The sequence below is a fragment of the Ricinus communis genome, chromosome 1 (assembly GCF_019578655.1).
Source record: "Ricinus communis isolate WT05 ecotype wild-type chromosome 1, ASM1957865v1, whole genome shotgun sequence".
In the NCBI taxonomy this organism is placed as follows: Eukaryota; Viridiplantae; Streptophyta; class Magnoliopsida; order Malpighiales; family Euphorbiaceae; genus Ricinus; species Ricinus communis.
This window is the reverse complement of record NC_063256.1, coordinates 23,100,106-23,172,194: the sequence shown is the minus strand read 5'-3', so window position 1 is coordinate 23,172,194 and position 72,089 is coordinate 23,100,106. Positions and strand designations below refer to the sequence as shown.

The following is a 72,089-nucleotide window of genomic DNA, read 5'->3' as shown; positions in this document are numbered from 1 at the left end:
TAGGAATTAGATTTATTTCTTTCACTATATAAACTAAGTGTAACCATATTATTGAAGTGAATGAATATTTTGAGTTAAACATATTTGTGAGAATTATTCTTGCTTGGTTCTTTGGAAGAACTTTGAACTTATCAAGAACTTGTTCCTATGGCGTTCAACATCAACTTATCACTCACCTTCTACCTTTCTTAAGTGTGGCGTCAACAATCTTTCTTATACTAAGGTTCAAGATACAAGTTATCTTTGGCTTAAGGTTATCAAAGTTCAGATTTAGCTTTCTTGGAAATTTTATTCCAATTCAGGTCTTATGACAAGTTGCCTAGGTTCCCATCGGTTGGTATCGAGCTAAGTCTTTAAATCTATCTATCCTTTACTTTATTGTGTTATTCTTTTAATTTTTATTTCTATAAATTTCTAGTCTTGTTCTTTCCTATAGTCGAATTTTCTTTTTGTTTCTTAAAACCAAATTTGCTCTTTAAATTTCTATCTCAAAATTTCATTTTCTTGTATTCTTAAGTTTTGTTAGATCTAGTGTGTGTGATTATATATAAAAATAGGTTGCCTGCTTAAAATCAAAAGAGTGGTGCTTATTTGAACACAAACAGAGTTTGACATATTTGAGTGCAAACATGCGATGTTTCATAAGAGGAGTTTGCTAGACAACATTATGAAAATCGAAATTTTGTACTCCTAAACCTAAGCCAAAGAGGTTAGCAAGGTTAAGGATGGTGAAATTTCAACAGAGATAAAATCGATAAGAAGTAGCTTTGAATCATGCAAGCATGATTTTGAACATTTGAAGAGGTTAACTAATAGCTTTCTTAAGCATCTTGAAGATAAAATCAAATCTGAGCCATCTTTGGAGACTAATGTTGATGATGTTAAAGAGATAATATGCTATCCTGAAGAAGATAGAGATTCTTATGGGTGGATGATTGAAAATGGTGAAAAGGACAACGATTTGCTATCTTTGATCGAATCTAAAATTGAAAAGGTCAAAGTTGAAGATGAGGCAAAGGTTGAGAAAAGTGCATAAGTGTTACTAGATGCCATTGAACATGTTGATTTTATTAGAATTGAAAATATTCTTTATTCTAAAATTCCTCTAACCACTTTTGTGAAAGAATTGCAGGTTAATAAAGAGTTCATAAATATTTTAATCATATGTTTGGTTCTTTCACAATATTTTGGCAAGATTCGAGGACGAATCTTTTCAAAGAAAGAAGGAATAATGCGAATCAAGAGTGAAGACTCAAGTCATGATCCAAGCACAAACATAGGGCCAAAGCCTACACTAAGCTCAAGGAATCCTTTACACATTCAAAGTGGGCCAATTACAAGATCTAAAGCCAAACGCATGAAGGAGGCTCTTAATGGACTTATTCAAGAGATTTGGGCCAAGGATATTTTAACCTATGGAGAATTAGATTTAATTAAGGCTCCTAGCCTTATTAATTTAATTCAATATAATGGGCTTAATGAAACCAAGCATGGGCTGAATATGTGTGCACAAGAGGGAGAGCTTAATACATAAAGAGGGAACAAGAGAAACACCACTTTAGCTTCCTAGTTAGCTAAAGGGACGTCCAAATTAAATAGGAAGCATGGGTGCACGTTTTTAGCTTTCTCTCTTTGCCAAATTGGAGTATTCTTCATTAGAAAATAAGGAGGTAGCTCCACACTTCATTGTTTAGGAAGTTTTACTTGATTTTTTAGTCAATCCTTATTTAGTAAAGATTGACTATTCCTTATTCTATTACTTAGGAAACTTTCATTTAGCATATCTTTTAGATAATCTTTAATTAGTTTATTTCCTTTATGCTATTTAGGAATTAGATTTATTTTTTTTCACTATATAAACTAAGTGTAACCATATTATTGAAGGGAATGAATATTTTGAGTTAAATATATTTGTGAGAATTATTCTTGCTTGGTTCTTTGGAAGAACTTCAAACTTATCAAGAACATGTCCTTGTGGCATTTAACATCGACTTATCACTCACCTACTACCTTTCTTGAATGTGGCATCAACAATCTTTCTTATACGAAGGTTCAAGATATAAGTTATCTTTGGGTCAAGGTTATCAAATTTCAGATTTATCTTTCTTGGGAATTTTATTCTAATTCCGCGTGTTGGGTCTTGTCACAAATAGCCAAGGTTCACATCACTTTCTTTATTTATTAGTATGCATTTAGCTTCTAGTTTCTTTTTCTTATGGAATGAGGGATTTTGCACCATTAAAACCGCATATAACCGAATACTTGAGGATAATGAGCATACTATTTTAGTTTTCTACCTTGTGGGAAATCAAGTTATGGGTTCTTTCAAGAACATTGCGAGCTAATCACGAGTCGACCTAGCAAACATACACTTATTGCTCGCGCCCTTCCTTTCTTTTGTGCTCTTTGTCTACCCTAGTGTCTATTTCAATTTGATTTGCTCCTTACAGTCAGCCGTACCGAGAAGAACAGAGAATTTGTGATCTCTTTCCTTTCTTTTGTGCCTTTCTTTCTAATCTTTGTTTAGTATGATGGTTTAGTTCTATTTGGGGAGCATAAGCACGAGTGTCGAGTGAAAGCACGTGTAAGCGGCAAGTATAGGCACAGATCCATTGCTGGGACAAATGGGAGGAAATTAAATTAGTTGATCGAGTATTGATATCATTTTTGAATGAAATAAAATCAGTTGATCGAGCTTTGATATCATCCTCAAATGAACTCAGTCGAATCTTTTGGAGGAAGGAGGGAACGATGAGAATTGAGGCATGCCCAAATTCAGGACTTGGACCACTGGGATCTCCATCATTCCTTGTTCCTTTCAGAGCGAGGACTCTTTATGGCACAAGGATGAGCATAAGGAATCATGAGAAGGCAGTTGACAAGCATGGCCGGTGGCGTTGATCCTTTGCTTGATCATCAAGCCGGACGAGACGTAAATCCACGTACGATAAGGAGAAATCATGTTGTTTTCGATTAATCCAAGCATAATACACACAGGAACGCGACCGTTCTGATGTCTGGGACGTATACAATGAAGTAATTTGGGTCAGAGTGTTATTGGGCAGGCCCACACCAATTTCTCCTTGTTTTCGTTAAGCTGGCTCATAGAATCTAGGACTACGGTTGACCAGTCAACTCCTCTCTAGTTCTTGATTTGACTTTAGTTTATTGATATTTATTTATTTATTAATTTGTATTTAGCTTCTAGTTTCTTTTTCTTATGGAATGAGGAATTTTGCACCATAAAAATTGCATGCAACCGAATACTTGAGGCTAATGAGCATACTATTTCAGTTTTCTACCCTGTGGGAAATCAAGTTATGGGTTCTTTCAAGAACTTTGCGAGCTAATCATGAGTCGCCCTCGCAAACATAGACTTATCACTCACGTCCTTCCTTTCTTTTGTGTTCTTTCTCTACCCTAGTATCTAAATTAAATCGATTTGATCCTTATGCCTAGCCGTACGGAGAAGAATAAAGAACTTGTGAACACTTTCCTTTCTTTTGTTCCTCTCTTTCTAATCTTTGTTTAGTATGATGGTTTGGTTTTATTTGGCGAGTATAAGCACGAGTGTCGAGTGAAAGCGCGTGTAAGCGGCAAGTATAGGCACAGATCCATTGCTGGGACAAATGCAAAGAAATTAAATTAGTTGATCGAGGATTGATATCATTCTTGAATGAAATGAAATCAGTTGATCGAGCATTGATATCATTCTCAAATGATCTCGGTTGAATCTTTTGGAGGAAGGAGGGAACGAAGAGAATCGAGGGACGCCCAAATTCAGGACTTAGACTATTGGGATCTCCATCATTCCTTGTTCCTCTCAGCAGAGGACTCTTGATGGCACAAGGATTAGCATAAATAATCATGAGAAGGCAGTTTACAAGCTTGGCAGGTGGCATTGGTGTTTTGCTTGATCATCAAGCGGAACGAGACGTAAATCCACGCACAAAAAGGAGAAATCATGTTATTTTCAATTAATCCAAGCGTAATACAATCAGGAACATGATCGTTTTGATGCTAAAATGAAGTATTTTGGGTGGGAGAGTTATCGGATAAGCCCACATGAATTTGTCCTTGTTTTCGGCTCATAAAATCTAGGACTACGGTTGACCACCAACTCTATTTAGTTCTTGATTTGACTTTAGTTTATTCATCTTTATTTATTTATTAATTATTTAGATTCTAGTTTCTTTTCTTAAGGAATGAGGATTTTGCATCATAAAAATGCAACCGAATATTTGAGGCTAATGAGCATACTATTTAGTTTCCTAGAGAGAACTTATCACTGTCCTTTCTTTTGTGTTCTTTGTACCTAGTGTCTAAATCAATTAGATTTTATCCTTACGCCCAGCTGTACGGAGAAGAATAAAGAACTTGCGATTTCTTTCCTTTCTTTTGTGCCTCTCTTTTTAATATATGATTATTATGATGGTTTAATTCTATTTGGTGAGCATAAGCACGAGTGTCGAGTGAAAGCGTGTTGATCCATTGCTTGGACAAATGCAAGGAAATTAAATTCATTGATCGAGTATTGATATCATCGAATGAAATAAAATCAGTTGATCAAGTAGTGATATCATTCTTGAATGATCTCGGTCGAATCTTATGGAGGAAGGAAGGAACGACGAGAATCGAGGCACGCCCAAATTCAGATCCATTGGGATCTTCATCATTCCTTATTCCTCTAGGCATGAGGATTCCTGATGGCACAAGTATTAGCATAACGAATCATGAGAAGGTAGTTGACAAGCTTGGCCGGTGTCGTTGATGCTTTGCTTGAGCATTAAGAGGGACGATACGTAAATCCACGCGCAAAAGGGAGAAATCATGTTGTCTTTTATTAATACAAGGTAGAACGATCAATGATTTGACTTTAGTTTATTCATCTTTCTTTATTTATTAATTAGTATTTAGCTTCTAGTTTCTTTTCTTATGGAATGAGGATGAATACAATTAGCATACTATTCAACCTTGTGAAATCAAGTTATGAGTTCTTTCAAGGCTAATCACGAGTCACCCTCAAAGCGTGACTTAGTGTCTAAATCAATTTGATTTGCTCCTTACGCCACAGAGGAGAAGAACAAAGAACTTGCGATTTCCTTCATTTATTTTGTGCCTCTCTTTCTAATCTTTGTTTAATATGATGGTTTGGTTCTATTTAGGGAGCATAAGCACGAGTGTCGAGTGAAAGCACGTGTAAGCGGCAAGCATAGGCATAGAACCATTGCTTGGACAAATGCAAGCAAATTAAGTTAGTTGATTGAGTATTGATATCATTCTCGACTGAAATGAAATCAATTGATCGAGCAGTGATATCATTCTCAAATGATCTCGGTCGAATCTTTTGGAGGAAGGAGGGAACAGCGAGAATCGAGGCACGCCCAAATTCAGGACTTGGACCATTGGGATCTCCATCATTCCTTGCTCCTCTCGGCAGAGGACTCCTGATGGCACAAGGATTAGCGTAAAGAATCATGACAAGGCAGTTGACAAGCTTGGTCGGTGGCGTGGATGCTTTGCTTGATCATCAAGCGGGACGAGACATAAATCCACATGTGAATGGGAGAAATCATGTTGTTTTTTATTAACCCAAGCGTAATACAAGCAAGAATGCGACCGTTTTGATATTTGGGGCGCATACAATTAAGTAATTTGGGTCGGAGTGTTATTAGGTAGGCCCACACAAATTTCTCCTTTTTTTGGTTAAGCTGGCTGATAGAATCTAGGACTACGATTGACCAGTCAACTCCTCTATGGTTCTTGATTTGACTTTACTTTATTCATCTTTCTTTATTTATTAATTCATATTTACTTTCTAGTTTTCTCTTCTGACGGAATGAGGGATATCGCACCATAAAATCGCATGCAACTGTTATACGAACCAAACTAGTACAACGAATCCTACACCAATAAGGAGTCTTGATGATGCAAATCCTACTAGCTCAAGAAATTCTAATCCAATAAGGAGTTCTGACTCAACTAGGAATCCTAATCCTGCATGGAGTGCTGATGATATTAGGAGTTTAAGCAACAAAAGGAATCCTAATTCAACTAAGAGTCATAGCTAGATTCAACTTGCAAGTCAATGAGCTTAGTCAAATTCATAAATATACACATTTTATAGGGTTATTTTCTTATATAGACAAATATATACCTTTTATGGGGTTGTTTTCTCATATTATAAAATAAACTTATTTAAGTGGTTGTTTTCCCATACTAAAAAATATACCAAAATTACGGGGTTATTCTCTCCGATTGATAAATATCCCCATATTATGGGGTTATTTTCTCATATTAAAAAATTTACCTCTTCTACGAGACTATTTTCTCAGAGTTGCAATTGTACTACTTTTACGAGGACATTTTCTTTTATTGATAAATATACCACTTCTACGGGATTTTTTTCTCATATTAAATTATTAGCACTATTATGGGGTTGTTTTGTGAAATTCATAAATTTACACGTTTTATGGGATTAATTTCTTATATCGAAAAATATACCCATTTTACGGGGTTGTTTTCTCATACTCTAAAATTAACCTATTTAAGGGGTTGTTTTTCCATACTAAAAAATATACCAAAATTAAGAGGTTATTTTCTCCGATTGATAAATATCCCCATATTACGGGGTTGTTTTCTCATATTAAAAAATGTACCCCTTCTACGAGGCTGTTTTCTCAGACTCACACTTACACTACTTCTACGGGGTTATTTTCTCAGATTCATAAATATACACGTTTTACGAAGTTATTTTCTCATATTGATAAATATTCCACTTTTACGGGTCATTTTTTCATATAAATTATTAGCACTATTTTGGAGTTGTTCTGTCAAATTCATAAATGTACACGTTTTATAAGGATATTCTTTTATATCCACAAATATACCTCTTTTACGGTGTTGTTTTCTCATATTATAAAATTAACCCATGTAAGGGGTTGTTTTCTTATACTCACAAATATACTAAAATTACGAGGTTATTTTCTCCGATTGATAAATATCCTGGTATTACGGGGTTGTTTTCTCATATTAAAAAATTTGCCCTTTCTACTAGGCTGTTTTCTCAGACTCGCATTTACACTACTTTTACGGGTTGTTTTTTTAGATTCATAAATATACACGTTTTACGGGGTTATTTTCTTATATTGATAAATATACCACTTTTACGGGGTCGTTTTCTCATATTAAATTATTAGCACTATTATGGGGTTGTTTTGTCAAATTTATAAATTTACACGTTTTACGGGGTCATTTTCTTATATTGTTAATTATACCACTTTTACGTTGTCTTTATCTCATATTAAATTATTAGCCTATTATAGGGTTTTTTTATCAAATTCATAAATTTACATGTTTTATGAGGTTATTTTCTTATATCGACAAATATACCCCTTTTACAGGTTTGTTTTCTCATACTCTAAAATTAGCCCATTTAAGGGGTTGTTTTCCCATACTCACAAATATACCAAAATTACATGGCTATTTTCTCTGGTTGATAAATATCCCCTTATTACGGGGTTGTTTTCTCATATTAAAAAATTTACCCCTTCTACGAGGCTGTTTTCTTAAACTCCCAATTACACTATTTTTACGGGGTTGTTTTCTGAGATTCATAAAAATACACATTTTAAGGGGTTATTTTCTTATATTAATGATTATACCACTTTTACGGGGGTCGTTTTCTCATATTAAATTATTAGCACTATTATAGGATTATTTTGTCAAATTCTTAAATTTACATGTTTTACGGGGTTATTTTTTTATATCGACAAATATACCCCTTTTACGGGGTTATTTTCTCATACTCTAAAATTAACCCATTTAAAGGGTTGTTTTCCCATACTCACAAATATACCAAAATTACGGGGTTATTTTTTCCGATTGATAAATATCCCCGTATTACGGGGTTGTTTTCTCATATTAAAAAATTTACCCCTTCTACGAGGCTGTTTTCTCAGACTCGCAAATACACTACTTTTACGACCTTATTTTCTTATATTGATAAATATACCACTTTTACGGGGTCGTTTTCTCATATTAAATTATTGGCAGTATTATAGGGTTGTTTTGTCAAATTAATAAATATACAAATTTTACGGGGTTATTTTCTTATATCGACAAATATACACCTTTTATGGGGTTGTTTTCTCATATTATAAAATTAACTCATTTAAGGGGTTATTTTTCCATACTAAAAAATATATCAAAATTACGGGGTTATTTTCTCCGATTGATAAATATCCCCATATTGCGGGGTTGTTTTCTCATATTAAAAAATTTACGCTTTCTTTGAGGTTGTTTTCTTAGACTCGAAATTACACTACTTTACAAGGTTATTTTCTTATATTGATAAATATACTACTTTTACGGGGTCGTTTTCTCATATTAAATTATTAGCACTATTATAGGGTTGTTTTGTCAAACTCTAAAATTGAACCATTTAAAGGGTTACTCTCCCATACGCACATATATACCAAAATTACGGGTTTATTTTCTCCGATTGATAAATATCCCCGTATTACAGGGTTGTTTTGTCAAATTCATAATTTACACATTTTATGGGATTATTTTATTATATCGACAAATATGCAGCTTTTACGAGGTTGTTTTCTTATATTCTAAAATTAACCGATTTAAGGGGTTGTTTTCCCATACTCACAAATATACCAAAATTACGGGGTTATTTTCTCTGATTGATAAATATCCCCGTATTACGAGGTTGTTTACTCATATTAAAAAATTTACTCCCTCTACGAGGCTGTTTTCTCAGACTCGCAATTACACTACTTTTATGGGGTTATTTTTTCAGATTCATAAATATACACGTTTTACGGGGTTTATTTTCTTATATTGATAAATATACCACTTTTACGGGGTCATTTTCTCATATTAAATTATTAGCACTATTTTAGGGTTATTTTGTCAAATTCATAAATATACACATTTTACGGGGTTATTTTCTTATATCGATAAATATACCCCTTTTACGGGGTTGTTTTCTCATGTCATCAAATTAACCCATTTAAGGGGTTGTTTTCTCATACTCACAAATATATAAAATTTACGGGGTTATTTTCTCTGATTGATAAATATCCCCATTTTACGGGGTTGTTTTCTCATATTAAAAAATTTACCCCCTCTACGAGGCTATTTTCTGAGACTCGCAATTGCACTACTTTTACGGGGTTGTTTTCTCAGATTCATAAATATACACGTTTTAAGGGATTATTTTCTTATATTGATAAATATAAAACTTTAACGAGGTTGTTTTCTCATATTAAATTATTAACACTATTATATGGTGTTTTGTCAAATTCATAAATTTTATACGTTTTACGGGGTTAATTTCCTATATCGACAAATATACCCCTTTTACGAGGTTGTTTTCTCATATTCTAAAATTAACCCATTTAAGGGGTTGTTTTTCCGTACTCAGATACCAAAATTACGGGTTTATTTTTTCCGATTGATAAATATCCCCACATTACGGGGTTGTTTTCTCATATTAAAAAATTTACCCCTTTTACGAGGTTGTTTTCTCAGACTCTCAATTACACTACTTTTACGGGGTTGTTTTCTCAGATTCATATATATACATGTTTTACAGGGTTATTTTTTTATATTGATAAATATACCACTTTTATAGGGTTTGTTTTCTCATATTAAATTATTAGCACTATTATGGAGTTGTTTTGTCAAATTCATAAATATACACGTTTTATGAGGTTATTTTCTTATATAGACAAATATACACCTCTTATAGGGTTGTCTTCTCATATTATAAAATTAACTCATTTAAGGGGTTGTTTTCCCATACTAAAAAAATTTACCAAAATTACGGGGTTATTTTCGCCGATTGATAAATATCCCCATATTGCAGGGTTGTTTTCTCATATTAAAAAATTTACCCCTTCTACGAGGCTGTTTTCTCAAACTCGCAATTACACTACATTTACGAGGTTATTTTCTTATATTGATAAATATACCACCTTTACGGGGGTCATTTTCTCATATTAAATTATTAGGACTATTATGAAGTTATTTTGTCAAATTAATAAATATACATGTTTTACGGGGTTATTTTCTTATATCGACAAACATACACCTTTTATGGGGTTGACCAGTCAGCTCATCTCTCGTTCTTGATTTTACTTTAGTTTATTCATCATTCTATAGTTATTAATTCGCATTTAGCTTCTAGTTTCTTTTCCTTATGGAATGAGTCATTTCACACCATAAAAACCCCATGCAACCGAATATTTGAGGCTAATGAGCATATTATTTCAGTTTTCTACTTTCTGGGAGATAAAAAACATAGACTTATCGCTCACGTCCTTCTTTTCTTATGCGTTCTTTATCTACCCTAGTGTCTAAATCAATTCGATTTGATCCTTATGCCCAGCCGTACGGAGAAGAACAAAGAAATTGCGATTTCTTTCCTTTCTTTTGTGCCTCTCTTTCTAATCTTTGTTGAGTATGATGGGTTGGTTTTATTTGGGGAGCATAAGTACGAGTGTCGAGTGAAAGCACGTGTAAGAGCAAGCATAGGCACAGATCCATTGCTTGAACAAATGCAAAGAAATGAAATTTGTTGACCGAGTATTGATATCATTCTCGAATGAAATGAAATCAGTTGATCGGGCATTGATATCATTCTCGAATGAAATGAAATCAGTTGATCGAGCATTGATATCATTCTCAAATTATCTCGGTCGAATATTTTGGAGGAAGGAGTGAACGACGAGACTCGAGGCACGCCCAAATTCAGGACATGGATCATTAGTATCTCCATCATTCCTTGTTCCTCTCGGTACGAGGACTCTTGATGGCACAAGGATTAGCATAAGGAATCATGACAAGGGAGTTGACAAGCTTGGACGGTCACGTGGATGCGTTGCTTGATCATCAAGCGGGATGAGATGTAAATCCACGCATGAAAGGGAGAAGTCATGTTGTTTTCGGTTGATCCAGATGTTTAATGCATACATTGAAGTAATTTGTGTCAAAGTGTTATTAGGTAGGCCTATACAAATTTCTCCTTGTTTTCATTAAGATGGCTCATAGAATCTAGGACTACGGTTGACAAGTCAACTCCTATCTTGTTCTTGATTTGACTTTAGTTTATTCATATTTATTTATTTATTAACTTTAGCTCAAACACCAAGATAAGTAATGGTGAGAAAATCAAACTGATAAACGCTTTCCCTATTTAAGAGGAAGCACCCTTACCAATAAGTTCGAATTTGTCGCCCCAAGATCTAACTTGAAAGTTTGCAATTGATTATGGAACTAACAAACTTAGCAATAGAACTACTAAGCCCTTTAGTTATAAATAGATGAAGAATGTTCAAACAACTCAAGAAACTAATAAAAAGTTAATTGATTGATCAAACATGTAGATGTGAAACTAAATCAAACAAGTTAATTTAATCTCAAGAAATTCAATAAGGAACACCTTAAGGAATAAGAGTTAACAACTCAAATTAAACTTCATTCAGAAATGTATATTGATCTTATGTCCTTTAGCCCGAAATACATAGCTCTATTTATAGAGTTTTGAAATGATTCTAACCCTAAAAAGGACTAAGAGATAAGCAATAAATAATCAAACCCTAAAAGACTTCTAATGCATGCCTCCTTCTCTAAGCATAAGTGGTGGCTGCCCTAGGGTTAGGTGAGACCTCCAATGCTTCTAGAAACCCTAATGCCCAATGCTTAGGCCCAATGCTTCTAGAAACCCTAGGAAAGCCTGTTGACTTTGATCCCTGATCTTTGACCTTGACCTTATTCCATGACCAGAAGTTTAAGCTTCATTAATAGCAATTAATGTCACTATCTTCAAGGCGTTATTATCTTCATTAAAAGCACCATCATTAGCCATCTTCAAAACATGCTCCAAGTAAGAATTTAAGGCTTGCTTGAACCTTTTACTCCTTGCTCGTGTCATCGGTCCTCCATAGGCTAGTGGATCCATGCTAGTTGACTTAGATGCATCTTTGGTTGCATCATAAGCTTTTAGTTTCTTTCTCTTATGGAATAAGGGATTTCACACCATAAAAATCGCATGCAACCGAATATTTGAGGCTAATGAGCATACTATTTTAGTTTTCTACCTTGTGGGAAATAAAAAACATAGACTTATCGCTCGCGTCCTTCCTTTATTTTATGTTCTTTTTCTACCTTGTGTCTAAATCAAATCGATTCGATCCTTACGCCCAGCCATATGGAGAAGAACAAAGAACTTGTGATTTCTTTCCTTGTCGGACTAAAATTCGTACCTATGTTCTGATGTTGTTCATTTCTTTTGTGACTCTCATTCTAATCTTTGTTTGGTATGATGGTTTTGTTCTATTTGGGGAGCATAAGCACGAGTGTCGAGTGAAAGCGTGTGTAAGCGGCAAGCATATGCACAGATCCATTGCTTGGACAAATGTAAGGAAATTAAATTAGTTGATCGAGTATTGATATCATTCTCGAATGAAATGAAATTAGTTGATCAAGTATTGATATCATTCTCAAATGATCTCGATCGAATCTTTTCGAGGATGGAGGGAATGACGAGAATCGAGGCACGCCCAAATTCAAGACTTGGACCATTGGGATCTCCATCAATCCTTGTTCCTCTCGGCACGAGGACTCCTGATGGAATAAAGATTAGCGTAAAGAATCATGAGAACGTGGTTGACAAGCTTGGTGAGTGGCGTTGATGCTTTGCTTGATTATCAAGCGGGACGAGATGTAAATCCTTGCACGAAAGTGAGAAATTATGTTGTTTTTGGTGAATCCAAGCGTAATACCAGCAGGAACACAACCATTTTGATTTCTGGGATGCATACAATGAAGTAATTTGGGTCGGAATGTTATTAGGTAGGCCCATACGAATTTTTCTTTATTTTCGTTAAGCTGGCTCATAGAATCTAGGACTACGGTTGACCAATCAACTCATCTTTAGTTCTTGATTTTACTTTAGTTTATTCATCCTTCTTTACTAATTAATTTGCATTTAGCTTCTAGTTTCTTTTTCTTATGGAATGATGGATTTCGCACCATAAAAACTACATGCAACCGAATATTTGAGGCTAATGAGCATATTATTTCAGTTTTCTACCTTCTGGGAGATAAAAAACATAGACTTATCACTCGCCTCCTTCCTTTCTTTTGCGTTCTTTATCCACCCTAGTGTCTAAATCAATTTGATTTGATCCTTACGCCCAGCCATACGGAGAAGAACAAAGAACTTGCTTCTATCCTTTCTTTTGTGCCTCTCTTTCTAATCTTTGTTTAGTATGATAGGTTGGTTTTATTTGGGGAGCATAAGCACGAGTGTCGAGTGAAAGCGCGTGTAAGCGGCAAGCATAGGCACAGATCCATTGCTTGGACAAATGCAAGGAAATTAAATTAGTTGATCGAGTATTGATGTCATTCTCGAATGAAATGAAATCAATTGATCGAGCATTGATATCATTCTCGAATGATCTCGGTCGAATCTTTTGGAGAAAGGAGGGAAAGATGAGAATCGAGGCACGCCTAAATTCAAGACTTGGACCATTGGGATCTCCATCACATAAATTGAATACGAGATTGACATAATCAAAGTTCACAGTGTAAGGTTGTAAATTCGCAAGGAACTCAAGTAACACCAGTTTAACCCGGCCAAATTGACATGTTGAATACAGTGAAATTGCTTTCAAGAACAGAAGATAAAGAGGAACAATCAAGTACTAGTGTGTGAATTAAGTCATTAATTGTGAAAGAATAAACTAAACTTGAATGTCATGCAAACCCTAGGTCCTATATCCTAAGCATGGTCCATTATCATTGCTTTTAAACAATTAAGGGATACCCACCCCACACTTGAGTATAACACTGTCCACAGTGTTAGAAAAATTAAAACTGGGTATAGCATATAGATCAGAACCCTTGAAAAGTCTAAAGTTAGTGTTCATTTCAAAATGGGAAAGCATAGTGTTCTACTAAAATAAATTAACATGAAAGGAAAAATGAAAGGAAATAACATAAAATTAAGCATGCAGAAAGATAAGAAAATAAAATAAAATAAAATAAAGGAAAGAAAATAAAAAGAAAAAGGAAAAAGGAAAGTAGCACAAGTTTTTGTTTCACTGCTGGGAGTCTGCTAATGGTGTATCCTCACTGGTTGGATCTGCTGGAAGATGAGGAGTAGGAAAAGTCACTAAAGGAGGGGGTGGTAGTGGCTCAGGATCCATGAAGCATCCTGGCATATCGAACTCGATATCATCGATGAACCGCTGATTTTATGTTATAGCGTCCATCATCTTTTTCATCTACTCCACTACTAAGTCTGTCTGGGTGCCTGCCTCTCCAACCCTCTCATAAGCTGCTGAAGCATACTGTTCAAACTGCCAAACTGTGCCCTAGTCTCCTCTTGAAACTGCCCAAACTGAGTATAGTGCTGTTGTTATACATCGCGGAATCATTCTAGTCGGTCAGCCAAAGCACTAATATGAGCACTTGATGTCCCTACAGAATAAGAGGATGAGCCTCTAGGTGTAGGCATAAACACTCTAGCTGGGTTAGGAATCCTAACATCCGGGATCCCAACTGACGGATCTTGGGCTCCTCTAGCCGCTGCCTCTCTAGCCTCCCTAACTATTGTGCTCACAAGCCTATATTCTATACCATGTGGATGTCTAGTAGCCGTGATCATCTGCATGTTGATCATCTATCTAATCCCTAGTGGTGTCATGTCACTAATATTTGAAAGCTCTGACAGACAATTTTTCAATACATCCAGTCTCTTGGCTAACCTAGTCAAATACAGGCCAAAACAACAATGCATCTTCTTCTGGGCGTCTACTATAAATGAACGGATTTGTCGAGCCAACAAATATCCCAAGTCAAGCTTCTTCTGATGTTGCATAGCCCAGAGGATGAAGAAATCAGTCTGTGTTACCACTCTAAAACTATCTCCTCTGCCTGTAATAGTGTAAGCTAATAGGATGAGTCCCAAGGCTATGCCTTGGTACCAATGAGTCCCACATGGTGTCGTATGATATTGTTGATGTGAGAGATCCATAATCCCAAATGCATTGTGGGGTGACATTGAGAACTTACTTCCCCTTGAAATAAATTAGCTAATGCCGCTAGTTTGTGATCAGGATCTGCTGCGGGAAGAAGGTGTTTCGCCCGCGCCATCATTCCATCTCATCTTGAATCGATGTCAATGGATGTTTGGTATTGCATTTTGTTTGCTTTCTTCGGTATTGATCGCGGTCCGTCATATTACCTAATGCCATGAATCATTAGTTATTCGAACAAGAAGTCAAGTTAATCAGAAATTCTACTGAAAATTAAACAGCATAAGGGCTATAATTTGACTAACAGAAAACTTTAGACTTAACAAAAGACTAAAGCCTCAATCTCTTGCATAAACTAATTAACAAATACATTCCAGCCTACTTTATCGTGCACCAACTAACGCAAATTTATGCTAACAATTGTTCATAATAAAATGCCATAGACAAACTTTATTGCCGCCAAACCCCACACTTATCATTTCATAATCGAATTCACAACAAACATAGCAACTAATATAAATTAAATCTAACTGAGGTCATATTGAAGCAGTGTAACAATGTAAAACTATTAGAACATACTAGCACATCCTCAATAGTGTATATGCATAAAAGAAAAACCAAATTAAAACAAATAAAAGCAAAAAGTGAAGAGACTTACTTGGAATTGCTGAGAAAGGTAAGAAGGATGAGATAAATGGAAGAAAACAACACCTTGGAGCTTAGAAAGGGGGTAGCAAAATTTTTGAAAGCTCCCCTTTTTATAGCACGGGGTCGACAGGCGAAGGCAAGCCGTCTTGTCGGCATGGCGGGACTCGGCCGTCGAGCCTTTAAGCTTCAATGATGCACCATTCATCACAGGGTAGGGCATGGCTGCCGACCCCCTAGTGTCACGCCCGTGGTGCCTTTGAAAGTCGTGGCCACGAAATCCCCCATTCTCCATGTGTTTTCTCATCACGGGCTTGACTCCGGCCGTGCTGATGAGCACAGCCTAGTGTTGTAGCCCATAATGGCCACGAAAAGCATGGTGAAGAAATCGATTCTGGGCTTTCCTTCGCCATCTCGAGTCGCCGAACTCCCTACCTGAATTTGACACATATACGCACACATTTAGGCCGCAAATCAAGTAAATAAATCAAACGGGGAAGTCCGTCTTCACCAGCTACCAAAATTTCAACTTAAATTAGTCAAACCCTATATTCATGCAACTATGTTTACTTATTAAGTAAGTGTTTTAACTACCGTCAAGCATGCAACATTTGACAAAACAAAAATGTTAATAAAAGCATAAAATTAAACTTTTGGGGTGCCTCCCAAAAAGCGCTTCTTTTTGGTCGAGTCTTTAGCTGGACTCTGTAGTAGTATCCCTGCCCCGTTGGCAAATTGAGAAGGTGGGCGTATTGTAAGATAGGGCCCCAGGCATATAACTGTAAGGAGGCGGTCCAATGGGTGCAATAGATGGCCAAGGAGGTGCTCTCCATGCCGAGTTAGGATGTCTAGTCATCCACTCCCAATCCGGTCTAGATGACCTATTATAAACAAACTTGCAACTACCCTTCTCGAGTGTATCATAGCCTAAAGTTTCAAATTGATTCAAGTTGTTTTCTTTAAAAGAGTGACACACATCAACAAGCAAAGAAGAATGCAGAGCGGAATCTATTAGTATATCCTATGGTGGTTTATCACATGCAAAACCAATCCCGTCAATAGCGCAAATGGTGTGAACATGATTGGCGGGAGGACTCTGGAATGGGGGTAAACTGAAAGTAACACAGCCATCCCCTACATTAAGCTCTAACTTTCCCTCGAATACATCTATTTTGGCTCTAGCCATGGCAACGAAAGGTCTCCCTAAAATCAAAGGCACACCATGCTCATTATCCATATCCATTACCATAAAGTCCACTAGAAATATAAATTTATCTACCTTGACTAGCACATTCTCTACAATCCCCCTTGGAAGCTTAACAGAATTATCAGCTAATTGAATACACATCCTAGTGGGTTTTGCTTCCCCTAAACCTAGCTTATTAAACATACTTGTGGGCATTACATTTATGCTAGCACCTAAATCAGCTAATACCTCATCAACACACAAGTTACCCAAAGTGCAAGGAATAGTAAAACTCCCTCAGTCGTGACGTTTCTCTAGTAAATCGCTCTAAAACACTGCTAGCACTCTTCATTGAGCTTTATGAATGCTACCTCTTCCAGCTTGCTTTTGTTGCTAAGTATGTCCTTCAAGAATTTGGCATACTTCGGCATTTGCTTCAATACATCAACAAAAGGCAAGTTAATATGCAGTTGTCTAAAATATCTAAAAGCTTACTGAACTGCTCTTGTGCTTCTACTTGCTTCAATCTAGCAGGATAAGGAATCTTGGGTTGATACTCCCTGATTGGGATTGGTTGCAACTTTTGCTTCTCAAGTTCCTTAACCTTATTGCTCGCCTCGATCTGCACATCAATAGTAGCATTATCAACAACAAGCTTAGAAGGAGCTGAAACTAACTTACCTGAACGCAAAGTGATGGCGTTCACGTGCTCCCTCGGGTTAGACTCAGTGATGCTAGGGAGTGCTCCTTGTTGCCTTTCAGACAACATCTTAGAAATATGCCCAATCTGATTTTTCAAGTTCTGAATGGATGCTTGCTGATTTCTAAGAGCACTATCGATTTGTTGGAACCTCATTTCAGTCGACGTGATGAACTTCATCATCAGCTCCTCCAAGTTAGATTTCTTCTCGGCTAGTGGAGGAAGCTCTGATGGTCCACCTTGCTGCTGCTGCTGTGGTGGCTGCTGATGTAGTCTCAGAAAACCTGGTGGACCATAGGCATTATTGTTGTGCCAACTAAAATTGGGGTGATTTCTCCACCCAGGATTGTATGTGCTACTATAAGGGTAGTTCTGCTATCCGAGTGCATTCCGCATGTAATTAACCTGTTCATGGTCAGCAGAAACATTAGATAAAGTAGAGGAATTAGCAAACATACCTCCCGCATTACAGTTTGCACCGTAATGCGGGCCACTGCAAAACTCACATCTTATTTGGGCTGCTTGAACTGGCATCTGAAGCTGGTCTATCTTCTTGGTCAGAAGCTCCACTTGAGTTCCCAAGGCTGCTGTGGAGTCTAACTGGTTGACCATTCCTTGTTTGACCGGCCGACTCCTAGAGGATTGCCATTAGTAGTTGTTCATGGCCATCTCCTCTATCAGGTTTTGCGCCTGCTCTGGCGTCTTGCTATTCAAAGCTCCACCTGCTGCAGCGTCCACCATTTGCCTCGTAGCAAGGTCCAAACCGCTGTAAAAGGTCTAAACCTGCATCCATACTGGTAGACCGTGGTGTGGACAACATCTCAACAAATCTTTATAACTCTCCCAAGCGTCGTACATGCTCTCGTCATCCATCTGCATAAAAGAAGAAATGTCATTTCTCAATTTAGCAGTTTTAGCTGGAGGGAAGTACTTGTAAAGAAATTTTTTAGCCAAAGATTTCTAGGTTGTAATAGTGTGCGGTGGAAGGGACTGCAGCCATCTCTTTGCTCTATCCCTTAAAGAAAATGGAAATAATCTTAGCCGGATGGCATCATCGGTAGTTCCATTTATCTTGAAAGTGTCGCATATCTCTAAAAAGTTGGCTATATGGGCATTGGGATCCTCGCTTGGTAGCCCCCCAAATTGTACAGTCTGCTGTACCATCTGGATCACATTTGGCTTTATCTCGAAATTGTTAGCTGCCACCGCCGGTCTGAGTATACTCGTTTGTGTCCCATCTAATGATGGTCTAGCAAACTCGTACATCGTTCTGTTGGCATCCGCTGCGGCATTTCCATCGTGATTCTCCATCCCTTCTGGTCTATCTACAGGTACCTCAACCTTAATCTCCTCCTCTTCTAATTGCAAACGCTTCTTTAAAAGTCTGAGGGATCGTTCTAGATCAGACAGAGGCTCTATAAGATTAGAGTTTGAGCTCCTAGTCATAAACTACCTACAAATGGAATGTAGCGACCAAAGAATAAAAGTAGTTAAAACAATGAAAGAATAAAATAAAGCAAAATAAAGACAAAAAAATAAATATGGCTAAATTAACAAAAACACAAGTTCGTTCTAGTTCACACAAAAAGTAAATTCCCCGGCAATGGCGCCAAAAACTTGATAGGCTATTTACGTAGCTACAATCTAAGGCAGTGAACCTATCGATGTAGACTAGCACAAATGGTGAGTATCAAGGTCGTATTCTCGGGAAAGGGTGGACCTAGACCTACTGTAGCGTCTTATGTTATCTAACCTAAAAAAATCAATAAATGTTATTCTTTGATTAATTATGAACAAACAAGTAATTAAATGTCAAATTATCTGAAATGATTTAGGAAAACTCTCGAAGGAAAAGCAAACCCTAGGGGACTTAAGTTAATTGGATTTTGGTGAAGATAGAGATTAGATTGATTATCAATTGCAATTACCCATGGACGAAGTCTTAACTGATTTTGGTCTCCCTCTCGAGATAACCGAATTCTTGAACCTAATAACCTAAAGTTGGAATCTCTTCCTAACGATTGATTATTCGATTAGCATTAAGGTTTAACCCGCCTCTATTAAGCTTTGTTAATTCTTAATCTGGCTAGTCAATTACGCTTATCTCTAAGTAATTATTAACCAGTTCTTGCTATTCAATTTTCTTATTACTAAACGAATCTCTCAATTACATAAAGCAATCTAAATTCCACAATTCACAACGTCTCATGAATAAATTAACTTCTCATTAATAATAAAAGCAAGAAGAATCAAGAATTGACAATCAAAATCTCATAACATTAAGATCAATCCACAAACATAGGAACCCCAATTAGGTTCAACAATTTAGCTACTCATACTAATAAGCATCACAAAATAAGGAATAAAATTAGAAAAGTAAATTAAAGGCATGTACACTCTTCTCTTTCAAGTTGGATGAGAAACCCTAATTTTCCAACTCAAAATATCAAACCCTAAGTTGCCTATTGAATGCTCCCAAATCTTGTCTTGATCTTCAAATTGATGTTGAAACAAGTGCAATCCTTCCTTCAATTGATGAAATTGATTTCCCAAAGTTGACAATTGAGGTCTAGAAACAAATGAATTGAGTTCGTATAATGGAAATCAAGTCAGAAAATCGAACCCTGATTCACCAAATCATTTTTGCCTATATAGTCCCTTCAGCACGACCATGGTCAAGTTGTGAGTCCAGCCGCCGAACCCGCGATTCGATTCTGTTGACCTCTTCCAGGCCGTGCCCTAGCCGGTGCTGAGCCACCACAGGCCCTGCTGGAGGCCGTGATGGCTACGAAAATCGTGCCAAAATGGCACTCTTGGGGGCAGCTTCTTGACAATTCAGCACAGCCGAAGTCCAGCCCGTGCTCCACCTCGGAATGTTAGTCCTTACTCAATTTAATGGATTTTGGTCCGTAATTGCGCGTATTTCCCTCGATTATTGACAATGTCCTTCGATAATGACCTGAAACGTGAAAGGAACCAAAACACAGGTGATTTTAGCATAAAATGAGATAATTATGCATAAGAATGTAAACAATTGGGCATGTAAATATGTATAATATGATGCCTATCAAATCACCCCACACTTAAGTTGTTAATGCTTTGCTGGATCATCAAGCTAGACGAGACGTAAATCCACGCACAAAAGGCAGAAATCATGTTGTTATTGATTAATCCAAGCATAATACAAGCTGGAACGTGACCGTTTAAATGTCTGGGATGCATAAAATGAAGTAATTTGGGTCGGAGTATCATTAGGTAGGCCCACACGAATTTCTACTTATTTTCATTAAGCTGGCTCATAGAATCTAGGATTACGGTTGACCAGTCAACTCCTTTCTAGTTCTTGATTTGACTTTACTTTATTCATCTTTTCTTTCTTTATTAATTCATATTTAGCTTCTAGTTTCTTTATCTTATGGAATGAGGGATTTCACACCATAAAAACCGTATGCAACCGAATACTTGAGGCTAATGAGCATGCTATTTCAGTTTTCTACCTTTTGGGAAATCAAGTTATAGGTTCTTTCAAGAGCTTTGCGACGTAATCACGAGTCGCCCTGGCAAACATAGACTTATCGCTTGCGTTCTTCCTATCTTTTGTGTTCTTTGTCTACCCTAGTGTCTAAATCAATTTGATTTAATCCTTACACCCAGCCGTACGGAGAAGAACAAAGAACTTGCAATTTCTTTCCTTTCTTTTGTGCCTCACTTTCTAATCTTTGTTTAGTATGATGGTTTGGTTCTATTTGGGGAGCATAAGCATGAGTGTCGAGTGAAAGCGCGTGTAAGCGGCAAGCATATGCAAAGATCCATTGTTTGGACAAATGCAAAGAAATTAAATTAGTTGATCGAGTATTGATATCATTCTAGAATGAAATGATATCATTCGATCGAGCATTAATATCATTCTCGAATGATCTTGGTCAAATCATTTGAAGGAACGAGGGAACAACGAGAATCGAGGCACACCCTAAATTCAGGACTCGGACCATTGGAATCTCCATCATTTTTTGTTCCTCTCGGCACGAGGACTCTTGATGGCTCAAGGATTAGCATAAAGAATCATGAGAAGGAAGTTGACAATATTGGCCGGTGGCATTAATGCTTTACTTGATTATCAAGCGGGACGAGATGTAAATCCACATGCGAAGGGGAGGAATCATGTTAGTTTTCGATTAATCCAAGCATAATACAAGCAGGAACGCGACCGTTTTGATATCTGAAACGCATATAATGAAGTAATTTGAGTCGGAGTGTTATTAGGTAGGCCCACACCAATATCTCCTTATTTTTGTTAACCTAGCTCATAGAATCTAGGACTACGATTGATGATATACGTAGAATAATGGGGATTTTAAGGCAGAATTTATGTACATTTGGATGTGAATTGGTCCCAACACTCACCCTATGCATTTGTTTGTGTGCTTTAGGTCCAAAAGTCAAAGAGTGATAAAGGGAAGAATTGGAGCAGAATTGGAAGTCAAAGTTGCCGAAACAAGTCAAGTTTGTGCATCCCTAATCTGAACATGGCCGTGTTGGTTTTAATACTGGCCGTGTTCCCAACACGGGCACCAAAACGGTCGTTTTGGGTGCATTTGACAACAGGAGAAAGATGCGTTAAGGAGCACAACCATAAAGAGTAACACAGGCAAGAACACCAGACCGTGTTCCCAACACGGCCAAGAATACCAGACCGTGTTCCCAACACGGCTAGGAACACGGCCATATTCGCGGCAATAGGACGAATTAATTAAAAGAAAGAGCAAGAGGAGAGAAGATAAAATGGGGGAGAATGTCCCAAACACTAACTTTTCTCTCCCTAAGGGTTTTCTGAGTTGGAACCAAGGAGAAATGAGACTTGGACTAAGATTTAAATCGGACTCCCTTCAAAGATTGAAGATTGGGCGAGGTTCGTTGATTGGCTTCAATTTGAGTGAGAGGAACAAGAATCGATTCAAGATTGGGCAAGAGGAATTGGAGCTGTTTAATCTCATCCAAGGGTGTATTCGGGTTTCTCTATCTTACTCATTTTTGTAATTGAATTCTTGTGGGTTTTGATAATGAACATGATTAGCTAGAATGATTAAATCCATTGGGATTTCTTTATTATGTTGGCTTAAAGTTATATTGTTGGATTTTTTGAGTTAGTTTTATATTAGTTTTGTATTCTTCTTGCTTTCAGTATTAATAAGATAATGCATTATTCATGAGACGTTGTGAATTGTGGTGTTTAGATTGCTTTATGTGATTGAGAAGTCCATTTGGCAATTGGAATTTTGAATAGCAAGAACTGGTTAATAATCACTTAGAGATAAGGATAATTAACTAGTCGGATTAAGAATTAACAAAGCTTAATAGAGGCGGATTAAAGCTTAATGCTAATTTAAGAATCAATCGTTAGGAAGAGATTCCAACTTTAGGTTATTAGGTTTAGGAATTCGGTTATCTCGAGAGAGAAACCGGATTCAGTTAAGAATTCATCCACGGGTAGCATAATTGGAGTCATCAATCCTTTATCTTTTGTTTGATTGCCTCCATTTGGGTTTGCTTTCTTGTCTGGGTTATTTCATTTATCCATTTACTCCTGCATCTCCCTTAGAACTTAGCTTGTAGCTATTAGTTAGTTTAGAAATTATTCATCATTCATTTTAGGTTAATATAATAAAGAACAAAGGAGTAACTCTGGGCTTTCACTTTCCCGAGGAATATGACCTTGATACTCGCCATTAGTGCTAGACTGCATCGATAAGTACACTGCCTTAGATTGTAGCTACATAGATAGCACCCATTAGTTGACCAGTCAACTCTTCTCTGATTCTTGATTTGACTTTAGTTTATTCATCTTTCTTTATTTATTAATTCGTATTTAGCTTCTAGTTTCATTTTCTTATGGAATGAGTGATTTCGTACAATAAAAACCTGATGCAACCAAGGACGCAACTAAGTCAACTAGCATGGATCCACTAGCCTATGGAGGACCAATGACACGAGCAAGGAGTAAGAAATTCAAGCAAGCCTTAAATTCTTACTTAGAGCATGTTTTAAAAATGGCTAATGATGGTGCTTTTAATGATGATAACAATGTCTTGAAGATAGTGACAGTAATTGCTATTAATGAAGATTGAGGCAGAAGCTCATCTTCAATAAGGCGTGACCACACCTTACAATTCATGAGCTGCTGGAACTTGCAAAAAGAGCTTCAAATTTTTCACGATAAATTCATAGTGGACCCATTTTTTAGTTAATTTCCTATATTTTTGGAAGTAATGGATAAAGAGAACTTTCTCCATGAATTTAGGATTTTAATTTGTTTAGAGTACTCTTTATCTTATCCTTCCTTATAGGGATAAGATTAGCCGCATATTAGGAGTCTTTTAGGGTTTGATTTTTATTCCTTATCTTTTAGTCCTTTTTAGGGTTATAATCATTTCAAAACTTTATAAATAGAGCTATGTATTTCGGCCAAAAGGGCATTAGATCAATATGTCATTTTGAATGAAGTTTATTTTCCTTGAGTTGTTAACTCTTGAATTTCTTGAGATTAAATTAACTTGTTTAGTTTAGTTTCACATCTACATAAACTTTTTATTAGTTTCTTGGGTTGTTTGAACATTCTTCATCTATTTATAACTAAAGGGCTTAGTAATTCTATTGTTAAGTTTGTTAATTCCATAATCAATTGCAAACTTTCAAGTTAGATCTTGGGGCGATAATTTGAACTTATTAGTAAGGGTGCTTCCTCTTAAATAGGGAGAGCGTTTATCAGTTTGAGTTTCTCACTATTGCTCATCTTGGTGTTTGAACGTATCCGGTTCGAGTCCATATTAAAACCGCATGCAACCGAATATTTGAGGTTAGTGAGCATACTATTTCAGTAGTTTACCTTGTAGGAGATCGAAAACATAGACTTATTGCTTATGTCCTTCATTTCTTTTGCGTTCTTTGTCTACCGTAGTGTCTAAATCAATTCGATTTTATCCTTATGCCAAGCCGTACGGAGAAGAATAAAGAACTTGCGATTTCTTTCCTTTCTTTTATGCCTCTCTTTCTAATCATTTTTTAGTATGATAGGTTGGTTTTATTTGGTGAGCATAAGCATGAGTGTCAAGTGAAAGTGCGAGTAAGTGGCAAGCATAGGCACAGATCCATTGCTTAGAAAATTGCAAGGAAATTGAATTAGTTGATAGAGTATTTATATCATTCTCAAATGAAATGAAATCAGTTGATCGAGCATTGATATCATTCTTGAATGATCTCGGTCGAATCTTTTAGAGGAAGGAGTGAACGATGAGAATCGAGGTGCACCCAAATTCAAGACATGGACCATTGGGATCTCCATCATTCCTTATTTCTCTCGGCACGAGGACTCCTGATGGCCCAAGGATTAGCGTAAGGAATCATGAGAAGGCAGTTGACAAGCTTGGACGGTGGCGTTGATGCATTGCTTGATCATCAAGCGAGACGAGACGTAAATCCACGCACGAAAGGTAGAAATCATGTTCTTTTCGATTAATCCAAGCATAATAATAGCAGGAACGTGACCATTTTGATGTATAGGACGAATACAATGAAGTAACTTGTGTCGGAGTGTTATTAGGTAGGCCTACACAAATTTCTCCTTGTTTTCGTTAAGCTGGCTCATAGAATCTAGGACTACGTTGACTAGTCAACTCCTCTCTCTTTCTTGATTTGACTTTAGTTTATTCATCTTTCTTTATTTATTAATTCGTATTTAGCTTCTAATTTCTTTCTTTTATGGAATGAGGAATTTCACACCATAAAACCCGCATGCAACTGAATATTTGAGGCTAAGGAGCATACTATTTTAGTTTTCTACCTTGTGGGAAATAAAAAACATAGACTTATCACCCACGTCCTTCCTTTCTTTTGTGCTCTTTGTCTATCCTAGTATCTAAATCAAATGGATTTGATCCTTACGCCCAACCGTATGGAGAAGAATAAACAACTTGCGATTTCTTTCCTTATTGGACCCAAAATCGTACCTATGTTTTGATTTTGTTCGTTTCTTTTGTGCCGCTCTTTCCAATCTTTGTTTAGTATGATGGTTTGTTTCTATTTAGGGAGCATAAGCATGAGTGTCGAGTGAAAGCGCGTGTAAGGGGCAAGCATAGGCACAAATCCATTACTTGGACAAATGCAAGGAAATTAAATTAGTTGATCGAGTATTGATATCATTCTCGAATGAAATGAAATCAGTTGATCGAGCATTTATATAATTCTCGATGATCTTGGTTGAATCTTTTGGAGGAAGGAGGAAACGATGAGAATCGAGGCACGACCAAATTTAGGACTTGGACCACTAGGATCACCATAATTCCTTATCCCTCTCGGCACGAGGACTCCTGATGGCACAAGGATTAGCGTAAAGAATCATGAGAAGGCAGTTGACAAGCTTGGGTGGAGGCGTTGATGCTTTGCTTGATCATCAAGCAGGATGAGATGTAAATCCACGCACGAAAGGGAGAAATCATGTTGTCTTCGATTAATCCAATCGTAATACAAGCAGAAATGTGACCGTTTTCATGTTTGTGACACATACGATGAAGTAATTTGCGTCGGAGTGTTATTAGGTAGGCCCACAGGAATTTCTTTTTATTTTCGTTAAGCTGGCTCAGAGAATCTAGGACTACGGTTGACCAGTCAACTCCTCTCTAGTTCTTGATTTGACTTTAGTTATTCGTTTTCTTTATTTATTAATTTGTATTTAGCTTCTAGTTTCTTTTTCTTATGGAATGAGGGATTTTGCACCATAAAAACTGCATGCAACCGAATACTTGAGGCTAATAAGCATACTATTTCAGTTTTTACCTTGTGGAAAATCAAGTTATGGGTTATTTCAAGAAATTTGTAAGCTAATCACGATTCGGCTTGGCAAACATAGACTTATCGTTCGCATCCTTCCTTTCTTTTGTGTTCTTTATCTACCCTAGTGTCTAAATCAATTTGATTTACTCCTTACACCCAGCCATACGGATAAAAACAAAGAACTTGCGATTAGTTTCCTTTGTTTTGTTCCTCTCTTTCTAATATTTGTTTAGTATGATGGCTTGGTTCTATTTGGGGAGCATAAGCACGAGTGTCGAGTGAAAGCTCGTGTAAGCGATAAGCATAGGCACAGATCCATTGCTTGGACAAATGTGAAGAAATTAAATTAGTTGATCAAGTATTGATATCATTCTCGAATGAAATGAAATCAGTGGATTGAGCATTGATATCATTCTCAAATGATCTCGATCGAATCTTTTGGAGGAAGGAGGGAACGACGAGAATCGAGGCACAACCAAATTTAGGACTTGGACCATTAGGATCACCATAATTCCTTATTTCTCTTGGCACGAGGAATCCTGATGGCACAAGAATTAGCGTAAAGAATCATGAGAAGGCAGTTGACAAGCTTGGCCGGTGGCATTGATGCTTTGCTTGATCATGAAGCAGGACGAGACATAAATCCACGCGTGAAAGGGAGAAATCATATTGCTTTCGATTAATCCAAGCGCAATACAAGCAGGAACGTGACTGTCTTGATGTTTGGAACGCATACAATGAAGAATCTAGGACTACGGTTGACCAGTCAACTCCTCTCTAGTTCTTGATTTGACTTTACTTTATTCATCTTTATTTATTTATTAATTCATATTTAGCTTCTAGTTTCTTTCTCTTATGGAATGAGAGATTTTGCACTATAAAAACCGCATGCAACCGAATACTAGAGGCTAATAAGCATACTATTTCAGTTTTCTACCTTGTGGGAAATCAGGTTATAGGTTCTTTCAAGAACTTTGTGAGCGAATTAAGACTTGCCCTTGGAGAAAATAGACTTATCACTCGCGTCCTTCCTTTCTTTTATGTTCTTTGTCTACCCTAGTTTCTAAATCAATTTGATTTGATCCTTACGCCCAGGCATACCGAGCAGAACAAAGAACTTGCAATTTCTTTCCTTTCTTTTGTGCCTCTCTTTCTAATCTTTGTTTAGTATGATGGTTTGGTTCTATTTGGGAGCATAAGTGATATGAATCAAGGCTGCCATGATATTCTATTGTGAAGGCTTGCACTAGAAAGTCCAAAATGGAATTGCAACTCATGCATGAAAATAAGAGTCCAACCTTATAATGAAACATTCAGTCCATTTTGAAGAATAAAAGCCATTCGGCCATGATTGGGCTTTTGGGCTTAATTCATATTTATATAGGTTCTTATCTTTTTGGGTTTTAGCTTAAATAATTGTTTTAGTTTATCTTTATTTAATTAAAGATTATTTTATTAGGTGTAACTTATATGTGTTGTGTGTGGAGTTACAAAATGGATGCACATGATCAGTTGTCATTTGGGAGTTACAAAATAAGTGCCATCAATGTAAAAACAACCACTTTGAATGAGTTTTAAGGGGAATTAAAGGGGAAAACGTGGGAAAGCTCAAAAGACATCCATTTAGGTTTCTTTGTCTTGTTTTGGCTATAAATATCAAAGCCAAATTCATTTGTAAAAATGAAATTGATGAATAATAATATTTATTTCCTCTTTGTGAGTGTTTTTGCTTAAGTTCTTGCATGAATTTTGAACTTATCAAATTATTTTTTAATTTGTGGCGTTCTCTAACCAAAATCTTGTGTTTGATTCTTAACTTATCAAATCATACTTGGTTTGTGGCGTTTGGAATTGAATTCAAGTGCTAGTTTCATTATTGGAACTAGTTTTCCCTAACTTCACTTGAGGAGATCCTTGGGTTTTGAAATCATCTTGATTGGAAGGTGTCTTCTTGCATTCCATATGTATCATAACTCATTAGTTATTAGGGTGTATGGTTGCTAAGATGATGATTTCCTATCAATAAGCACGAGTGTTGAGTGAAAGGGCGCGTAAGCGGCAAACATAGGCATAGATCCATTGCTTAGACAAATGTGGGGAAATTAAATTAGTTGATCCAGTATTGATATCATTCTCGAATGAGATGAAATCAGTTGATCGAGCAGTGATATCATTCTCGAATAATCTCGGTCAAATCTTCTGGAGGAAGGAGTAAACGACGAGAATCGAGGCACGTATAAATTCAGAGCTTGGACCATTGGGATCTCTATCAATCCTTATTCCTCTCGGCACGAGAACTCCTGATGGCAAAAGGATTAGCATAAGGAATCATGAGAAGCCAGTTGACAAGCTTGGTCAGTGGCGTTGATGCTTTGCTTGATCATCAAGCGGGATGAAACGTAAATCTACACGCAATAGGGAGAAATCATGTTATTTTTTATTAATCCGAGCGTAATACAAGCAGAAACGTGACCGTTTTGATATCTAGGATGCATACGAAGACGTAATTTGGGTCGGAGTGTTATTAGGTACGCCCACATGAATTTCTCTTTATATTCATTAAGCTGGCTTACATAATCTAGGACTACGGTTGACCAGTCAACTCCTCTCTAGTATTTGATTTGACTTTAGTTTATTCAGCTTTCTTTATTTATTAATTCGTATTTAGCTTCTAGTTTCTTTTTCTTATGGAATAAGGGATTTCGCACTATATAAACCGCATGCCACCGAATACTTGAGGCCAATGAGCATACTATTTCAAGTTTTTACCTTGTGGGTAATCAAGTTATGGGTTCTTTCAAGAACTTTTCGAGCTAATCACTACTCGCCCTTGGGAGAAAATAGACTTATCGCTCGCGTCCTTCCTTTCTTTTGTGTGCTCTTTGTCTACCTTAGTGTCTAGATCAATTTGATTTGATCCTTACATGCACCCGTACGGAGAAGAACAAAGAACTTGCAATTTCTTTCCTTATCGGACCCAGTATCGTACCTATGTTCTGATTTTGTTCGTCTCTTTTGTGCCTCTCTTCTAAATCTTTGTTTAGTATGACGGTTTGATTCTATTTGGGGAGCATAAGCACGAGTGTCGAGTGAAACGCGTGTAAGCAGCAAGCATAGGCACATATCCATTGCTTGGACAAATGCAAGGAAATTAAATTAGTTGATCGAGTATTGATATCATTCTCGAATGAAGAGAAATCAATTGATCGAGCATTGATATCATTCTCGAATGATCTCGGTCGAATCTTTTGAAGGAAGGAGTGAATGACAAGAATCGAGGCACGTCCAAATTCAGGGCTTGGACTATTGGAATCTCCATCATTCCTTATTCCTCTCGACATGAGAACTCCCAATGGCACAAGGATTAGCATAAGGAACCATGAGAAGGCAGTTGACAAGCTTGGCTGGTGGTGTTGATGCTTTGCTTGATCATTAAGCGGGACGAAACATAAATCCACGCACTAAAGGGAGAAATCATATTTTTCTCGATTAATCCTAACGTAATACAAGCAGGAACGTGACCGTTTTGATGTCTGGGACGCATATAAAGAAGTAATTTGGGTCGGAGTGTTATTAGGTAGGCCCACACGAGTTTCTCCTTATTTTCGTTAGGCTAGCTCACAGAATCTAGGACTACGGTTGACCAGTCAACTCCTCTCTAGTACTTCATTTGACTTTAGTTTATTCATCTTTCTTTATTTATTAATTCGTATTTAGCTTCTAGTTTCTTTTCCTTATGGAGCATAAGGCATCATGAGAAGGCATTTAACAAGCTTGGGCGGTGGCGTTGATGTTTTGCTTGATCATCAAGCAGAACGAGAAGTAAATCCACATGCGAAAGGGGGAAATCATATTGTTTTCGATTAATCCAAGCGTAATACAAGTAGGAATGTGACTGTTTTGATGTCTAGGAAGCATACAATGAAGTAATTTGGGTCGGAGCGTTATTAGGTAGGCCCACATGAATTTCTCTTTGTTTTCGTTAAGCTGGCTCATAGAATTTAGGACTACAGTTGACCAATCAACTCCTCTTTAGTTCTTGATTTGACTTTAGTTTATTCATCTTTCTTTATTTATTAATTCGTATTTAGCTTCTAGTTTCTTTTTCTTATGGAATGAGGGGTTTCGCACCATGAAAACCACATGCACCTAAATATTTGAGGCTAATGAGCATACGATTTCAGTTTTCTACCTTGTGGGAGATAGAAAACATAGACTTATCACTCGCGTCCTTCCTTTCTTCTGTGTTCTTTGTCTACCCTAGTGTCTATATCAATTCCATTTGATCCTTACACCCAACCATATAGAGAAGAATAAAGAACTTGTGATTTCTTTCCTTTCTTTTATGCCTCTTTTTCTAATCTTTGTTTAGTATGATAGGTTGGTTTTATTTGGGGAGCATAAGCACGAGTGTCGAGTGAAAGCGTGTAAGCTGCAAGCATAGGCATTGATCCATTTCTTGGACAAATGCAAGGAAATTAAATTAGTTGATCGAGTATTTATATCATTCTCGAATGAAATCAGTTGATCGAGCATTGATATCATTTTCGAATGATCTCTGTCGAATCTTTTGGAGGAAGGAGTGAACGACGAGAATCGAGGCGCGTCCAAATTTAGGACATGGACCATTGGGATCTCTATCATTCCTTGTTCCTCTCGGCACGAGGACTCCTGATGGCACAATGATTACAGTAAGGAATCATGAAAAGGCAATTGACAAGCTTGGTCGATGGCGTTAATGCTTTGCTTGATCATTAAGCAGGATGAGACGTAAATCCACGTGAGGAAAGGAGAAATCATGTTGTTTTCGATTAATCCAAGCGTAATACAAGCAGGAATGCGATCGTTTTGATGTCTGTGACGCATACAATGAAGTAATTTGGTTCGGAGTGTTATTAGATAGGACCACACGAATTTCTCTTTGTTTTCGTTAAGCTGGCTCATAGAATCTAGGACTACGGTTGACCAGTGAACTCCTCTCTAGTTCTTGATTTGACTTTAGTTTATTCATTTTTCTTCATTTATTAATTCGTATTTATCTTCTAGTTTCTTTTTCTTATGAAATGAGGGATTTCACATTGTAAAAACTGCATGCAACCGAATACTTGAGGCCAATAACCATACTATTTCAGTTTTCTACCTTATGGGAAATCAAGTTATGGGTTATTTCAAGAACTTTGCGAGCAAATCACGAGTCGGCTTGGCCAACATAGACTTATCGCTCGCGTCCTTCCTTTCTTTTGTGTTCTTTGTCTACCCTAGTGTCTAAATCAAATCGATTTGCTCCTTATGCCTAGCCGTATGGAGAAGAACAAAGAACTTGCGATTTCTTTCCTTTCTTTTGTGCCTTTCTTTCTAATCTTTGTTTAGTATGATGGTTTGTACGAGTGTCAAGTGAAAGCTCGTGTAAGCGGTAAGCATAGGTGCAGATCCATTACTTGGACAAATGTGACGAAATTAAATGAGTTGATCGAGTATTGATATCATTCTGGAATGAAATGAAATCAGTTGATCGAGCATTGATATCATTCTCGAATGATCTCAGTCGAATCTTTTGGAGGAAGGAGGGAATGAAAAGAATCGAGGCATGCCCAAATTCAGGACTTGGAGCATTAGGATTCCATCATTCCTCGCCTTCGCGAGCACTCCTGATGGCACAAGGATTAGCGTAAAGAATCATGAGAAGGCAGTTGACAAGCTTGGTCGTTGGCATTGATGCTTTGCTTTATCATCAAGTGGGACAAGACGTAAATCCATGTGCGAAAGGGAGAAATCATGTTGTTTTCGATTAATCCAAGCGTAATACAAGCAGGAACGCAACTGTTTTGATGTTTGGGACGCATATATTGAAGTAATTTGGATCGTAGTGTTATTAGATAGGCCCACACGAATTTCTCCTTTTTTTGTTAAGCTGGCTCATAGAATATAGGACTACGGTTAACCAGTCAACTCCTATATGGTTCTTGATTTGACTTTACTTTATTCATCTTTCTTTATTTATTAATTCATATGTACTTTCTAGTTTCCTTTTCGTACGGAATGAGGAATATCGTACCATAAAAATCACATGCAACTGTCATACGAACCAAACTAGTACAACAAATCCTACACCAACAAAGAGTCTTGATGATGTAAATCTTACTAGCTCAAGGAATTCTAATCCAATAAGGAGTTCTGACTCAAGTAGGTGTAACACCCGGAATTTTTATATATTTAATAATGAGTTTTTATTTAAGTTAATTTTAGCTTTATTATTATTGGGTTTAATTTGAAATGATTTAATGAAAAAATTTAATATTAATCAAATAAATGAGTTATTTTCTATACCCAAATTAGTTTGAAATTTTAAGAAATTATTCAAGTAAATTATTTGAGAAATGATTATATTTTGGTTATTCAAAATTTTCTCAAATGCATATTTATATAAGTAAAATTATATATCGGAAAATTTTGGAAGAAATTATAAAGGATGTTTTTATAAAAGAATTTTGGGAGAATTGGTATTATAATTGAATAGTAGTATTAAATTTTAAGTTGGAAATTGATTATTTAATTTAATCTGTGTAGGATTTAATCGAGGATTATTTGAATAAGGATTAAAAGTATAATTTTATTTTTATGGGGTTTTAATGGAAATTTGTGAGTTTGGTATTTTCATAAATAAATATGCCTAGCCGGTGGGGGTATTTTTGTAATTGTGTATTTTCAATAATTCGGATTTGGCCCAAATTAAATAGTTAAGGGCTTAATTGAAAGGCTAAAAAGAAGTTTGGGGGTTAAATTGGAATTTTAATGGATGGAATTGTAAGTAATTGAGAAAGTTGAGGGACTAAACTGTAATAAGGAAAAGTTCAGGGGTCAAATATCGATATTGAAAGAAAAGAAATCGGGGAAGAAGAAAGGAGGAGAGAGAGGGAGAGTGCGTACCGGAGAGAGGGAGAGGATGTTGTAGGCGCTTACAGGACCGCTTGGGGCGTGAGGGCCGGCCGACGGAGCGACGCAGGCCGGGCGAAGGCAGCCTCCAATGCATGCATAAGAAAAGGGCAATGGCTTCAAAGCGTGTTTCCAAATTAAGCTTCAAGGTCATGGCTGAGTTGGTGGCGACGGCCCGATGGTGGCTCTTCGCAAAGATACGCCTGTGGTGGCTCGAGACTAAGATCCTGTGGAGAGAGAGTAGGGGCAACAGATTTTTCAGCCTTTCCCGTGAGATCCGGCGAGGATGGATGATTGGAGGACGTATCCCGACTCTCCTCTCACTGAAGCTTCGCGATGGCATCGCTCGTGGCGATCGGGCTTTGTTTGCGAATCGACGGCCCGAGATCGTCCGCAAATCTCTCCGGATGATCGGGTGTCGGATCGAAAAATCGGGCGGGGATCGCCACGTCATTGTGAGTCCGATGGTGTGTTCTGGATTGTCGACCTCGGACTCCGGTACAATTTGAAGTATAGGTCGATCGAGCGATCGGCCTGTAATTTTCTTTTGGCCCGTTAATTTTAGAAATTCTTGGTTTAATTGTGTCTATTGGGTTATATTGAGTATTTGATGATTTTGTGAGTCAAAAATAATTGTCTCTCGCTTTGCCCGCCTCAGATTAGGAGCAAGTGAGTTTCCGGAAATAGTGAAGTTTGGGGACCCGACTCCCGTTGTTTAAATTGTTGGATATTTGAGTGTTTTTCCCAAGGGTCCTGGACCCGTTTTTATGGGGGTAATGTTCGTGTTGGTTGGGGAGGTTCACGGGATTTTCGGTAGAGAATTCTCCCGAGTCGAGATTCTAGGCAGTCGGTCTAGGGAGTCTAGACTCTAGGATTAATGATCGATTGTCTCAACAGATTGATAAATTGTTTTCCGTGATTAGATGATCCTGTCCTGCTCGCCGCCTCCAACCGAGGCACCGAATGTGAGCTAGGAGGTCGCCAATCCCGTGAGTTAAAGTCATTTAATCTTTGCACTATTGCTAGTCCGATTTTAATATGCTATTTAGAATTTGTGCTTAATATGATTATTAGTATCGCAAAATAAATGATTTCACTTGCTTATTAATAATTGAAATAATATAAATATTATTATTAGTATGTTATAATAAGACAAACGTTATTATTTTTCCCCTCACAAATTGCACGTTGTTTTATCTTAAATCTTTAATCTTTATTTCGATATGTGTTGGATGAGTTCATCAGATAATGATATTTATTATATGTGATGATTGCGAATTGGGAAATGTGGCTTGTAGAACATGCCACTTTGATGGGTTACATCAATTTGCGTCTGTAATGATCCCTGGATATAAGGTTATTATGGATTTGTTTACCCTGATCGAGCATTGCTCTCTGGGCTGAGTTCAGTTGATTGCCGGAGTTAAGGTCCCTGATCGAGCTTGCTCTCTGGGCGCCAGACCTGTTGGATTAAGAGAGCCGAAAGGCTATTAGAATTTGGGGTTAGGGTTCTATTGAGCCACTCGTCCCGTAAAAGTAAAAATATATTTTTATTTATTCATTTATTAATTTATTGTGGTATGATTATAATATGGATTGTATTTACGTGCATGGTTGATATTTTGATTCGAATGATTAATATTTTATGTGAAGGAAATAGTAGGGTATGATTATAGTATGGTTTGTTGGTATGTAAATTGGTACATCTTAGATTCTCCGCAGTAGTAATAGTAAATGTATCAGTTGTAAATTTTCTGAGCTTCGGGTCTCGCCTAGTTTTTCTGGTAGACCGAAGTAATTTTGTAAAGTGTAACTATTAAGATAATTTATGGTTTTAATAATATTAATTTGAGATGAGATTTGTTTAAATCGTTGAGTGTCGGGGCTTACTACGGGTTTCGGTGGCCTTAAGCCTACCCATTCCTAGTCATGGCCACGGAGCCCACTGAGTGGGTCGTGACAAAGTTAGTATCGAGCTTAGGTTCAAATTTCCTTCGACCTAAGTTAAGATTTTTCTTAGTACTGCAGAGTTAGGATCATGTCTGTCTTGTTATTTTCATTGACTCCAGTGTCTCAGCCTTCTTTGTTGGAGAGTCTGTCATTCTTTTGTTGTAAGCTTGTCTTTGGTGTCATCTTTGAGAATGAGCTTATAGCGATGGGAAGATCCGGCCGATAGACTCGTCTTTGTTTTTCTTCAAGTGATTAGTGCAGTCCGCCTTTAGAAGCTTTGATTGTGGTTTCGATGGTGGGCACCGCAGTCAGCTTTTAGTGTAGAGCGTGGTTGCGCGTGTCAGAAACATGGACTGCCTCGGCCATCACATCTGCATCGTCTTATTGAGTAGCGCCGAAGGTAGTGCCTGGGAAGTCGAGCGGATGTCGGCTGTTATGGTTGAGTTGGTGGTTGTAAGAAGCTTAAGAAAGGTGGCAGGAGTATTTTCGGATGCTCGGAATCCAGAGAAACTTAAGCGAACATTATTTATTTTCTAAGTAGAACAAGTGTTTTAAAATACAATATTACCAAATTCCGTAAGAATGCATATGGCATTTCACTGTTAGGCATACATAAATTCATTTTAGGACATGCATCATACATTGTGCATTGCAGCCCTTGGTGATAGGGGCATCATCACCCTGGCGCGCGATATTGTAAAATTTTATATAGAGAAATGGCTAAAGGTTTTACGATTTTATAAAAGTATTTTTCCAAGATAATAAAGCTTTTATCAGTGATGATTATAAAGTAAGTAAAGATGTAATTTTTCAAAGTAAATAGTGTTAGCTTGAGAATTCTCTGGATGACGAGTTGAGTTGCTGAGAGAGTAAGTCTGTGGAGTTGTAGGCCCCATGTTAGATAATAAAGGAGGCTTTTGGATTTCAGTCAAAGAGGAATCTTGTGTCAGGATGGCATGAGTTGTGTCGGTTATGGAAACTAGATGGATGGTATGTCATAAGTGATGTGGTTTGGTAAGAAAATAAGGTTGTGAGAACCCTTGGTTTTGTCGGCAGGTCAGTGAGGTGGCATGTAAGTTGGACTTGCCGCCAAGTAATGTTCTCTGAGGTCAAATCCAGTTGTTTGTAAGTCTGAGTTGAGGAAGTATATTTCGATCCTTTCGTCAAGTTGGATCCTCAGTGTGTGAATGTAAGTAAAGATTTGGTTTCCGAGGGAGTAGTAAGTGAGGATCATGGATTTTCGAGTTCGCTAGTTTTATTTAAGGGTTTTGTCGATGAGTCTTGTGGTTTAGTTTATTTCGCAGGAAAGTTCTCTGAAGCCGAGTGAGATGAGAGGTTCTTAATTAGTTTGGTCTTACTTGAGTGTAGTCCTTTTCTTTCAAAATTAAATTATCTAATTTTTTAAGGGGGAGAATGTAACACCCTGAATTTTTATATATTTAATAATGAGTTTTTATTTAAGTTAATTTTAGCTTCATTATTATTGGGTTTAATTTGAAATGATTTAATGAAAAAATTTAATATTAATCAAATAAATGAGTTATTTTCTATACCCAAATTAGTTTGAAATTTTAAGAAATTATTCAAGTAAATTATTTGAGAAATGATTATATTTTGGTTATTCAAAATTTTCTCAAATGCATATTTATATAAGTAAAATTATATATCGGAAAATTTTGGAAGAAATTATAAAGGATGTTTTTATAAAGGAATTTTGGGAGAATTGGTATTATAATTGATTAGTAGTATTAAATTTTAAGTTGGAAATTGATTATTTAATTTAATTGTGTGTAGGATTTAATTGGAGGATTATTTTGGAATAAGGATTAAAAGTATAATTTTATTTTTATGGGGTTTTAATGGAAATTTGTGAGTTTGGTATTTTCGTAAATAAATATGTCGGTCAGGGGTATTTTTATAATTGTGTATTTTCAATAATTCGGATTTGGCCCAAATTAAATAGTTAAGGGCTTAAATAATTAGATTAGGTTTCCTCTTGAATTAACATGTTTTTTATTTTATGGAGTTTCGAATATGATAATATTCCATGTGCTGGTTATTGAATCTTATAACATGATATCACGATGGATTTTGGATCAGATGGGTTGCATGCTCAAATCTAGAATTTGCCATGTGAAGTTTTAGTTACCTTATGTCAATTTTTTTTGGCTTTATAGGGTTTCTACTATTTTAAATTTTCAGGCTTAATGTAATGTCTTTTTATGATCTTCATCTGATTTTTTCGAGTTTTGATTGTGTTTTTGTCTCTTATGCATGTTGAATTGACTTATGGTAAGAGGATCGAGGAAAATTTGTACAATCAAGCATAAATAAGCCTTAGAGTCGATTGACACTATGACATTAGTCGTTCGGCTCTAAAGTTATTTAGGCCTGATTTTGGATATTTTGTGTACTCTAGCTTGTTTTATGCGTCTTTTCTTTGATTTTTAGTTGTAGGAGGGTTGTAATAGCTAGATTTACTTTTCTAGACTTTATTTTTATTCTCTATTTGATGGGATGCCAAATAATTGCAATGTGATTACCTCATTAAAATTGTACATATAGACTATAGGGTAAAATGGGACCTTAACATGAAAACGTAGTCCATTAGGTTAAATGATGATAAGTGGGTTAGATTTAAAATCCATATAGACTTAGTGGGTTTTGTCATGCTTTAATTAAATCAATCGGGTCACATTAAATTTAAGATCACCCAACTAGACCTCCACATAAAAGTTAGTGCACTTAGGCTTAAAGGCTGGAATTAAATGCATAATATGTAATTCGACTAGACTAAGTGGGCCTTGTACATAATTAATTAGTTAAATTGGCTAACAAATAAAATATGGGCTGGACTTAGTAAAAATGGACTAGACTTAAGAGGACCTCACATGTTGTAATGGATACTTGTAAAAATATAAACTATCACATTTATAGGGAATAGCCCATTAAACAATAAAATTAAAGACTAAGATACACAAATAAGGAAGTTGGCTCTGAATATATCTCTAAATGTGGTGAAGCTTCAATATGGAATCTAGTAGCTACTGAATTAGTAAAAGTGTCCTAGAGAATTACCTAGGTGGCAACTCTATCTCCGCGCTAGTCTCTACAATTGGTTAGCGTGTTCCTATTAGGTTGAAAAGCCTTATAGTGTCGTAGTCGTTAGAGACACTTGGATGCTTGCCTGAAACTACTGCTCATAGTGACGACTCCATTAGGGATAATAAAAGCTGATTCCAGTGTATCTTTATCTTTAATTTTATTATTTAATAAGTGATTCTTACATCACTTGCATGGTTACCCTTTTTTGGTCCCAATAGCACCAATGGCATTGATTAGTGGTTCTTTAGTTCCATTCAAAGCATGGAATCACAACACTAGCTAACCATCACTCATAAGTAAGGAGGGAAGTGCCATCACTCATAAGTAAGGAGGGAAGTGCCTTACTCGCATGGACTCTTGAGTGGGAAGAAAAGCCAAAGAAGAGCAGTTTTTACTTGTGGGAGCCTTTTATCCTTAACCAAGACTCAGTTTATAGTAATGACAGTAGTAATCTCCCTTAGGAACCCTATTGGTTGTTATATGAAATGTTTTTCCTTATAAGTACTTAAACCCAATATTGGAAAGGCTTGACCAAAAAATATATGGAATCAGGCCCTAGGCCTAAAAATATGCAGGCCTTAAACTTATATTGAAAAACATCACATTGTTTGTTTTGAATCTGCTTTGAGAGCTAATGGCATGCATGTTGTGCCTACTATCCCCTTTGATAAGAAGCCTAGACCCAAAAATCCTAGGGAAGAAAGACTCGCCGTGGACCGTGTGCGGTTGAAATAAGGTCGAAAGGATGCTTTGTATAGCAATGTGTATAATATATGTGTTTGCTAACATTCTTCCTTTTGTCTATCTTTATGCATTACACATTTATCATACTAACACCTTGTCTTTTAGCCATATGGACTCTCCTTTGGATTGGACAAGAAGGCTAGAAAGAATGCCATCTCACTAATAATTTGAACTATAGTACAGCTCCTCAAAAGACCAAGGCATCAAGCTTCTATGATTAAGATTGAAGCTACATCTGAAATGGCCAATGAAGGAGCTAATGAGAAGGATGTTGAGATACTCAAGAATGCTGTCATAGATGATTTGAGGGGTGTGATTTAGAAGGCACTCCAATAACTTTTGGCTAGAATGGTTGCGCATCAAGCCCTGCCTGTTGCCCCAATTGCCCTGGTAGCTCCTATAGTAGCTAATCCTCCTATTGTTATTGATCTGGCTATAATCACCAGTAAAACTGTTACCGTCATCGTATTTTTTGAAAATGCTAATGCTGAAGATCCTGCTAGAAGAGGAGTGCCACGAAACTTCTGGGATTTTGATGAATTCATGTTGGACCATGCCAGAAGGGACACTACCCTTGCCATTAACAAAGCTGTGAGTGGCTTGAGTGCTAGGCTTGACAAGATGCAAGGCATGCTAGAGATTAAAGGGTTAGACCCAACCTATGATTTTGAAGAGTTAGTTTTGACGGGTGAAGACAAGTTGCCTGCGAAGTTCAGGATGCCCGAGATGACTAAGTTCAATGGGACTGGTGATCCAAAAGTTCATCTTAAGCTGTATATTACTATCATGGGAAATGCTTAACTAAGTAGGACCCAAATTGTTAAGCTATTTGTATTGTCCCTAGATGTACCCATTGTAAACTAGTAACATAGATTAGAGAAATCTGCCAAAGTTGAATGTCATAATTTATATAACTCTTTTATCAAGTAATCTGACAACAACACTCATTTGTAAGTGTCAATCAGGGACTTCGAGTCCACCAAGCAAAAGCCAAATGAATCATTTTTTGATTTCTTAATCAGGTGGAGGAATAAGGCAGGGTTAATGAAGAATTGCCCTCTGAAAAGGACCAGGTTCGTATGGTGGTCCAAAACTTTCTTTTGGGATGGGTCAAAAGGCTTCTGATGATGAACCCAAAGACTTTCATGGACCTATATGATAACGGCCTTGAGGTCAAAAAGACAGAGAATTATAAAAGAAAGACTATGCAAACCGACAAAAGGCTGAATTACCAGGTTGGTAGGAGTAGGACCCTAGATGTGAATGCTTTCCAGCAACCGAGAAGGTCTCCAACTTCAAGCAACCTCTCTCAAAGATCTTTGAGAGGTAGTGTAAAATGGCATGCTCCAACCAACCACCTTTAAAAACCCATCTAACCTTAATGCACCCGGCTACAAACCTAACACCTATTATAAAGTCCACTAAGCACCCAGCTACTACACAAGTACCTGCATCCGGCTCAAGCATGAAAGTCAATACCTCATTTACACTGAAAAACTAATTGATCCAGACCATCCTAGCATTAGAAGAAGCCCTCTACCAAATTATAACAATACACCACCCCGAACCAAGTGTTCATGATCACCCTTGATTTTTCAATGAAGAGGCGGTCATGAACCTTCACCGAGCATGGGGCACCATTATCCATGGTGTTCCAATATCTAAAAGGAGCGAGAAACTCAAGCCTCAGTCACCAAGAATTGGTCCTAACCCTCATAATGGCTAATATTGTAAGTATTACTAGGTTTTGGGGGATGAGGCAGATCAGTGCAACCATCTCAAGCACGAAATTCAAGGCTTAATAGTCTACGAGGAATGGCAAGTTGAGCAGTTTTCTCGGTATGAATGTGAAGACCTGCTAGGGCAGCCTTTAGGTAGATTAGATGTCAAAGTTTGTAATTCAAGGCCTCCTTCAATTGATATTTGGATTGAGGATATTGTGCTGAGTGGTTAGGGATCAGTTGATGATGATCAGACGATTGGTGAGTCTTGCCTTCTAGAGGGATGGAAGCAAGTTGAGAAGAAATCAGTTATGGCAATAGATGATAGGCATCATATTACGCATATTTGCATGCCCAATTATTTACATTCTTATGCATAATTATCTCGTTTTATGCTAGAATCACCTGTCTTTTGTTTCCTTTCACGTTTTAGGTCATTGTCGATGGACACTATCAACAATAGAGAGAAATACGTGCAATTACGGACCAGAATCCATCAAATTGAGCAAGGACTAGCATTCCGAGGTAGTGCACGGCCTGGACTCCGACCGTGCTGAATTGTCAAGAAGCTGCCCCTAGAAGTGCCATTTTGGCACGGTTTCCATAGCCACTACAGCCTCCACCACGACCCGTGGTGGCTCAACACTGGCTTAGGCACGGCTTGGAAGAGGTCAACACAACCAGATCGCGGAGGTTCGGCGGCTAGACTCGCTCGTGCCGACCAAAAACTTGACCATGGCCGTCTTTGAAGGGACTATATAGGCAAAATCGATTTGGTGAATGAGGGTTCGAATTTCTGACTTGATTTCCATTGTACACACTCAATTCATTTATTTCTATACCTCGATTGTCGACTTTGGGAGATCAATTTCATCAATTGAATGGAGTATTACACTTGTTTCAATATCGATTTGAAGATCAAAACAAGATTTGCGAGCATTCAAGAGGCAAATTAGGGTTTGATATTTTGAATTGGAAAATTAGGGTTTCTCATCCTACTTGAAAGAGGAGGGTGTACATGCCTTTAATTTACTTTTCTAATTTTAATTCTTATTTTGTGATGCTTATTAGTATGAGTACCTAAATTGTTCAACCCAATTTGGGTTCCTATGTTTGTGGATTGAACTTAATGTTATGAGATTTTGATTGTGAATTCTTGATTCTTCTTGCTTTTATTATTAATGAGAAGTCACTTTATTCATGAGACATTGTGAATTGTGGAATTTAGATTGCTTTATGTAATTGAGAGATTCGTTTAGTAATCGAAAAACTGAATAGCAAGAACTGGTTAATAATCACATAGAGATAAGGGTAATTGACTAGCCGGATTAAGAATTAACAAAGGTTAATAGAGACCGAATTCAGTTAAGACTTCATCCACGGGTAATTGCAATTGATAATCAATTTAATCTTTATCTTTACAAAAATCCAATTAACTTAGGTCCTCTAGGGTTTGCTTTTCCTTCGAGAGTTTCCTTAAATCTTTTCAGATAATTTGACATTTAATTACTTGTTTGTTCATAATTAATCATAGAAAAACACTTCATTGAATTCTTTAGGTTAGATAACGTAAGACGCTACAGTAGGTGTAGGTTCACCCTTTCCCAAGAATACGACCTTGATACTCACCATTTGTGCTAGTCTGCATCGATAGGTTCACTGCCTTAGATTGTAGCTACGTAAATAGCAATATCAAGTTTTTGGCGCGGAATTACTTTTTGTGTGAACTAGAACGAACTTGTGTTTTTGTTAATTTAGCCATATTTACTTTTCTGTCTCTATTTTGCTTTATTTTATTCTTTTATTGTTTTAACTACTTTTGTTTTTCGGTCGCTACATTCCAATTGTAGGTAGTTTATTACTAGAAGCTCAAACTCTAATCTTATAGAGCCTCTATCTGATCCAGAATGATCCCTCAGATTCTTAAGGAAGCGTTTGCAATTAGAAGAGGAGGAGATTGTGGTTGAGGTACCTGTAGATAGACCATAAGGGATGGAGAATCAAAATGGAAATGCCGCAGCGGATGCAAACAGAATGATGTACGAGTTTGCTAGACCATCATTGGATAGGACACAAACGAGTATACTCAGACCGACAGTGGCAGCTAACAATTTTGAGATAAAGCCAAATGTGATCCAGATGGTACAGCAGAGTGTATAGTTTGGGGGGCGGCCAAGCGAGGATTACAATGCCTATATAGCTAACTTTTTGGAGATATGCAACACTTTCAAGATAAATGGAACTACCGATGATGCCATCCGACTGAGATTATTTCCATTTTCTTTAAGGGATAGAGTAAAGAGATGGTTGCAGTCCCTTCCACCGCACATTATCACAACCTGGAAATCTTTGGCTGAAAAATTCCTTTACAAGTACTTTCCTTCAGCTAAAACTGCTAAATTGAGAAATGATATTTCTTCTTTTGTGTAGATGGACGACGAGAGCATGTACGCCTGGGAGAGGTATAAGGACTTCTTGAGATGTTGTCCACACCATGGTCTACTAGTATGGATGCAGGTTCAAACCTTTTACAGCGGTTTGAACCTTACTACGAGGTAAATGGTGGACATCGCAGACGGCAGATGAGCAGCAGTAACCTGATAGAGGAGATGGCCATGAACAACTAGCGTTGGCAATCCTCTCAGAGCTCACAATTGTCAAACAAGGAATGGTCAACCAGTTAGACTCCACAGCAGCCTTGGTAGCTTAAGTGGAGCTTCTGACCAAGAAAATAGACCAGCTTCAGATGCCAATTCAAGCAGCCCAAATAAGCTGCGAGTTTTGCAGTGGCCCACATTACGGTGAAAACTATAATATGGGAGGTATGTTTGCTAGTTCCTCTACCTCATCTAATGTTTCTACTGAGCATGAACAGGTTAATTACATGCGGAATGCACCCGGACAGCAAAATAACCCTTATAGTAGCACATATAATCCTGGGTGGAGAAATCATCCTAATTTTAGTTGGTGCAACAATAATGCCCAAGGTTCACGAGGCTTTCAGAGACTGCATCAGCAGCCACCACAACAATAGCAGCAGTAAGCTAAACCATTAGAGCTTCCTCCACCAGCCGAGAGGAAATCTAACATGGAGGAGCAGATGATGAAGTTTATCACGTCGACTCAGACAAGGTTCTAGTAGACCGACAGTGCTCTTAGAAAGCAGTAAGCATCCATTCAGGACTTGGAAAATCAGATTGGGCAGATTTCTAAGATGTTGTCCGGAAGGCAACAAGGAGCACTCCCTAACACCACTGAGTCTAACCTGAGGGAGCACGTGAACGCCATCACTTTGCTTTCAGGTAAGTTAGTATCAGCTCCTTCTAAGCCTGTTGTTGATGATGCTACTATTGATGTGCAGATCGAGACGAGCGGTAAGGTTAAAGAACCTGAGAGGCAAAAGTTGCAACCAATCCTAGTCAGGGAGTATCAACCCAAGATTCCTTATCCTACTAGACTGAAGCAAGTAGAAGTATAAGAGCAGTTCAGTAAGCTCTTAGATATTTTTAGACAACTGCATATTAACTTGCCTTTTGTTGATGTATTAAAGTAAATGCCGAAGTATGCCAAATTCTTGAAGGACAAACTTAGTAACAAAAGCAAGCTGGAAGAGGTAGCATTCGTAAAGCTCAATGAAGAGTGCTTAGCAGTATTTCAGAGTGATTTACCAAAGAAACATCATGACCCAGTGAGTTTTACTATTCCTTGCACTTTAGGTAATTTGTGTGTTAATGAGGCATTAGCTTATTTTGGCGCTAGCATAAATGTAATGCCCACAAGTATGTTTAATAAGCTAGGTTTAGGGAAAGCAAAACCCACTAGGATGTGTATTCAATTAGCAGATCATTCTGTTAAGCTTCCTAGGGGGATTGTAGAGAATGTGCTAGTCAAGGTAGATAAATTTATCTTTTCTATGGAATTTGTGGTTATGGATATGGACAATGAGCATGCTGTGCCTTTGATTTTAAGGAGACCATTCCTTGCCATGGCTAGAGCCAAAATAGATGTATTCGAGGGAAAGTTAGAGCTTAATGTAGGAAATGACTGTGTTACTTTCAGTTTACCCCCATTCGAGAGTCCTCCTGCCAATCAGGTTCACGCCATTTGCGCTATTGACCCGATTGGTTTTGCATGTGATAAACCACCACAGGATTTACTAATACATTATGCTCTGGATGCTTCTTTGCCTATTGATGTGTTCACTCTTTTAAAGAAAACAATTTGCATCAATTTGAAACTTCGCATTATGATACACCTGAGAAGGGTAGTTGCAAGTTTGTTTATTATAGGTCATCTAGACAGGATTAGGAGTGGATGACTGGACATCCTAACTAAGCATGGAGAGCACCTCCTTAGCCAACTATTGTTCCCATTGGACTGCCTCCTTACGGTTATATGCCTCAGGCCCCAGCTTACAATGCGTACACCTTCTCAATTTGGCAACGGGGCAGGGATGCTGCAGAGTCCAGCTAAGGACTCAACCAAAAAGAAGTGCTTTTTAGGAGGCACCCCAAAACTTTAATTTTATGCTTTTATTAATATTTTTGTTTTGTTAGTTGTTGCATGCTTGGTGGTAGTTAGAACACTTACTTTTTATTTTAAAGATAGTTGTATGAACTTAGGGTTGGAATAACTTATGTCGGATTTTTAGTAATCGGTGAAGTGGGACTTTCCCGTTTGATTCACTTACTTGATTTACGGCCTAAATGTGTATCTATATGTGTCGAATGTAGGTAGGGAGTTCACGACTCGAGATGGCAAAGGAAAGCCTAGAATCAACCCTTTCACCACGGTTTTCGTGGCCATTATGGGTTGCAACACCAGGCCGTTCTCATCAGCACGGCCGGAGTCAAGCCCGTGATGAGAAAACACATGAAGAATGGGAGATTTCAACAAATTCAGGACGGCTTCCGAATGCACCACGGGCAGCAACACCAGGTCGTGCTGGTCAGCATGGCCGTGCCCCCACCCATGCCAAATGGTGCATCATTGAAGCTTAGAGGCTCATCATTAAAGCCGTGCCAACCAGTGAGGATATACCATCAGCAGACTCCCAGTAGTGAAACAAAAACTTGTCCTACTTTTCCTTTTCCTTTTTCTTTTTATTTTCTTTCCTTTATTTTATTTTATTTTCTTATCCTTTTGCATGCTTAATGTTATGTTATTTCCTTTCATGTTAATTTGTTTTAGTAAAACACTATGCTTTCCCATTTTAAAATGAACACTAAGTATGATCTTCAAGAACTATGATGTGCGAGTCATATGCTATGCCCAGTTTTAATCTTTCTAACACTGTGGACAGTGTTATACTCAAGTCTGGGGTGGGTATCCCTTAATTGTTTAAAAGCAATGATAATGGACCATGCGTAGGATTTTAGGACCTAGTTTTTGCACGAAATTCAAGTCTAGTTTATTCTTTCGTAATTAATGACTTAATTCACACACTAGTACTTGATTGTCCCTCTTTATCTTCTATTCTTAAAAGCAATTTCATTGTATTTAATGTCACAACCCCACCCGTGGGCCCGTGACCGGCACTAGGAAATGGGTAGGCTTAAGGCCACCGAAACCCGTAGTAAGCATGACACTCACTGATTTAAACAAATCTCATCTCAAATTAATATTATTAAAGCCATAATTTATCTTAACAGCTACATTCTACATAAATACTTCGGTCTGCCAGAAAAATTAGGCGAGACCCGAAACTCATAAAATTTACAACTGATACATCTACTAATTACTACTGCGGAGAATCTAAGATTTACCAATTTACATACCAAATCAAATACATCACCCGATGATGAAGGAGTCACATCAATAAGAGTCATGGAGGACTAACAATCACTTAATCTGAAAATAAGAAAATGAGACCGTCACCCCGAGAGTGAGTTAAAATCAAATAATCTGGGAACTATTGCATTCTTCTCAGAAAACATAGATTGTTCAAATCAGTATATCAAATCATGCACATAAATACCAATCATACTATAATCATACCCTATTACTTTCTTCACAGAAAATATTGATCATTCGAATCAATATATCAACCATGCACGTAAATACAATCCATATTATAATCATACCATAATAAATAAATAAATGAATAAATAAAAAATATATTTTTACTTTTACGGGACGAGTGGCTCAAGAGAACCCTAACCCCAAATTCTAACGTACCATTTTGGCTCTCTTAATCCAATAAGATCGGGCGCCCCGAGAGCAATGCTCACCGTGGACCTTACCTCCACCGTCACTTAAGTATCCAAATAAGAAATCTAGTAGCCATTCGGCTCTCTTAATGCAAGTAGACTGGGCGCCCCGAGAGCAATGCTCGATCGGGGACCTTACCTCCACCGGTCACTTAAGTATCCAAATAAGCCGGCTTCCGAGAGCAATGCTCGACCAGTGGACCTTACCTCCGTAATTTACACAAATCAGCCCGAGAGCCATGCTCGACCGTGGCAAACCCATAAAAATTTGATTACATGTCCATGATCATTACCGGCAAGACGCGGTCCCGATGTAACCCATCAAAGCATGTTCTACGAAAGCCACATCCCCAAATCGAAATCATCACATATAATAAATATCATTGTATAATGAAATCATTCAACCATATCAAATTAACAATTAACAATTAAGAGTAAGACATCAGGCAACTCATATGGAAAACTGATTATATTTGGTATTATCATAACATTACTATAATAATACTTATATTACCTTTAATAATGAATAATTCAGTTGAAATTATTTACGCTATGATACTAATAACCATATTAAGCATGAACTTTCAAAATAGCATATTAAAATCAAACTTAGCAATAGCGCAATGATTAAATGACTTTAACTCACAGAATTGGCGACCTCCTAGCTCTGCTCCGGTGCCTCGGTAGGAGCGAGCCGAACGAACTGACAATCTAGTTACGGAAAACAATTTATCAAAACGATGAAACAATTACAATGATCCTAGGTCTAGATTCCTAGGACTGACTGTCTAAGAATCTCGACTCAGGAGAATTCTACCGAAAATCCGACAAAACCTCCCTTACAACACGAACATTACCCCCCGTAAAAACGGGTCTAGGACCTGCCAGAAAAACACTCCAAATATCCAACAATTTAAACAACGGGAGTCGGGTCCCCAAACTTCACTATTTCCTGACTCCGCCACACAGCACAAAATACGAGGCAGGCAAACTGACAGACAATTATTTTTGACTCACAAAAATCATCAAATACTCAATATAATCCGATAGACACATTTAAACCAAGAATTTCTAAAATTAACGGGCCAAAGAAAATTACCGAGACGCTCGATCGCTCGGTCGACTCGCTTCCACCACGGAGTCCGATCGACGATCCGAACACACCATCGGACTCACAACGACGCTACCGATGACGATCCCCGCTTTCGATTTTTCGATCCGACACCTGATTATCCGGGAGAGATTTGCGGACGATCTCGACCGTCGATTCGCAACGAAGCCCGATCGCCCACGTAAACCGGTGCCATTTCAAGGCTTGAGCCGAGGAGAGCTCTGGATACGCCCTCCGATCTTCCATAGCTCACGGAGCTCGCCGGAAAAATCCAAAACCCTCGGCTGCCTCCATTTTCTCTCTCCACCGATCTTCCGCTTTCCGGCCACCACCGCCGACACCGCCGAAAAGAAAGCCGAGGGCCGAGAGGAGTCGATCGGCACCAAGATCGGCCGACCACCGACGCCGGAACGCTCAAGACGGGCAAGGAAGCTTCGGCCATCTTCCTCCTCGCCGAGAGCCGCTGTCACTGGTGCCATTGCCGCTGCCCGGCCGACGCTCAGCCACCGGCCGGACAGACGGCCCCGACGTAGCCTCCTTCCTCCGCGCGCTCCTCTCTCTCCCCCGACATCTCTCTTCCTCTCTTCTTCTTCCTCGACTTCCATTCCTTTCAATATCGACATTAGGCCCCCGAACTTTTCCTTATTACAACTTGGTCCCTCAACTTTCTTAATTACTTATAATCTCATCCTGCAGAATTTCAATTTGACCCCCAAACTTCTTTTTAGCCTTTCAATTAAGCCCCTAACTATTTAATTTGGGCCAAATCCGAATTATTGAAAATGCACAATTAAATTAAATAATCAATTTCCAACTCAAAATTTAATACTACTAATCAATTATAATACCAATTTTTCCAAAATTCTTTTATAAACACATCCTTTATAATTTCTTCCAAAATTTTTCAATATATAATTTTACTTATATAAATATGCATTTGGGAAAATTTTGAATAACCAAAATATAATCATTTCTCAAATAATTTACTTGAATAATTTCTTAAAATTTCAAACTAATTGGGTATAGAAAATAACTCATTTATTTGATTAATATTAAATTTTTCATTAAATCATTTCAAATTAAACCCAATAATAATGAAGCTAAAATTAACTTAAATAAAAACTCATTATTAAATATATAAAAATTCCGGGTGTTACATTTAACATGTCAATTTGGCCGAGTTAAACCGGTGTTACTTGAGTTCCTTGCAAATTTACAACCTTTGACTATGAACTCTGATTATGTCAACCTCGTATTCAATTTATATGATGATTCAATTGATAAGTCTGGGAACCAATTGTAAATTTTAGCCACCTCAAACGTGAGTCTTTGAACCAAAAAGAATTGAGCATCCATTACACATTATGCTCATGAATTTTCTTGTTTGAGTGTGCGTTGTACTTCCTTTCATTTCTAGAACTTTTGAATACCATTAGATGATTTGGGTAACTTAGGATTTCACCACATCTGGCCAAAAGCCTACCCTCTGTCTCCATTAGTCAGCCAGTTTGAGCCGTATTCTTTTCTTTATAATTTACACCTAATCACTATGCATACACCATTCTTGACATATGTCTTTCCTTTCACCCTATATACTGAGTAATTATGTGTTATGTTTCTTCGTTTATGGAATCATAGTGCCTAACATTATTTTAAATTCACTTAACTACTCATACTAATAAGCATCACAAAATAAGAATTAAAATCAGAAAAGTAAATTAAAGGCATGTACACCGTCCTCTTTCAAGTAGGATGAGAAACCCTAATTTTCCAATTCAAAATATCAAACCCTAATTTGCCTCTGGAATGCTCCCAAATCTTGTCTTGATGTTCAAATCGGTATTGAAACAAGTGTAATCCTCCCTTTAATTAATCAAATTGATCTCCCAAAGTCGACAATCGAGGTATAGAAACAAATGAATTGAGTGTGTATAATCGAAATCAAGTCAGAAATTCGAACCCTCATTCACCAAATCGATTTTGCCTATATAGTCCCTTCAAGACGACTGGTCAAGCTCAGGCCGGTCAAAGACCGGCAGAGTCTAGGCCGTACTGAACCCGCATATCTGGGCCAGGTTGACCTCTTCCGTGCCGTGCCCAAGTTGGTCTTGAGCCACCACGGGCCGTGGAGGCCGTGGTGGCTATGGAAACCGTGCAAAATGGCACTTCTAGGGCGCTTTATAATTCAAGACGTACGAGTCCGCACCGTGCTCAACCTCGGAATGCTAGTCCTTGCTCAATTTGATGGATTATGGTCCGTAATTACGCGTATTTCCCTCAATTGTTGATAGTGTCCTTCGACAATGACCTGAAACGTGAAAGGAAACAAAAGACAAGTGATTCTAGCATAAAACGAGATAATTATGCATAAGAATGTAAACAATTGGGCATGTAAATATGTGTAATACGATGCTTATCAAATCACCCCACACTTAAGCTTTTGCTTGTCCTCAAGCAATCAATAACTCAATACATGCACAAGCAACAATCACCCCTCAGAATCCATGCTAAAGTTCACAACTTAACCCTATTCAACATATAAAGAATGAAACTCAAGTAACTAATAAGTTATACACCTTTAAGAAAGAACTATAATGATATCATCTCAAAACACAACTTACATAATAAATCAGCATTAAAGACTAAGAACCATTTCCTCACAAGAATATCTCAAATCACTCTTAGTGGTAAATAAGAAAATTCTCTCAATGCAGCTGCACAAAACCTATTTACCATAAGCTTGCTCATAAATCTACTTGTCAAGCTTGTCGATTGCGTTCCCATGATTCCTTATACTAATCCTTGTGTCATCAGGAGTCCTCATGCCTAGAGGAACAGGGAAAGATAGAGATTCCAATGGTGTAGATCCTGAATCAGAATACTGGGACATGTCGCAATTCTCTATTTCCCTCTTTCATCTGGAAGATTGATAATTTGAAGAATGATTTTAATACTCAATCAACTAATTTTCATTCTTTGGATTTGTCCAAGCATTGGATTGAAGCCTATGATTGCCGCTTCCATGCATTTTAACTCAACACTCATATTTATGCTCCCGAAATGAAACCAAACTATCACATTAGACAGAGATTAGAAAGAGAGGCACAAAAAAAACGAACAAAAGGAGAACATGGGTAGGATTTAAGATCCGATAATGAAAGAAATCACAGTTTATTTATTCTCTTCTATAAGGGTAAGCATAAGGATTAAATCGAATTGATTTAAACATAAGGGTAAACAAAGCACACAAAAGAAAGAGAAGGACGAGAGCGATAAGTTTATGTTTACTAGCGCGAGTCTAGGTAAGTTAATACGAACCAAACTAGAACAACAATCCTACTCCAACACGGAATCTTGATGATGCAAATCCTATTAGTTCAAGGAATCTGAATCCTAATCCTAGTCAGATCCAAAGTCCAATTGAGTTTGGGCTTAATCAGGACAACGGGCCTCAAGATACTCTTATCAACTTAATTCAATATTTGGAGGCACGAACAAGTCAAAATAGGGCCAAGATAATCAAGTCAAGCTATTTGGAATCCAATACTCGAGAATGGGCTGTATATCACATGTTTTTTAAGCCCAATTGTCATGTTTATTATATGAGCTTGGGTTGGACGAACTTTAGGAGTATTTGGTCATTTAAATAAGTCTTAATAATTAGTAGTCTTTTATTTTAAGTTATCTTTTTAGTTTAGGAGTTCTATTTCCTAGTCTTATTGTTATTTACTTCCTTATCATTATAGAATTAGAGGCTAAGCCCCAGTTCCACCGGTCAAGCTTGTCAATTGCATTCCCATGATTCCTTTCGCTAATCATTGTGTCATCAGGAGTCATCGTGCCAAGAGGAATAAGGAATGATGGAGAACCCAATGGTGCAAATCCTAAATCAGAATATTTAGGCATGTGATGAGAACCCATGTAGCACAAGGAATCCTACTCCAACAAGGAATCCTAATGATGGAAATCATACTTATACAAGGAGTCCTAATTTCACTAGGAATCCTAATCTAGCAAGGAGTCATTATGACATTAGGAGTTCAAGTAATGAAATGAATCCTATTTCCACTAGGAATCCTAATCTAACTAGGAGTCTTAGTCAGATTCAAAGTCCAAGTGAGATTGGCCTTAATCAAAACAATGGGCCTCAAGATACTCTTATCAACTTAATCCAACATCTGGAGGCATGAACAAGTCAAGATAAGTCCAAAATGAACAAGTCAAGCTATATAGAGTCCAATACTCAAGAATGGGCTGCATATATCACATGTTACTTAAGCCCAATAGTCATGTTTATTATATGGGCTTGGGTTGGACTGATTCGTTTCTTGATAACAATTTTGAATGTTCTTGTTTAACTTGTTTTGATATTCGAATAAAAAGAAGGAAAAAAATAAAAAATAAAAAAAAAGGAAAAGAAAGACTAAAAGAAAGTAAAAAACAAAATCAAATCTTGAAAGAATTTGATCTCTAAGTGTCATTCTTGAAAACTCTTGATTTCTGAAAAGGTTATTGACTTTGTCTTGAATTTAATTAGTGTTTTAATGAAACCCTATTGTTAATTTTGTGTTTCATTTTGATATTAGGATTATATGAGTCATAACATTGCTAGAATTTATAGGTTTTCTAATCCTTAAAGGATTCTTAAGTAGATACACTATATCTTGAAAGGAATCCCTATTTACAAGGGAATAGGTGGTTGACTTATAGAGAACTACCTAATACTCTTTCTTATTGTTTTTGATACTTATAAAAACATTTTTTAGGGTGATTTTCCTTCATTATTTTCGTGCTTTTCCTCTGCAAATTTTTGTCTTCGTTTTCTCTTCAAGATTGGCAAATTTGGCCTTCTTGTTGATCAAAGAGGTAACTTTCAATCTTGAATGAATTTCCTTGAATTTTGACATCTTAGATTGTTACTTTTATCTCATCACAGTTGTTTAACCATAATAACTTATAAGGTTTTGGATGTGGAATGAGATTTAATACCAATTTCTCTACCATCAAAGTGCTAGAAACATTTGTACAACTACTACTATCAATAATGACATTGCATGTCTTACCTTATGTATGGCATCTAGTGTGAAATATGTTGTCCCTTTGATGTCGCATATTATCTTCCTCCTTCATTTGCGCATTAAATGTGCGCCTAGCAACTAAAAGATCACCTCCTATAGGACTCTCAATACCATCATCTCTATGATCCTCTAATGGTGGCATATCATCTTTACTACTCTCTTCACTTGTTGTTTCTATCTAACCATGCTCCCTAGCAACCAATATCCACTTATTAGGACATTGTTGTCACGACCCCACCTGTGGGCCCGTGACCGGCACTAGGGAATGGGTAGGCGTAAGGCCACCGAATCCCATAGTAAGCCTGACACTCACAACTCAAATAAATCTCATCTCAAATTAATATTATTAAAGCCACAAATTATCTTAATAGTTACATTTTACATAATTACTTCGGTCTGCCATAAAAATTAGGCGAGACCCGGAAATACATAAAATTTACCACTGATGTCCCTACTATTACTACTGCGGAGGATCTAAGATTTTTTTTTACAATTTGACATACCAATACAAACACCACCCGATGATGAAGGAGTCGGGTTACTGAATAAGAGTCGCGGGAAGGCTAACAGTCACGAATCTGAAAAATAGTAAATGGAGACTGTCAGTCTCGAGAGTGAGTTAAAATCAAATAATCTAGAGACTATTGCTTTCTTCACAGAAAATATTAATCATTCAAATGAATATATCAACCATGCACGTAAATACAACCCATATTATAATCATATACCCTATTGCTTTCTTCACAAAAAATATTAATCATTCGAATCAATATATCAACCATGCACGTAAATACAACCCATATTATAATCATACCCTATTACTTTCTTCACAGAAAATATTAATCATTCGAATCAATATATCAACCATGCACGTAAATACAACCCATATTATAATCATACCATAATAAATAAATAAATGAATAAATAAAAATATATTTTTACTTTTACGGGACGAGTGGCTCAGTAGAACCCTAACCCCAAATTCTAGTAGCCATTTTGGCTCTCTTAATCCAATAAGACTGGCGCCCAGAGAGCAATGCTCAACCATGGACCTTACCTCCAGTCTGGTCACTTAAGTATCCAAGTATGCCGGTGCCCAGAGAGCAAGTGCTCGACCAGGGACCTTTACTCCGGCATCTCATTCCAATAGGACTGGCGCCTAGAGAGTAAAGCTCGACTAGGGTCCTTAACTCCAGTCTGGTCACTTAATATTCAAATAAGCCGGCGCCCAGAGAGCGAAGCTCGACCAGGGTCCTTTACTCCGACATCTCACTCAAATCAGCCTAGAGAGCCATGCTCGACCAGGGCAAAACTCATAATAATCTTATTACCGCAATTTACTCAAATCAGCCCAAAGAGCCATGCTCGACCAGGGCGAACCCATAAAAATCTTATTACCCGTCCATGATCATTACCGGTGCACACGCGGTCCTGATGTAACCCATCACGCAGCATGTTCTACAAGCCACATTTCCCAAATCGCAATCACCACATTTAATAAATATTATTGTCTAAAGAAGTCATTCAACCATATCAAAATAACGATTAACAATTTAGAGTAAGACATCATGCAACTCATGTGGAAAACTGATAATATTTGGTATTATTATAACATTACTATAATAATACTTATATTATCTTCAATAATTAATAATCCAAAGGAAATTATTTACGCTATGATACTAATAACCATATTAAGCATAAACTTCCAAAATAGCATATTAAATTCAGACTTAGCAATAGTGCAACGATTAAGTGACTTTAACTCACAAAATTGGGCGACCTCCTAGCTCTGCTTCGGTGCCTCGGTTGGAGCGAGCCGAACAAACGGACAATTTAGTCACGGAAAACAATTTATCAAAACGCTGAAACAATCGATCATTAATCCTAGGTCTAGACTCCTAGACTGACCGCTCTAAGAATCTCGACCGGAGAATTCTACCGAAAATCCGCGTGAACCTCCCCTACAACACGGACATTACCCCCCGTAAAAACGGGTCCAGGACCTGCCAGAAAAATACTTCAAATATCCAACAATTCAAACAACGGGAGTCGGGTCCCCAAACTTCACTATTTTCCCGACTCCGCCACATAATACAAAACACGAGGCAGGCAAACTGACATATAATTATTTTTGACTAACAAATATAATCAAATACTCAATATAAACCATTGGACACATAATTAAACTAAGAATTTCAAAATTAATGGGCCAGAGAAAATTACCGAGACGCTAGGTCGACTCGCCTCCGACGCCGGAGTCCGATCGACGATCCGAACACACCATCGGACTCGAAATGACGCGCTGAAGACGATCCCCGCTTCCGATTTTTCGATCTAACACCCGATCTTCCGAAGAGAAATTTTTGGACGATCTCGACCGTCGATTTGCAAAAGAAGCCCGATCGCCACGAAACAGGTGCCATTGCGAAGCTTGAGCTAAGGAGAGTCGGGATAAGTCCTCCGATCATCCATAGCTCGCCGAAGCTCACCGGAAATGCCCAAAAACCTCGGCTGCCTCCATTTTCTCTCTCCACCGTGAACCTCCGTTTCCGGACGCCATTGTCGACACCGCCGCCGCCAAAACAAAGCTAAGGCCGAGAGGAGTCGATCGGCACCAAGATCAGCGACCACCGACGCCGGAAGCGCCCGTACGGCGGCAAGGAAGCTTCAGCCATCTTCCTCCTCGCTGCCGCCAACCCGCCGGATCGACGGCCCGACGCAGCCTCCTTCCTCCGCGCACTCCACTCTCTCCTCCGACATCTCTCTTCCTTTTTCTTCTTCTTTCCCGATTCCATTCCTTTCAATATCGACATTAGGCCCCCAAACTTTTTCTTATTACAATTTGGTCCCTCAACTTTCTTAATTACTTACAATTCCATCCATCAAAATTCCAATTTAACCCCTAAACTTTCCTTTTAGCCTTTCAATTAAGCTCATAACTATTTAATTTGGGTCAAATTAGAATTATTAAAAATATATAATTACATAAATACCCCTGACCGACATATTTATTTATAAAAATACCAAACTCACAAATTTCCATTAAAACCCCATAAAAATAAAATTATACTTTCAATTCTTATTCCCAAATAAATTTCCAATTTTGTCCTAACACAAAATTAATTTAAATAATAAATTTCCAACTTAAAATTTAATACCACTAATCAATTAGAATACCAATTTTCCTAAAATTCTTTTATAAAAACATCCCTTACAATTTCTACCATTATTTTTCCAATATATAATTTTATTTATACATATACATATACATTGGGGAAAAATTAGAATAACCAAAAATATATTCTACCCTTCAAATAATTTACTTGATTAATATCTTAAAATTTCAAACTAATTGAGTATAGAAAAATAACTAATTCAATTGACTAATATTAAAATTTCCATTAAAACATTTCAAATTAAACCAAATAAAAATAAAGCTAAAATTAACTTAAATAGAAACTCATTATTAAATATATAAAAATTTCGGGTATTACAATTGTGAAGCAATGTGCTTACGCCCCAAACACTTGAAGTATTTAATGTCCCAATGTTTCCCTTTGTTAGCTTCAGCTGTGTTCTTCTCCTTGTTGCCCGAAACATTCTTACTCTTATTCCCATAAAAAATAGCCTTATCATCTCCTCTTTTATTTCCTTTTGATTGATTAGACCAATTAGACGTATTGGTTGAAGTGCTTTTTTGTTGAAACCTTGCTGCTCCCCTTGGTTGTAATTGCTTTTCAACCTTAATTGCAAGATGAACTAACTCCTCAAGTTCTATATAATGTTACATTCGACCCTATCCGCAATCTCCTTATTTAGCCCTCTAATAAAACATGCCATAGTAGCTTCCCTATCTTCATCCAAATCAGTCCTTGTTATGAGCATCTCCATTTTCTTATAGTAATCCTCTATGTTTTTAATACCTTGCTTTAAAGCTTGGAGTCTTTTATGTAACTCCCTATGGTAATGTCTAGGTACAAATTGTCTTTTCATGATGGTTTTGAGAGCATGCCAAGTATCAATAGGCTCTTCAATGTTTCTTCTCCTAGTTACCACCAATTTATCCCACCACACTATTGCATACTCAGAAAGTTGAGTAACCACTAACTTTACCTTCTTTTCCTTGAAAAAGTTATGAAAATCAAAGATAAGGTCTACTCGCTTTTCCCACTCCAAATATGCCTCTAGATCGGATTTTCCTAAAAAGTTAGGAATCCTAAGTTTAATGCTACCCAAATTTCTATCCACATCATCATTATACCCATAGTAAACCACCAAACTGACCTCCCTAATTCCCTTTACCCATTGCATTGTTTCAGCCTCCCCTAGCTCCTCTACCCATGCCACGGCTAACACCCTCAATTGTGGCATTATCATCATCATCGCCATAGCCTAGTTCTAAATCTTCCTCATCGCCTACCAAGTTTTGCCTATTGTCTCCTGCATAAGCATTAACATTGATATGCTCTAATATGGCTCTTTGGTTGGCTGCCATATCTAATTACATCCTCTCCACAGCCTCATTGATGTTCATTATACTCTATTGCACTTTTTCATTTTCATGCATTTGTGTCGTGCATATGCCATGATTAAGTTGAGGCACATTCTCCTCTCTCTCACTCTTTCATTTTCATGCATTTGACATTGCTGCAACAAAAGTTAGTATGCAAAAATAAGAATTAAAAATATTAGGACCTCATCAATCACACCCTTACTTGTTTACTCTCAAAAAATGGGGGTTTGCTCTTATGTTTACACATAATAATGTTAACACTCAAGACTGAAACTCACACCACTCGGCTTAGTCTCAGGTGTTCTTATATGAATCAAGAACTCAAACACAAAGATCAAACTATACAAGCAACACATAAAGAATCAAGCTTTAATAGACTAGTTGAAGCAAGTGGGTAAAAATCAAGAATTTCAAGCAAAACAGTAATGAAATCAAGAAAAACATGAGTCAAGAATAATAGATAACTCACAAAGATTCAATAGACATGTGAAATAACCTATAACTTGAGTTTCCACAAGGTAGAAAACTGAAATAATATGCTCACTAGCCTTAAGTATTCGGTTGCCTACGGTTTTTATAGTGCGAAAGCCCTAATTCAATAAGAAAAAGAAACTAGAACCTAAATGTAAAAAAATAAAAAAATAAAGATGAATAAACTAAATTCAAATCAAGAAATGGAGAGGCTTTGAGTAGTCATAAACTCTCACAGTCCCAAATTTTATGAGCCAGCTTAATGAAGAAATAAGGAGAAATTTGCGTGCGCCCACTTAATAATACTCCTACCTAAATTACTTAATTATATGCATCCCAAACATGAAAAAACTCGCATTTCTGCTTGTATTATATTTGGATTAATCAAAAATAATATGATTTCTCAATTTCGCGAGTGGATTTGCGTCTCATCCTGCTTTATCATCAAGCTAAGCCCCAATGCCACAAGTCTAACTTGTCAATTGCGTTCCCATTACTCCTTTTGCCAATCCTTATTTCATCATGAATCCTTGTGCCTAGAGGAACAAGGAATGATGGAGATCCCAATGGAGCAAATCCTAAATCGAAATATTTAGGTGTACCTCGATTCTCGTCATTCCCTCATTTCTCCAAAAGATTCATTCAGAATTATACAAAGAATGACATCAATACTAAATCAACAAATATTCTTTCTTCTTATTCGTGTATGCATTGAATCAGTGCCTAAGATTACCGCTTGCACCCGCTTTGACTCAACAGTCATGTTTATGCTCCCTAAATAAAACCAAACCATCGTACTAGACGAAGGGGCACACAAATAAATGAATAAAAAAAGAATATAGGTAGGATTTCAGATCTGATAAGGATATAAATCATAAATTCTTTGTTCTCTTCCAGACTACTAGGCGTAAGGGTCAAATAGAATTGTTATAAACACAAGGGTAGACAGAGAATGCAAAAGAAAGGAAGGACGTGATTTGGTAGCAAGAGCCTTGATAAGTCCGTAGAGTTCTTAAAAGAATTCATAAGTTGATTTTCCATAAGGTAGAAAACAAAAATAATATGCTCACTAGCCTCAAGGATTTGGTTGTTTGCACTTTCTATAGTGCGAAGCCCTCATTCCATAAGAAGAAGAAACTAGAAGCTAAACGTGAATAAATAAATACATAATGATTAATAAACTAAACTCATATCAAGAACTAGAGATGAGTTAATTAGTCAACAACTCTCATAGTCCCAAATTCTAAGACCCAACTTAATGAAAACAAGGGAGAATTCACTTGGCCCTATATAGTAACACTTCGACCTAAATTACTTCACTACATGTATCCCAAACATCAAAACACTTGCATTATTGCTTTTATTACGCTTGGATTAATCAACAACAACATGATTTCTCCCTTGTGAGCATGAATTTACATCTCGTCTTGCTTCATTATCAACCTAAGCCACCGGTCCAATTTGTCAGTTGCGTTTCCATGATTCCTTATGTCAATCCTTGTTTCATCAGGAATCCTTGTGCCTAGAGGAACAAGTAACGATAAAGATCCCAAATGAGCAAATCCTAAAGCGGTATATTTGGGCATACCTCAATTCTCGTCATTCCCTCACTCCTCAAAAAGATTCATTCGAAATCATACAGAGAATAACATCAATACTCAATCAACTAATATCCTTTCTTTGCATTCGTCCATGCATTGGATCAGTGCTTAAGATTGCCACTTCCATGCACTTTGACTCAACAGTCGTGTTTATGCTCCTCAAATAAAATAAAACCATCGTACTAGATGAAGGGGCACACAAAGAAACGAATAAAAAGAGAACGTAGGTAGGATTTCAGATCCGATAAGGATAGAAACCATAAGTTCTTTGTTCTCTTCCAAACGACTAAGCGTAAGGGTAAAATAGAATTATTATAAACACAAGGTTAGACAGAGAAGGCAAAAGAAAAGAATGACATGATTCGCTAGCGCGAGCCTTGATAAGTTCGTAGAGTTCTTGAAAGAATCCATAACTTGATTGCTGTAAGGTAGAAAACTAAAATAATATGCTCACTAGCCTCAAGTATTTGGTTATTTGCAGTTTGTATAGTGCGAAGCCCTCATTCCACAAGAAGAAGAAACTTAAAGCTAAATGCAAATAAATAAATACATAATGATGAATAAACTAAACTCATATCAAGAACTAGAGACAACTTGACTGGTCAAAGACTCTCGTAGTCCAAAATTTCAAGAGCCAGCTTAACCAAAACAAGGGAAAATTCACTTGGGCCTACATAATAACACTCTAACCATAATTACTGCTCTATACAAATCCCAAACATCAAAACACTCGCATTCTCTCTTTTATTACGCTTGGATTAATTGAAAATAACATGATTTCTCCCTTACGAGCGTGAATTTACATCTCGTCTTGCTTCCTTATCTAGCTAAGCCACCAATCCAACTTGTCAATTGCGTTCCCATGATTCCTTGTGCCAATCCTTATTTGATCAGGAATCCTTATGCCTAGAGGAACAAGGAATGATGGAGATCCTAACAGAGTAAATCCTGAATCGAAATATTTGGGCATACCTCGATTCTCGTCGTACCCTCATTCCTCCAACACATTCATATAAATCATACAGAGAATGACATCAATACTCAATCAACTAATATTCTTTCTTCACTTTCGTCCATGCATTTGATCTATGCCTAAGATTACCGCTTCCACGTGCTTTCAATCAACAGTCATGTTTATGCTCCCTAAATAAAACTAAAGCATCATGAAATGAATAAAATGAGAACATAAGTAGGATTTTTAATTCGATAAGGAAATAAATCAAAAGTTCTTTATCCTCTTCCATATGACTAAGCATAAGAATCAAATAGAACTGTTATAAATACAAGGACAGACAAAGAACATAAAAGAAAGGAAGTACGTGAGTGATGAGTCTATGTTCATTAGCACGAGTGTTGATAAGTCCATAAGGTTCTTGAAAGAACGCATAACTTGATTTCCCACAAGGTAGAAAACTGAAATAATATGCTTTCTAGCCTCAAGTATTTGGTTGCTTGCAGTTTTTATAATGCGGAAGCCCTCAATCTATAAGAAGAAGAAACTAGAACCTAAATGTGAAAAATAATCAAAGAAAGATGAATAAACTAAAGTCAAATCAAGAACTAGAGAGGAGTTGACTAGTCAACAACTCTCGTAGTTATAAATTTTATGAGCCAGCTTAGTGAAGAAACAAGGAGAAATTCGCGTGCGCCCACTTAATAATACTCCTACCCAAATTACTTCATTATATGCATCTCAAACATGAAAATACTCGCATTCCCGCTTGTATTATACTTGGATTACTCGAAAATAATACAATTTATCCCTTACGCGCATGGATTTCATCTCGCCGTGCTTGATCATCAAGCTAAGCCCTAATGCCACTGGCCAAGCTTCTTAATTATGTTTCCATGGTTCCTTACGCCAATCCTTGTGCCATCAGTAGTACTTGTGCATAGAGGAACGAGGAATGATGGAGATCTAAATGGTGCACATCCTAAATCAAAATATTTAGGAGTGCCTCGATTCTCGTACTTCCCTATTTCCTCCAAAAGAATCATCGGCGATCATTCGGTAAATTATATCAGTAATCAATGAACTAACTTTTCTTCTTCACATTCTTCCAAGCATTGTATCGATGCCTATGACTGCGGCTTCCACGCGGTTTGACTCAACAGTAGTGTTTATGCTCCCTAAATAAAATCAAACCATCATATACTAGACGACGGGGCACACAAAAAAACATATAAATAAAGAATGTAGGTAGGATTTCATATCCGATAAGGATAGAAATCATAAGTTCTTTGTTCTCTTCTAGAGGGCTAAGCATAAGGCCCAAATAGAGTTATTATAAACACAAGGGTAGACAGAGAATGCAAAATAAAGGAAGGATGTGATTCACTAGCACAAGCCTTGATAAGTTCGTAGAGTTCTTAAAAGAATCCATAACTTGATCTTCCGTAAGGTAGAAAACTAGATAATATGCTCAGTAGCCTCAAGTATTTGGTTGTTTGCAGTTTTTATAGTGCGAAGCCTTCATTCCATGAGAAGAAGAAACTATAAGCTATATGTGAATAAATAAATACATAATGATGAATAAACTAAAGTCATATCAAGAACTAGAGAGGAGTTGACTAGTCAACAACTGTCATAGTCCCAACTTTTAAGAGACAGCTTAACAAAAATAAGGGAAAATTCACTTGGGCATACATAATAACACTCCGACCTAAATTACTTCACTATATGCATCCTAGACATCAAAACGCTTGCATTCTCGCTTTCATTCCGCTTGGATCAATAATAAAAAAATATGATTTCTCCCTTACGAGCGTGAATTTACATCTCGCCCTACTTCATCATCAGGCTAAGCCACCGGTCCAACTTGTCAATTGCGTTCCTATAATCCTTATGCCTAGAGGAACAAGAAATGATGGAGATCCCAATGAAGCAAATCCTAAATCGAAATATTTGGGCATACCTTGATTCTCGTCATTCCCACATTGCTCCAAAAGATGCACTTGAAATCACACAAAGAATGACATCAATACTCAATCAACTAATATTCTTTTTTCGCATTCGTCCATGCATTGGATCGGCGCCTAAGATTATCATTTTCACGTGCTTTCATTAAACAGTCATGTTTATGCTCCCAAATAAAACTAAAGCATCATACTAAACAAAGAGGAATAAAAGAAACGAATAAGATGAGAACATAGGTAGGATTTCAGATTCGGTAAGGAAAGAAATCAAAAGTTCTTTATTGTCTTCCGTAATGCTAAGCATAAGAATCAAATAGAACTGTTATAAATACTAGGGTAGACAAAGAACACAAAAGAAAGGGAGTACGTGAGTGATGAGTCTATGTTCATTAGCACGAGTGTTGATAAGTCCATAAGGTTCTTGGAAGAACCCATAACTTGATTTCCCACAAGGTAGAAAACTAAAATAATATGCTCACTAGTCTTAAGTATTCTGTTGCATGCACTTTTTATAATGCGGAAGCCCTCAATCTATAAGAAGAAGAAACTAGAACCTAAATGTGAAAAAATAGATAAAGAAAGACGAATAAACTAAAGTCAAATCAAGAACTAGAGAGGAGTTGACTGGTCAACAACTCTCGTAGTTCCAAATTTTATGAGTCAGCTTAGTGAAGAAACAAGGAGAAATTCGCGTGCGCCCACTTAATAATACTCTTACCCAAATTACTTCATTATATGCGTCTCAAACATGAAAATACTTGCATTCCCGCTTGTATTATACTTGGATTACTCGAAAACAATACGATCTATCCCTTACGCGCATGGATTTCATCTCGCCGTGCTTGATCATCAAGCTAAGCCCCAATGCCACTGGCCAAGCTTGTTAATTGTATTTCCATGATTTCTTACGCCAATCCTTGTGCCATCAGTAGTACTTGTGCCTAGAGGAATGAGGAATGATGGAGATGTAAATGGTGCACATCCTAAATCAACATATTTAGGATTGCCTCGATTCTCGTACTTCCCTCTTTCCTCCAAAGAATTATAGGCGATCATTCGGTAAATAATATCAGTACTCGATGAACTAACTTTTCTTCTTCACATTCGTCCAAGCATTGTAGCGATGCCTATGATTGCCACTTCCACGCGATTTGACTAAGTAGTCGTGTTTATGCTCCCTAAATAAAACCAAACCATCATACTAGACAAAAGGGCACATAAAGAAACATATAAAAAGAGAATGTAGGTAGGATTTTAGATCTTATAAGGATAGATATCATAAATTCTTTGTTCTCTTCTAGAGGACTAAGCGTAAGGATCAAATACAATTATTATAAACACAAGGGTAGAGAGAGAATGCAAAAGAAAGGAAGGACGTGATTCGCTAGCGCGAGCCTTAATAAGTCCATAGAGTTCTTTAACAAATCCATAACTTGATTTCCCGTAAGGTAGAAAACTAATATAATATGCTCATTAACCTCAAGTATTTGGTTGTTTACAGTTTTTATAGTGCGAAGCCTTCATTCTATAAGAAGAAGAAACTAGAAGCTAAATGTAAATAAATAAATACATAATGATGAATAAACTAAAGTCATATCAAGAACTAGAGAGGAGTTGATTGGTCAATAATTGTCGTAGGCCTACATTAAGAGACAGCTTGATTTCCCAACTTTCAAGAGACAGCTTAACAAAAACAAGGGAAAATTCACGTGGGCCTACATAATAACATTTCGATCCAAATTACTTCACTATATGCATCCTAAACATCAAAATGCTCGCATTCTCACTTTCATCTCGCTTGGATTAATCGAGAACAATATCATTTCTCCCTTATGAGTGTGAATTTACATCTCGCCCTATTTAATCATTAAGCTAAGCCACCTATCCATCTTGTCAATTGCGCTCGTATGATTCCATATGCCAATCCTTGTTTCATTAGGAGTCTTTATATCTAGAGGAACAAAAAATGATGAAGATCCCAATGAAGCAAATCCTAAATCGAAATATTTAGGCGTACCTCGATTCTCGTCATTCTCTCATTGCTCTAAATGATGCATTTGAAATCACAAAAAGAATGACATCAATACTCAATCAACTAATATTCTCTTTTTGCATTCATCCATGCATTGGATTGGTGCCTAAGATTGTCGTTTTCACGTGCTTTCATTAAACAATCATGTTTATACTCCCCAAATAAAACTAAAGTATCTTACTAGACAAAGACAAACAAAAGAAACGAATAAGATGAGAACATAGGTAGGATTTCAAATTCGATAAGGAAAGAAATCAAAAGTTCTTTATTCTCTTCCATACCGCTAAGCATAAAAATCAAATAGAACTGTTATATATACAAGGGTAGACAAAGAACATAAAAGAAAGGAAGTACGTGAGCGATGAGTCTATGTTCATTAGTACAAGTGTTGATAACTCCATAAAGTTCTTGAAAGAACCCATAACTTGATTCCCCACAAGGTAGAAGACTAAAATAATATGCTCACTAGCCTCAAGTATTCGGTTGGGTGCAGTTTTTATAGTGCGAAAGCCTTCATTCCATAAGAAGAAGAAACTAGAACATAAATATGAAAAAATATAAGGAAAGATGAATAAACTAAAGTTAAATCATTAGAGAGGAATTGATTAGTCAACAACTCTCGTAGTCCCAAATTTTATGAGCCAGCTTAATGAAGAAGCAAGGAGAAATTTGTGTGCGCCTACCTAATAATACTCCTACCCAAATTACTTCATTATATGCATCCTAAACATGAAAATGCTCGCATTTCCGCTTGTATTATGCTTGGATGAATAAAAAGCAATACCATTTCTCCCTCACTTAGCGGTATTATGCTTGGATGAAATTAATTCATCTTTGTTTTCCTCTTCTTAATTGTTTGGAAGGTTGCTCTCAAAGTTTGTTTTGAATACCCCAAGGTTCTTTCTCTTGAATCCATCGATATCTTTCTTTCTCTTTTCTTTTAAATTAGGTTTTGGGATCCAACAGGGCCTAGATGTCAACACGGCCTGAATCCATGCCGTGTTGATCCAAAAGTGTACATCTGACCTTCTTCAGCACGGCTTGGATTTGGGCCCTGCTGCTCAGCATGGGCATGCTCCTAGGCCATGTCACTCTCGGAAACCGTGTTGCAAATCGCTTCTTCTCGCTATAGGTAAGGCATTTCAGCACGCCTTTTGACCCTAAATGTGCTCCTCAGCACGAACGTGTTGGCGGGGCATGTTGAATAGTCTAACGCGCCCGATTCGTCCTTTTCTTCCCTATTTTGGCCTGATTTCTTTCTAACTTTGATGATGTACTTAGAAAAACACTTGAGACACAAAGGAAGCTAAAACAAGGTGATTCTAATATAAAAACACATAATTTGCCCTAAAAATAGCTCAAAATCAAGCATGCAAACATGTGTAGTATCAAGGATATCAAATCACCCCACACATAAGTTTTTGCTTGTCCTCAAGCAATCAATAATTTAGATCATAAACATGCAATCAACCCTCATTAAAATTCATGCATTGAATTACAATTAAGAAACATTCAATCTATCCTAAATTGAAACTCAACCAAAAACTAAACTAACAATCTAAACAAGAGTAATTATCATGTTAGTGTATGAAGAAATTAAATACTACATTCAATATCAAATATTCAAGAAACCAATGCCTCACAAGGGATAACTCTATCCACTTGGTGTTTAGAAGGTAGTCATCAATCCCTCAAAGCAATTATATTCAACTTACTTACCATAGGCTTGCTCATAAATCCCATTTTCGCTATTGCAAATAATCAAATATCATAATCAAAGAGTCTTCACAAGGGCTGTAATGGGGCTTAGGTTTAGGTATGGAAATTTTGATGTGAGGTAAATAATTTATGGACTTTGTAATGCCTTACCCACAATCCTAGATCAAAAAGGACTAAATGCCAAACAAAGATAATTAAATTCACTATAGTTCCCAAGTCTCTAAAACAAGATACTCAAAAAGTGAAAGAAATGAATGAATACTCAATAAGGAAATGTTTGTTTTTTTTTAAGAAGAAACAGTAGAACAAAATTACTTTAGATGGAAGCAAGTATCTAGACCAAATTTTTAAAGGACTTAGTGAATTAAAAGTACAAATAAAACCAGCATTTTATCCAACAACTCAATGAACACATTGCAAAAATTCCAAAAATAGGGTAGGGATTAACAAACGAAAGGCTTAACAAAAGTGTGATGATAAAGCAGAATGGTAAAAATGAAGAAAATGGATAGGCTCAAACTTGGCTGACTAATGGAAAACATTCACAGGTTGGCTTTTGCTTACAATGGGGAATCCTAAGTGCCCTTATAACTTCATAACATTTGATTGTTCATGTGACCTCAACAAGCATTACCAAGTAAGTTCTAGAAATAAGAAGAATACAATAAACACTAAAGCAAGAAAAAAGGAGCATTTATGATGTATGCTCAATTAGGTTCAAAAACTCACAATTTAAGTGTGTACATTTGCATAAGGTGTCTAAATACCATCAATCAAATCATCATTTAATCAATTCATACAAATAACACAATAACTAATCAAATTCAACTAAAAATTGCTCAATAATTTTCCAAAAGCAACAAACGAGGAAAATCCATGCTCATAATCATAACAAGAAAGCTAATAAACATCCTAAGTATCCTAAATATATACATCATCAATAATACAATAGATAGCAATTGGAAAACATAAAAAAAAAAAAGCCAAAACAACAGCTTACCCACCCCACACTTGAAGGACACACTGTTCATAGTCTGTAAAGGAGTTAGGAAGCAACATAATAAGTACAAAAAAGAAAAGAGATAAATATGAAGAAATACTGCCTTACTCATCCTGCTAGACTAATGGCAGTGGGGGAGGTGGTGGTGCCTCGGCTGCTGGTGGTTGTACTGGAGGAGGTGCATCATTGGTTGCTCAAGGTGAAAAATACTCGCCAAAGCTAGCAAAATCAAAATCATCCATCCTATTCTGTTGCAAGGCTGCCTCTATCTTGTCTCCCTGGGCCAACTACCTCTGTAGCAAATTTAGAATCTGCCTCTACGTAGCATCAAAGTGTTGGAACTGCGCTCTATAACCTCCTACTCGAACTTGTCAAACCAGTCCGTGTGCTATTGCTGCATGTCGATAATCCAATCAAATCTCACAGTCAGCTCATCAATCTACACACTAGACGGCTAATGAGCTTATGAGGATGAAGGTCGGGAGGGGCCAGGAATATTTGCAGGTCTGTGGTGCTCCCTCTGCTCCTCCCGAGCAGCCTGGGCTGTCAACCGAATAAGTCTGTACTCTGCCCCAGGGGCCCTGTCTTATAGGTGACCATCCTCATATGCTGCATAATAGAGAGGCAAGCAGTGCTCATCTTGCCAACCAGTGTCAACTCATCTAATAGAGCTCTATCCAATAGCTCCATCCTCCTAGCAATCCTGGTCATACAAAGTCCAAAGCAGATAACAGTCTTCTTCGGGTCCCCAGTAATAGTCTTGCACTCCTTGGCTAATACATACCTTTTGTCCACCCTCCTCCTATGATACATGGCCTATAAACAAAATACATCAGGTTGGGTGACCACTCCAAAACTGTCCCCTCGACCTGTCAATGTATATGCGAGCAGGCAATGAAGATATCGCAGGCTATCAGAGAGGCGGGACGCCTTGGACTTGCTCGAGTAGTAAGGATCGTCCCCCTCTAAGATGGTCTCCCAAGCCTTGTCAAAAAAAACTCCCAGGTTATATAATGAACCTCTGAAATCATATGAATCTATGGTCATCCAATCATAGAGGCCAAGTGCAACATCAAACTGGGGAATACTCATCATGCAAGTTTGTGCCCCTAACCGAAACGAAATGGCTTCCGGCTGAGACCAGTCCCTAATCTACGTCTGAAGGAAGAAAGTGGAGGCGAACTCAAGTGTGAGCTCTCTGTAAGTGGGCTCCACAATGCGTAAGAAAGCCTCAAGAGGTGGAGTCTGAAGTAACTCTCAAACCTTAGTAGCTAGGCCAACTGTCTAAAATGCCTGCTAGTCTATACATCTTCTGCAGCCTAACTATTTGTATCGCAGATGCTGATAACAAGACTCGTGAGTGGGGCTCTAAAACTGTAAAAGTCTGTGTTGTACGGGAGCTAGAGGTGGAGTTGGAGCTCTAGGGCAGGTGGGGCAGGCCTTAAGGTGCAGGTGGTGTAAGCTGGTCACGCGGGTCTAAACGCCTTCTATTGGAGACACCCACCTTCCAGGGTCTCTCACCCCGATCAACCATAGTACCTGCATGGAAATTGATCAAAACTCCTGCCAAAATAATAATTCTAGCACCAAACAACTAATCATTGCAATAATAGCAACAGTTTAATAGCAATATAATAGCAATATAATAGCAATTTAACCTCACAAGCACATATACATTAGTCAATTTCCAATTCAGCAGCGTAATGACTAATTCACCAAACTAGCTCACAATCCAGCAAGTTCAAACATACAAAACAACGGCAGTAGGGCAATCTAGAGGCAGAAGAAAGAAATAAAAAATATAAATAATAGTAACGAATAAAGAAAAATAAAGAAATAATAGCAAATCAAAATTAAAAGAAAAGTAAGAAATTCAATAAACTCCAACAAAAGTGACGGATTTAATGAAATAAGTATATTACATAGATAACTAAAGAAATTAAAGAAAAGAGTAGATTGACATACCAAAATGGAGTATTGAACAAAGTCAAGGGAAGAAACTTGCTTAATTTGCCGGAAATACACTTGAAAATTGAAGGAAAAGAGGGAGAGGATATCGGCCTATACATGCGAAGAGAGAAAAGAGAAAAAATTTTGAACCTATGATATGAACGTGGCTTATATAAGCGCTGAGTCAACACGCCCGTGTTCCAAGCCATGTTGACCAGCACGCCCAGTCCCACAGCCCATGTTACTCTTAGAAAACATGTTGAAGTCCAATTTTTCTCTCAACACAGTTTGGGTGCCCATAACACGCCCGTGCAAATAAACACGGTTATGCTCACGGGGCGTGCTGAACTGCCAAAACCGTGCTGAAACCCAAAATTCTTTTCGGGCACTTTTTCAAGCACAATTTCTTGTAATTTTCAATAGTCAAACATCCAAGTTACCTTCCACATATCTCAAAACACTCAAATGGCATATAAAACTAAAAAATTAAATGAAAATGAAGATTAAAACTAAAAAAATGTTCCAAAACCAATGATCAAAATATCAAAAATATAAAATAAAAGTTGGGGTGCCTCCCAAAAGCACTTCCTTTTTCCCGAGTCATTTAGCTGGACTCATAAGCTAGTTGGATTTTAACAAAGGTAGAAATTAGATTGATTACCAATTATGATTACCCGTGAACGGATTCTAAATTGAATTTGAGTTCCCTCTCGAGAACACCGAATTCCTAAGCCTAAGAACCTAAACGATAGAATCTCTTCCTAACAATTGATTTTAGGTTAGCATTAAGATTAATCCATTACTATTAAGAGTTGTTAATTCTTAATCCAGCTAGTTAATTACCCTTATCTCTAAGTGATTATTAACCAGTTCTTGCTATTCAAAATTCCAATTACTAAATGAATTTCTCAATTATAGAAAGCAATCTAAAGAACACAATTCACAATGTCTCATGAATAATGTGATATCTTATTAATACTGAAAGTAAGAAGAATACAAGAATTGATAATCAAAATCTCATAAACATGCAATGGAATCCCAATGGGTGACGTGCATCATTTTATACACGTTTATATGCCCAATTACTTACATTTTTTGTGCATAGTTATCTTGTTTTATGCCAGAATAGCCTGTATTTTGGTTCCTTTCATGTTTTAGGTGACTATCGATGGATATTATCAATAATCGAGGGAAATACGTGCAATTACAGACCAGAATCCACCAAAATTGAGCAAGGACTAGCATTCCAAGGTTGAGCATAGCCTGGACTCTGGCCGTGCCCAACCATCAACACTTGAACCTCAAGAGTGCCATTTTTGCACGGTTTCTGAGGCTACCATGGCTCGTGGTGGCTCAACACCTATGAGGGCACGACTAGAAAGAAGCCTTAAGTTGCAGGACGCGGAGGTCCAGCACGGCCTAGACTCCACCCGTGCTGATCAGCATGGGCTTGACCACGGCTGTGCTGAGAGATTTATATAGACAAATGTGATTTATTGAGTTAGGGTTCAATTTTCTGACTGGATTTTACACATACATCCATAAGCCATCTTTTTCCAGATTCAATATTCGACTTTAGGAGACTATTCCATCTTTTGAAGGAAGGATTACATTGGTTTTAACATCAAATTGAAGATCAATAGTAGATTTGGAGGCATTCAAGAGGCAATTTAGAGTTCATCATTCAGGATTGGGAATTTATGGTTTTTCATCCAACTTAAAAAAGGGTAAACATGCTTGATACAATAAAGACAAGAATTACAAATGATCCTTTAAGCTTTCAAGGAGGTCCAATGACAAGATCCAAGTCCAAAAGTATGCAAGAAGCTTTGTTGGGCTTAATTAAAGACATTTGGAGTGTTCAAACACAACAAGGCTCAGTCCAAGATTTAGGATTGCAAAAAGGATCCAAAATCATCAATTTAGTGCAATAAGTTTGGGCTGAACTCATAGGTCCAATAAGATTCATTTGAATCCTTTTTTTATTTTCATTTTATTAGGTTTTTCTTAAGTTATGGTGTGATTAGTTGTCTTTAAGAGTTACAAAATAGATGCACATAATTAGTCATAATTTGGAGTTACAAAATGGATGCACATAATTAGTTGTCATTTGGGAGTTACAAAAATGAGTGACATCAATGTAAAAACAGCCACTTTTAATAAGTTTTAAGGGGAATTAAAGGGAAAAACGTGGGGAAGCTCAAAAGACATCCATTTAGGTTTCTTTGTCTTGTTTTGGCTATAAATATCAAAGCCAAATCCATTTGTAAAGATAGAATTTTGAATGATAATCTTTGTTAGCTCTTTGTGAGTGTTTTTGCTTAAGTTCTTGCATGAATTTTGAACTTATCAAACTATTTTTAGTTTGTATGCTCTCTAACCAAAATCTTGTGTTTGATTCATAACTTATCAAATCATACTTGGTTTGTGGCGTTTGGAGTTGAATTCAAGTGCTAGTTTCATTGTTGGAACTAGTTTTTTCCTAACTTCACTTGAGGAGATCCTTGGGTTTTGGAATCATCTTGATTGGAGGGTGTTTTCTTGCATTCCATATGTATCGTAACTCATTAGTTATTGGGGTGTATGGTTGCTAAGATGATGATTTCCTATCATTTGG

General features: G+C 37.2%; 2 non-coding genes across 2 annotated transcripts; one reads left to right on the top strand and one right to left on the bottom strand.

The window, feature by feature from the left end:
* Positions 1 to 18,389: 18,389 nt before the first annotated feature.
* LOC112536566 lies at positions 18,390 to 18,496 on the top strand. Its single transcript, XR_003080559.2, has one exon. It is a non-coding gene; the product is annotated as a small nucleolar RNA R71 (small nucleolar RNA).
* Positions 18,497 to 43,266: 24,770 nt separating this feature from the next.
* On the bottom strand, positions 43,267 to 43,370 carry LOC112536742. Its single transcript, XR_003080702.2, has one exon. It is a non-coding gene; the product is annotated as a small nucleolar RNA R71 (small nucleolar RNA).
* Positions 43,371 to 72,089: the final 28,719 nt, after the last annotated feature.